The following is a 72,089-nucleotide window of genomic DNA, read 5'->3' on the forward strand; positions in this document are numbered from 1 at the left end:
AGGTTGTTTTCTACAAATAGTTTTGCACAGTAAAACATTGAGAACAAACTTTTTTTTTTCTAATTGGGTTTGTTTAAATCAGTTTGCTAAAGGAGAAATTATGTGTAGGACCCACCATTTTTGTTTTTAAATTGAGAAAAATATTTTATAAGTTGGCTGACAAAAGTCCCACATGAAAAATAAATTATAAATTACATCCTTAAAGTTTCAAGATATTTAAATTTTACACTCTAAAGTTTCAAGATTTGGTTTTATCTCCTAAAATTTTGGGGTGTTTAAATTTTACATCTTGATATTTCATAATTTAAATTTTATCCCCAAAATTTTTTGGGTATATTTAGATTTTACTCCCTAAAGTTTAGGGATATTTGAATTTTACACTCTCAAATTTTAAAATTTTAAGGTATAAAATATAAACATCTCCAAACTTTAAAACGTAAAATTTAAATTCTGAAATGTTATGGTATAAAATCCAATCACCCCAAATTTCGGTAGGTAAAATTCAAATTCTAAAATTTCAAAATGTAAAATTCAAACACCCCCAAACTTTAGGGGTATATATATATATATATATACCCCTGAAGAGAAGTATTTCTCGGTATAAGTCCAATAGGCCACAAAAATACTATCTTACGAATATTATGGGTTAGAGGCATATAGGCAGTAGTTAGTATAGAGTTTTATTCATATTATATTACTAACACTAGCCGCTAACTTGTGCGATGCACAGGATAGTTAAATTTAAAATCACATATATTTATAAATAAATAAAAATAGAGAGTTCGGTATGAAAAAACTATTAATTAAAAGTTAATAGAATTATTTTATAATTTAAAATAGTTTCTCATAGGTATTGTATAGGTATCAATCAAGTAGGATGTATATTTTAAATTATTAAAAAAAAAAGTTCAAAATGGTGGGTGGTGGCTACTTTTATTTTATTATTTATCCAAAAAATAAAGAATTTGATAGGATATGAACAAATAAATTATAGTAGAATTTGAATAGTTTCCCATAGGTATTGTATAGGTATCAACAAAGTGGGATGCATATTTTAAATAAAGAAATAAGACAACTTTGTCTTCTAATTCTCACATGCACCAATGCTACACCACCACCATATGTATAGAGGCTATTACACACCCTTGTTTAGTTTCTTATCAATGTGAACTGTCACTTTTAATATAAATAATACACCTCCTCACTCCATATTATTCTTCTAGTCAATCTGAGATTCCAAAATCAAGTAGGAAACATCTAAATCATTCCCATATGGATTATACTTCTCCTTCTTCTTTTTTAAATACCTATGGACTATATCACAACATTAATATAAAATTGATTATTGATGACAAGAAATTTGTTTTTTTGATGGTCAGGAATAAGCTCTTCTTGTTATTGGTGACAATTTTTTTCTTTATAGAGCAGTTTTTCCAAGATCATATGAGGGTTCTATATATAACATACATAGTAGTACAAAATACACCAACATTAGAGAAAATTTGATTGATGAAATTGTTAATTATTAAATCAAAATTACAATTAAATCTAATGTTTTAATCATAAGAACAAATTTTTACAATTAAAATTTTCACATGTAGATATTTCATACTAATAAACTCACTCACAAGTCACAACAATAACAATATTATAAAGTAGTAATCATAGAGAGTTAGAGCATGAAAGATGGCAACATGTCCTTACCTCTGCATTTACTCTGAGCAACTCCATGGATACAACGTTACAAAGTGGTCTCATGAAGTCCCGTACCCTCTTTGCAAAATCTTCAATTTGTTGTATGTGTTTTCTTTATGAAAATTTGAGTAAGTATGAAGGGTTTTGACCTTGACATGGGGTTTATTTTTGTTGAAATTTTTGTTATAGAATTTTAGTTGATGTAGAATTTTCAAGCTCATGAAACATATATCTAATAGAGTTTTACTTAAACTAAACTATTGTAACACCTAATTAGATAATTACACGTAGAAGAGAAATAATAAATATATAAGATATAAAACCAAAAAGAAAAAGAAAAAGGAAAAGAAAATAGTGATGACACAGAAAATTGTGAGAGTTTCAGAGGTTTCAGTTATATATATATATATATATATATTAGTAGTTAATGGTATCCTAGTTTTTAAGAGTATGGTTCTTTTTTTTTATTCTTTTATATATATATGGGAAGTGGGAAGTGGGCTTTCATTTTTATTATTGGTATTTGAGTTGTATTTAAAAGCATTGTTTGCATTAGTAGTGTCCTAGTTTTGAGAAGTATGGTTCATATTCATGGTTGTCAAAATCTCGATCTGGATCCTACGATCCTACAATTTTATGATTGCACTTGCTTAAAACATTTCGGATCTTTCAAGGATCTTTGATAAGATCGCTACGATCGTTCAAGATCAATAGGATTGTACGATTCTAACGATCCTAAATTATCTTGATTTCTTATAATTGTCTTTAACTTGATAGAAGGCTTAGTTGGACCCAAATAAAAAATAACATCCTAATAGATTCAGTTTTGCTATTATAAGGTAGAAAGATAGAATGTCAATTGGACCCAAATTAAAAATAACACCTAATAGAGTGTCAAGTTTTGAGATTTTTGGTTTCTTTAAATGATACTTACAAATAGATATAGTGATATATAGTAATTACATCAAATGGACGCAAATTTTTTATTTTCTTATGAATGAATGTATAATTTATATGATTATTCAACATACCAATGTGTTTTTTTTTTCTCAAATAATGTAGGATGTTATGATCCACAATTCGATCCTACAATCCATGATTCCACTTATCTCTTACGATTCTATATAGGATCTTGATTTTGATAACTTTGTTCATATTCCTATATTTTACATATTTCTTGTTTTGGATAATTTTTTATATCATTAAAAATTGGAAAATGTCTATAAATTTAGAGAATTTTCAATTAATAGTAATCATCATATACTAATATTTCACTGAAAACTCTTGTGTGTTTTAAAGACTGGATTTTCTCAAGTAGTGTTTGGTTTGGATAATATGTATACCTCCCCAGTATCCAGGTTCCGAGGAATCTAGGTGCCTAAGAATATAATTGTTCCTATGTTTTGTTTGATTAAGAGTTTATTAAGATTCTTGGGTGTATATATATATATATATATATTGATGGATAACAAAAAATTACATCTATGGTTCGTCCAGATGGGTCGTCCATAATGAACGGTTAGCCAAACAACCAGACCATCTCCTATTCGTCCAAATATCTCGTCATTGGAATGTTGGACAATTGATTAAACTTCAGGGAATCAAGTCGAAAGAATCGTCCATGTGTAAGGTGCATGGACGACCACACAACGGCGCAACAAAGAGTCGTCCATGCGCAGAGCGCATGGACGACTACGCAACACTTAGCAAATTTTGGAGCGGTTAATCAACCCGTGTTCATCGCCGCCAATCCCTCCCATGTATGTAACTTCTAACGGCGGTTATGATTTCTATAGCCGTTGAGGAGGTTATGTCCGGATTCCAAGATTCTGGGGGAAGTTATTAAACTAGTAACTGCCCTAGAATACCCTATATAAGGACCGGTCTTAACCATGCAAAGGTATGAATTTCCTGAGATTTTACATTGAATAAAGTTGGAACTCCATTAGAAGGGAAGAAACTAACTTTGTCATCGGAGGGTATTTGGCCGGTTCACCCCGGTCACCCTTTGACTGTTTTCTCTCTTTATAGGCCTTCGCTAACGCTGTAGTCCACCGAAACCGAAGTGTTCAACTAATTGATTCCATACATCATCAGCTGGCGCCGTCTGTGGGAAAACGTGAATCGATTTGCGATTTGCTTTTTCTGGGACAAAAAGTCGAATGGTTCGGACCAGATCGAGGGCTACTAGCCCAAGCCACCAAGAAAGTAGGGATGCTTCTAGCCATCCCCACCGAAATCACCAATCAGCGCCTGTCACGCAGTCGCCTTCCATCCAACACATACAATCCATGGCGGCCGCGATGGCGGAATTAACCCGCCAGAATCAAGAGTTGACTAGGGAGATAGAAAGGCAGCGTCGAGAAGGGCATGCTGAGAGACAATCCCAGAGTCAAGAAGATAGAGGAGGAAATGCTGAGCCCAAGATTCAATCAAGAGGCACCACTTCGCGAAGAGTGCCACATCTGGAGAAGAAAATGGATCAGATGAGGAAGGTTATGGACGAGATGAAGGAGAACATGAGAAGGGCAAATCCCGTAGAGGATTTGGTTCACCGAACAGACTCCCCATTCACGGCTTCCATCAATGGGCATCCCTTGCCGCCTAAATTCAAAATGCCTTCCCTGGACTCATACGATGGAGCACGTGATCCCTTTGATCATATCGCTACTTTCAAGACTACAATGCATCTCCAAGGGGTTCCAGATGAGATCATGTGCAGAGCTTTCCCTACCACCCTTAAGGGACCAGCGCGAGTATGGTTCAGCAAAATACCCCCGAATTCTATAAATTCTTTCAAGGAGTTAAGCAAATTATTTGTCAATAATTTCATTAGGGGACAGAGACATAAACGTTCCTCGTCCAGTTTGCTGACCATAGAGTAAGGAGAGAATGAAAGCCTGCGTTCCTTCATCACGCGCTTCAATAGGGAAGCCTAGACAGTAGACGAGGTGGACGACAAGCTACTATTAGCAGCCTTCCATAATGGGGTTAACTCTGACTTATTTATTCACAAGTTGTATGAAAAAGAGCCCCAATCCATGGTTGAACTCGTCCATTCAGCCCAAAACTTTATGAATGCAGAAGACGCCATCATAGCTAAGAAGAGGAAGAGGGCTGAGAGGATGAAAGTCAACCCCCCACGTCACTCTAATCAAGGGCCTCGTCCAAAGAAGGGACGAACGGAAGATAAGAAGGATCGAGACAGGGATAACAGGAAGGCAGGTCCATCAGTAAGGAGTCAGAATTATACACCCCTTGAATGCCCCACTCGATCAAGTGCTCATGCAAATCAAGGATGATCCTTTCTTGAAGTGGCTAGAGAAGATGAAAGGAGATCCTAACAAGCGCAATAAGAATAAATATTGTCGCTTCCATAGGGATCATGGGTATGACATGGACGAGTGTTATGACTTAAAGCAGCAGATTGAGAATCTCATTAGACAAGGAAAGTTGAGGCATTTCGTTGGAAGGGATCATAAAGATGAAAAATCGAAAGCAAAGATGGAAGAGTCATCACGGCCCCCACTCGGAGAAATAAGAGTTATCATTGGTGGGACATCGACAGGACAATCTTCCAAGGTGAAGAAAACGTACCTCAAAGCGGTACAGAACGTCCAACTCTCTAGACGACCCCCAAGGACGAAGGAAACAGAAGAGCCAACCATCTCTTTTACAGACGAAGAAGCTGAGAGGATCCATTATCCACACGACGATGCAATCGTCATTACCCTACTCATAGCAGATTACAGAACCAGGAGGGTGTTGGTGGATAATGGAAGCTCAGCAGATATATTGTATTATCCTGCCTTCCAGCAGATGAGGATTGGGCGAGATCAGCTTCGTCCAGCATATTCGCCACTGATAGGATTTGGAGGAATGAAAGTGCAGCCCGTAGGTACCATTACCTTGCCTGTAGTAGTAGGATCATACCCGCAGCAGATAACTAAGGAAGTAAATTTCCTTGTGGTGGATTGTTCATCCTCTTACAATGCCATCATTGAAAGAACAACCTTGAACAGTTAGAAGGCGGTAACATCTACCTATCATCTGTCAGTTAAATTCCCTACGGAGTGTGGGATTGGGCAAGCACAAGGAGATCAGTTGGCGGCCAGAGAGTGTTACCTAGCCATGTTGGCTGTGGACGAGCAAATGCAGAATATGAGTATAGAAGAAAGAAAAATTATTGCAGAACCAACTGAAGTATTGTAAGATGTTTTATTGCGAGAAAATGATAGTGAGAAATTTACTAGAATTGGAACAAGTATGAAGGAGAAGGCGAAAGAAGACCTCGTCCAGTTTCTAAAGAAGAATGCCGATGTTTTTGCATGGAGTCATGACGACATGCCTGGCATTGATCCAAGTGTAATCACTCACCGACTGAACGTGTCCCCCTCTTCGAAGCCTATTCGTCAAAAGAAGAGGGTGTTTGCCCCTGAACGAGAGAAGGCTATCAAGGAAGAGGTTCAGAAACTAACCACAGCACGGTTTATCCGGGAAGTCTATTACCTGGATTGGTTAGCAAATGTAGTGATGGTGAAGAAGGCAAATGGTAAGTGGAGGATGTGCGTCGACTTTACTGACTTGAACAAGGCTTGCCCTAAGGATAGTTATCCTTTGCCACGTATTGATCAACTGGTTAATTCTACAGCTGGCCATCAACTGTTGAGCTTCATGAACGCCTTCTCAGGATATAATCAGATAAAGATGGACGAGGCAGACCAGGAAAAGACATCTTTTATTACCAGTCAAGGTTTGTTTTGTTACAAGGTGATGCCCTTCAGTCTGAAGAATGCAGGGGCAACTTATCAAAGGTTGGTGAATCACATGTTTCGTCCACAAATAGGACGGAATGTAGAAGTGTACGTGGATGACATGCTTGTGAAGAGCTTAGACGAAGGAAGCCACTTGGACGACCTTCAGGAAACCTTTGAAACACTTAGGCGATACAAGATGAAGCTGAACCCAAGTAAATGTGCATTCGGAGTATCATCAGGAAAGTTTCTAGGATTCATGGTTTCAGAGAGAGGAATTGAGGCAAATCCAGACAAGATCCAAGTCATATTGAACATGGAACCACCGAAGAACATCAAGGAAGTCCAATCCCTAACTGGACGAGTTGCGGCTCTGAACAGGTTTGTCTCAAAAGCCACTGACAAGTGTTTACCCTTTTTCAAAATTCTCAGGAAGGCATTTGAATGGACGGACGAGTGTCAAAGGGCCTTCCAGGACCTAAAGCACTATCTTACCACAGCCCCGTTGCTAAGTCCATCCGTGCTAGGAGAAGAACTATATTTATACTTAGTAGTGTCCCCACATGTCGTAAGTTCAGCGTTGATCAGGGAGGAAGAAAAGGTACAGAAGCCTGTGTATTATACTAGCCGAGCACTGAAAGGAGCAGAAGGAAGGTACCCATTGATAGAGAAGTTAGCCTTCGCACTAATAACAGCCTCTAGGAAGTTAAGACACTACTTCCAAGGTCATGTCATCAATGTCATGACTGATCATCCACTCAAGAAGGTAATGAACAAACTTGAAGCTGCAGGACGACTAATTCAATGGGCAGTTGAGCTCAGTGAGTTTGATGTTCAGTACCAACCGAAGAATGCAATAAAAGCCCAAGCCCTGGCAGATTTCATTGCAAAATTCACTCCAAGTTATGAGGACTTGGATGAGAAAGAAGATAGTAAAAGATGGGTCGTCCACGTAGATGGATCATCTACGCTGCATACAGGAGGTATAGGAGTTGTTTTGCAGTCACCAGAAGGAGACAAGCTGAAGTACAAAGTTCGCTTGCAATACCAGACAACTAATAATGAAGTAGAATATGAAGCCCTTCTTAAAGGGTTGGAGTTGGCCAAATCTGTAGAAGCGGACTCAGTACTCGTCTTGGGAGACTCACAGTTAGTTATAGGCCAAGTAAATGGGACGTGTGAAGCCAAGGAAGATAGAATGAAGAAATATTTGAAGAAAGTGTTACGCCTTGTAAAGAAATTCAGGGAAGCTAACTTTGTCCAAATCTCAAGGGAAGAGAACATGGAAGCGGACACTCTAGCGAAGGAAGCCTCTGCCAATGAAGCAATGGACAAGTTTGATGAAATACGATACATGCCCAGCATAGACCTCCCAGAAATGCTACAAATGGAAGGTGAGGAGAATTGGATGACCTCGATAGTATCATACCTAAAGGACGGAAGGCTTCCAAAAGGGAAGGACGAAGCCAGAAAGCTCAGAGTTAGATCGACCAGATACATCCTCATGGACGAGGTGCTTTACAAAAGAGGTTTTTCACAACCATACCTGAGGTGTTTGGCCCCAGACGAGGCGAATTATGTACTAACAGAACTTCATGAAGGAGCGTGTGGTAACCATTCGGGGGCCAGATCACTCGTCCACAAGGTCATCCATGCAGGGTACTATTGGCCAACCATCCAAGCTGACGCTAAGGCGTATGTTAAGGCAAGTGATCAATGCCAACGTTTCAGCAATATTCCTAGGCAACCATCAGAATACCTTACCCCAATGATGGCCCCTTGGCCTTTTGCACAGTGGGGTTTGGATATTTTAGGCCCCTTCCTAACTGGAACCAGACAGATGAAGTTTTTGATAGTGGGGATAGATTATTTCACTAAATGGGTGGAACCTGAACCCTTAGTGAAAATCACACAGCAAAATGTCAAAAACTTTGTTTGGAAGAGCATTGTATGTAGATTTGGAGTACCAAGGGTGTTAATGTCCAACAACGGATGATAGTTTGATAATACACCCTTCAGAGGATTTTATAAACAACTCAGAATCAAGAATCACTATTCCTCACCCTCCCACCCATAGGCCAACAGGCAAGCAGAAGTAGCAAACCGATCCTTGTTAAAAATTATCAAGACTCGGCTTGAAGGGGCAAAGGGAGTATGGCCAGACGAATTACCAGGTGTTTTATGGGCTTATAGAACAACAGTGATGACTCCCACAGGAGAGACTCCTTTCAAATTAGCTTATGGCAGCGAAGCAGTCATGCCCGCAGAAGTGCATATAGCCAGGCACAGGGTGATGAAGTATTAAGATGAAGAAAACAAAGAACAGATTCGTCTTAATCTCGACCTTATAGACGAGCTAAGGATGGACGCGGAGCAAAGAGTAGCAAGTTACAAAAACCTCATGGCAAGGCAGCATGACGCCATGGTGAAACCCAAGTGCTTCAACATTGGGGATCTCGTCCTGAAGAAGGTTTCTTTGGCCACAAAAAATCCGGCCCACGAAAAATTGGGACCAAATTGGGAAGGACCTTACAGGGTAATCAACTGCAAGAGGCAAGGATCCTACTATTTGGAAGCCCTGGACGGAAGGAAGTTAGAGCACCTGTGGAACGTTGAACACCTAAGGAGGTACTATCAATAAAAGGTGATCAGGGACGAGCCATGAGATGGACGAGATCCTTGGACGTTTGAAGTAATGTGTTTAATATTTTCCAGTACTTGCTTATTATTATTGTGTCTTAAGTAAATAAGTATTTTATGCTGCTCATGGACGAATTTATGTTGTATTATGTATTTTTAATTCCCTAAAAGCACAAGCTCTTAAGCATGTGCCATGATTGTGGACGAATGATTACATAGTATGGATTTCTGAATATATATGTATGATTGTATGGGAATCCTCCATTTTCTATGATTCAAAATGATCCACGAAAGGCGAAAGGTCAAAGACGAGTAAAATCCTTGGACGCAAGGAAGTATAGTCTAAAAGCTTTCCTTTAGATAAGGATAAAGCAAGAATAATGAAGGTATGTCCATCTAAGCTCAAAGGCGAGACAAACCTGAAGTGCAATCGTCTACACCATGGACGAACAATATGCATGTGAAAACACCATAGGCCTACAGACGAATCTAACCAACTTAACAATCCAACCCATGGACGAGCATTCGTGGGAAAATTTCATTAAGGACGAGTAAATAATCGTCCTAAACTTGAGCAACAATTAAATCTGCTAAAAAGACGTTATTCATGGACGAACTTTACTTGAAAATGAACATCTCATGATGTTACAGGAAGGAATTCGTCCATATGATCAAGACGAGATAAAACCTCAATAAAAGGAAAAATCCCACAACCACAAAAATGGTATGGACGATATAAATGGAACTCGTTCACAAAGCTTAAGGAATAATCGAATACAATGAACAATGATAAAGAAGAAACATTCATACATTCATAAAATTCAAAGGGTAGACGACCACCGTCCAAAAACCCTTAGAAGAGTAATGAGTACTTATCCATAATACTCGTCTATAAACTTGGATGAAGAAATTGTACTTGAATAAATTTAAATAAATCAAAAAAGAAACAAGTAAAAGCCCAAAACACTAGGGCACTTTTAAACAAAAACATAAAAAACTTTCTGAAAGATGAAGTCAATTTGCTGGGTTCGTCTTCGGATCGTCCTGAGTCACCTCGTTATTGGCATCATCCTCCACATTTACATCCTCAGAACCCGTCATAAGCAAGGAACTCTCTGTGGCGAGGGGGATCTTAAATACATTGAAGTTCAAGTCAGGGAATGCATCCTTGGCATTAGCACGGAAGTCCTCATACCCAACAGCGTAACGGCTGTTTAGACGATTCTTATATTTGTCAGACTTCTTGAAGGCTGATATGGCTTCTTCACGTGCCTTCTCCAAGGACGAAGTAAACTCTGAAACTTGTCCCTCCAAGTATGCGATGCGAGTATCTTTTTCAATAGCATTTGCTTTAAGTTCCTCAACCTCGTCCTTCAGTTTCGTCTCAATTCCTAGCAAACAGTTGACTTCATCTGTCAGCCTGATCGCCTCCCCCTTTTTTAGCAAAACTTCATTGCTCAGCTCCTTAGCCTTCTCTTTTGCCGTCTTGGCCTCCTCAGCAAGTTCCTTGGCCTGACACGTCGCTGTATAAAACTTTGACATAGCCTGTGCATGGACGAATGAGAGTTAGCAAGATAAAAAAAAGCAGCACAAGGACGAGTTAAGGTCCTACCTTAAAGAGGTCATGGACGCCAGAACGTTCAAATTCCTTCACTGACATGTTGCAACATTGGTTAACTTCGTTGTCAATGACGATTCCTTTGAACGTCCTCCACGCATACCCCTCGTCCAACACCAAGTTAGAGGGACGATCTGATTGCTCTGACGGATAAGGCTTCCGAGAGGTCTTAGCTGAAGGTGCAGGATCAATCTGAACAGGATGAATTATCTGGACAGGCTCCACATTGGTAGGAGACTCGTCCAGATTCACCGTCGGAGGAGTGAATTTGGGGACCTTGGGAAGAGAAGTCTGAGTGGTTTTTGGTTTTTTAGGACCTCGACGACTAAGAAGGTCGTCCAGGTCCACAGCACTTGAAATTTTCTTGGACTTCCTCTTCCCAGGCTGGACGGTAGCCTTCTGGACGACTGGAGACACAGGAGTATCCTCGTCCCCACTAATTATTATTTTTTCCCTATTTTCTCTCATTGTAAATATTCCTACAATGAAGGAAATCAGTTAAAATAGTAAAAAAATAAATATATATATATATATATATAATATATATAATAACAATAATAGAGATGGAAATGACAGTTAAAATAGTAAAAAAATAAATATATATATATATATATATAAAATATATAATAACAATAATAGAGATGGAAATGGAGGGAGATGGACAATACTTACTCCTACGAGTAGTTTCTTCGTGGCCTAGATTCTCAGCAGTTGGTTCTGGACCAAGACCCCACGTAGCTAAACTGCTGAGAGTTACTAAATCGTGGAAAGTCCTCCTAGGGAAGGCACATACTTGGTCAATTCGATCCAAGTAAGATCTGTCCAAACGTGGACGAGTAACAGCTGCACCAACAAAAGAAAGGTAGTTAGACGAATGAAAGTTAGAAAGTGTAAGGAATAAAATAAATAACAGGAAAAGAAAACATACTCTCAGGACGAAGGCGACCTATGGGGTTGGTAAAAGGAGGGAAAGGGGCATTACTAACATCTGTTGGGTCCCCAGCCCAGTTTCCAGAAATGATAAAAAACTCTTGTTTCCAGAGCCTATCAGACGAGCTACGGCCCTTTATTAAGCTATAGTGAGAGCCTCTAGATGAGAACTGGTAAAAACCAGCTGACTGTTTTATTTCTGAAGGCTTATAACAGTAGAGGAACTCGTCCACTGTTATAGGACATTCCCCTTCCAGTGCCTCACGCCATAACACTTGCATGGCGACTATCGTCCTCCAACCATTGGGATTAAGTTGATTAGGACCAATACCTAACCTATGAAGAAGACCTCTACAAAATGAATTTAGGGGAAACCTAAGACCAGCTAAGAGATAAGACGAGTATACTCCCAAACCAGAAGAAGGTGAACAACACCACTCTCCTTCCCTGGGCAGACGAGGTTCAAACTCGATAGGAATTTGGTATCTATCTACTAATGTTTTTAACTTAGGAGCGTCTAAAATGGATGCTACCTCAGGTGCACAGTTATATATGATGTTTTCCTCTCCCTTCTCCTCGTCCTGAGAAGGGCTAGGTGGCGCTCTGGACGAGCTAACCCTAGCTCCAGAGGCCATCCTACGTTGCATTTCCTGAAATTCTTCTAAGGAAATGCCAGGAACCCCAAACGAATACTGCTCGTCCAAGGAACTGCTACTAAAACTAGTGCTACCCTCACCACTCTCATAACTTCCAGACGAGACGTCATGATACTCATCTATTTCTCTCTCTATACTACTAGACGAAGACATAACTAAAGTAAAGGTCAAGACGAAAACCTAAAAAGAAGAGGAAGTACCTGAGAACTAGGACGAACGCTAGACGAGAATCTTGGACGAGATAGCAGAAGGAAGTTTATGAGAAAGGTGGAGGGCAAGAAAGAGAATGTGCCTATTTATAGGGCCTAGGAGTAGGGTCAGCAAAGCAATACCATCCACTAAGAAAATGACACATGGCAATCGCGTGGGGAAATGTAATCGATTTAATCGCTTAACGAATTAAACCATGACACGTGGCTATATAAATGGGATAAAATCCCTATAGTATATCTGGACGACGCCCTGGACAAAGGGGCAACTGATGGATAACAAAAAATTACATCTATGGTTCGTCCAGATGGGTCGTCCATAATGAACGGTTAGCCAAACAACCAGGCCATCTCCTATTCGTCCAGATATCTCGTCCTTGGGATGTTGGACAATTGATTAAACTTCAGGGAATCAAGTCGAAAGAATCGTCCATGTGTAAGGTGCATGGACGACCACACAACGGCGCGACAAAGAGTCGTCCATACGCAGAGGGCATGGACGACTACGCAACACTTAGTAAATTTTGGAGCGGTTAATCAACCTGTGTTCATCACCGCCAATCCCTCCCACGTATGTAACTTCCAACGACGGTTATGATTTCTATAGCCATTGAGGAGGTTACGTCCGGATTCCAAGATTCTGGGGGAAGTTATTGAACTAGTAACTGCCCTAGAATACCCTATATAAGGACCAGTCTTAACCATACAAAGGTATGAATTTCCTGAGATTTTACATTGAATAAAGTTGGAACTCCATTAGAAGGGAAGAAACTAACTTTGTCATCGGAGGGTATTTGGCCGGTTTACCCCGGTCACCCTTTGACTGTTTTCTCTCTTTATAGGCCTTTGCTAACGCCGTAGTCCACCGAAGCCGAAGTGTTCAACTAACTGATTCCATACATCATCATATATATTGTACATTTTTGGACCCTTGTAAACTAGATTGTTTAACCTAATTAATTAACCAAGTGAATACTTAAGTTTATTATTTAGATCTAGGTTAAAACAAAACAATCATATCATGCAAAGCAGCGGAAAATAAAGAATACAATGATATGATCATCTAGGAAAACCAAACAAGTAAAAAACCTGGAGAAGATTTAACCTAACTATACTCAAGGTAAAAAGCAAATCCACTATGAAAAAATTGAAGTTTGTACAATAGAACTTAGACCACTAGCATTCTATTACTTCCTCAAGTATAAAATTTACTACCACGATCCCATAATAACTCCGAGTTCACGGACTACTTCTTTCCTAGGCCTTAGCAACAACACAAGCTCACCTACTAGTGACTTTGAGACTCCACTCAAAGGTTTTGAATCTCCTTAGACGTTGATCTTGTAAACAGCAACTTCTACCACACTAGATCTTAAGATTTTTCAATGAATAACATCGGTAGAAGACTTTAGAGAGCTTTTGGGTACAAAACCCTAGATACAAAAGAGGCACACTCCTCTCTCTCTCTCTCTCTCTGAAAAGCCCTATGAAAAACGTGCTTAGGGTTTCCTTTATATACTAGGAGAAATAGATCTAAAACCCTAATCCATTACGGGCTTGAACTGCTATTTGGATCGATCGAACCAGTTAGTTTCTGAACTCTTCTTTCTGCAGCTTGTATATTCTTAAATCTTAACTTGTATCACCTTAAGCATTGTCTAATACTACCTATAAACTCTAAGATCTATATCTAGACAAGTTTGTGTTCATGATTTGCTAATTGTTCTAAACTTTTAGAACCTTAAATATATATATATATATATATATATCAAATCCTACTATATATCTATGCAGTTACTTATAACTCTAGATCCTTCCAATCAATTTTGTTTTCATCATTAACAACTAAGCTGTTTTTCTTCATTGGCCATACATTATATGTAAATGTGTAAAAGATTTTGTTAATATGTGTTCATTATTAATATCTAGACAAAGAATGTATCAACTATATTAGATGCTCCAACATCTAAGATTACTAAGAGCATATTCAAATGGCAAAATATATATTACGAAACGATTATTTATATAAGTTATAAACTAGGGTTGTTCACAGGTCGGGTCAAGTTGGGTTTATACTCAACTCATACTTGACCTAATCATATCAAGTGTTGAAAAACAAAACTTGTCATCGACTGATCAAAAAACAACAGCTTGACCATAGGGTTTGCCATGAGTGGTGATCAACTTGGGTTTGATTGGGTCATCAGGTTAAGGTTATTTTCTCATACCCAATAAAAACTTAAGGTTTTCATTAAAGTATTTAAGTGCATTATTTAATAAATTATTGTATTTTAAAGACAAAGTTAGTGCCATAGAGTTATAGATGGTTACCTCAAGTGGTTACAAAAACATTCAAACATTAAGACATGTATCAAATAATCACAAGCTATATGGGAACAATTACCTCAAGGCAGTTACAAGAGGCCACCATGCACATGGCAGTGGAAATCAACCAAGAATCAACATTTGGAAAGAGGAATTAGGCATAATCGTTGAAGCCACAAGTATAAATAGAGACTCATTCTACAAGAAAAAAAAAAAAAAAAAAAATGAGAATACACCAAAGAACAATTCTAAGACCATTTGTACTCATTTTCTTAGGATACCTGGTAGTTCTTAGATATTTGCAAAAGATTGTGAGTCACTTCCATTGTAGTTACAATCTTATTTAATCAAGTATTGGTTAAGTTTGAAGCATTATTAAGTGTTTCTTTGTGTTTGGTCGGGATTTTTGCCTACTTTGAATCAATTTGATGTTAGAATAAAGACTTAGACTTTAATTTGTTGTGCTGACTGTGATCATGATTTAATTCAAGCTGATTTACTTCGATCTAGTTGACATTAAGAAGATGCACTTCACTCCAATTTAGTTCACCTAGGTTTATTTCTAATCAAATCATTTCAACCTAACTTGTTTAGGAATAATTTACTTTGAACCAATTTAGTTTACTTTAAATCAATTGTAGTGAAGACAACTTAGGCTTAGGTCTCAAATTTAGTCATTTTGGAACAACTGATGATGATACTAGAAATCTCAGTTGATCCCTCATCCAAGTTGGTGGACGGCCAACGAACTTGTGAGCTGACCTACAAAGGAAGAAATAAGGAGAAAAGGATTAGGACATTGGGGTGGTGCTAGCCAAAGGGCTTCCGATGGCAAGGTTAGTCACTTAGAGCAAACGCATCAGTAAATGTAAAAATTTTCTTCTATTTTACACTAAAAACTTACTTTTTCTATTTTATATACTTATTTTTACAAAACATTCACATCAGTTTATCTATTTTACACATTTATTCAATAAATTATTCATTCTTTTACAATTTTTTATTATTTTCTCACTCACTACCCCTCTCTTAGAAACCCAACACTACTAAAAAAATATATACACAATTATTGTAGTACTTGTGCATATCTCAACATTTTTTTTATTTTACAACATTTTTTTTTATTTTACACTATTTTGCACTTACTGATGCAAGTGCACGAGGAGAAAAAGAAAAAGTGAAAAACCATGTCACAGGTGTATATGAATATAGTGAAAAAGAATTGCATACCTACTATGGAGGTGAGTGGTGGCTTTCATTGTTTCATGCTAGTCTCGTTTGATGACGTTGGAGACCTCTTTGATGGTGCGGTCATTGTGAGTAACGTTTGTTTGCATTTCCTATTGGCATTAATGATTATCGCAATCAGTGGCTGTTAAGCTTTGGCTATTACTATTCATTTGTTAAGAACATTTTTTTTTTTTTTTTTTTGGTTTCCATTTGTTTGTTAAGAACATTGACTATGCCCCTACATCGTTCATTAATTTGGACAATGATATCTTGGTACCCTTAGTATACATTTTTTTTTTTTTTATATTTATTAATGTTAACTTGTGCTTTTCTCAACCAAAAAAAAAAAAAAAAGGTGAGGCATCTCTCGAAAGGTTCTTTAAAGTGAGGTACCTACCTTAGAGAGCGTTTAATAAGGTGTTTTGAGCAACAGTTTTCAGTGTTTAAATAACATTATACGTATTTTTACACACTTTTTCACCTACACGTATTTTCAAAAATTACAAACAACGTTACTAAAACAACACTACTAAACGGCCCCTAGTTTCTACTCAAACACTACGCTTACCTTCTTGAGAGAATCTTCTTGTTGATTATTATTATTTTGGGCATGTTTTAGAAACCGTCTCCTTACTAAAGTGAACAGTCACCTTTTTCTATTTTTGCATGATATTAACATGATAACATCAGTTTAAACTTGAGTAAATTTCACTTTATAGCTTGAAATTTGTTGTGAGAAAATTAGTAGGATGAGTTCTAATTAATTCAACTTGTTTAGATTTTTGTCGTTGAATTATTAACCTGGGTTCAAATCCTATTTATATTAAAAAAAAAAATAATATATATATATATATATAAAGGATAGAAAGTAGTAGAACAATTATTGAAGGGCGTGTATCATGTGGAAGGCCTAGTCATCCGTCTTCAAATCTCAAGACGAAACCATGGTCTATGTCTTTTTTCATTAAATTTTTCCTAATACAAATATGAACAATGACTTGCAAGTTTCAACCATTCCACACTTACCTAATTGCTTAAATGTGTTCTTTTTTAATAGTACTAGTGATTACTCTCTTGCAAGTATCAACAAACCACAATTGCTAATTGCTTAAATGTGATTCTCGACCACATCACACATTCACACCCACCCCACCCTCCCCCCCCCCCCCCCCTTTCCCAAAAAAAAAAAAAACCTAGTTATTACCCTCTCTCAAAGGAGAAAGTCTAAGGACACAAAAAATTTGACAATTAATAATGTGGTATATTATTATTATTATTATTATTGTGGTATATTATTAGTAATAAGTAAAAAAAAAGAATAATGTTAGTTGGGTCTAGATAAGGAAAAATTATTTTATATCAAATGATATTATATTATCCGTATCAAAATCCAATAAACGAGAGGCATGTGTGCAAAAATAACTATCCATTAACACATGTCTTTTATTTGTTAGTAGGTTAGTTATTTTTTACTGATATGTCTCACATTTATTGAACTTTGATATCGCTGACATGATATCATTTGATACCAAATACCTTCTCTTAAGTAAGAAGTAATAAAAGTTTGTTAATTTAATTGATGTGAGAGACGTTGTTAATTTTTTTTTTTTTTTTTTTTTTTGGGTGTTCTTAATATTACTCCTCCTCTACCACCATATTTATCATCACTAGCCTTAATCGTCCAAACATGGTCTACCAAACCTTCTTTACCTACCACCAACTGCATCCTATGCCATACATCAATTAATCCTAAGAGAAACCAGATGCAGGTCCATTGCTCTTAACACTCCTCGGTTGCACGCCATCACAATTGGTGGAGTAAATGATATGTATGCCTATAGAATACGATTAAACTATAACAAAGCAAGGTAAACGTGACATTGAAAAGATCCCGTTAAATTAAGATTCTACGTTTGGCGAACCCAAAAGTCAAATCTGGATGGGAAAATTGGCTTTTACTTCTTAACTTGAAATCAAATCTTGATTAAACTTGTTTCTCAAAAAAAAAAAAAAGTCTTGATTAAACTTAGAAGAAATCTATTGATTTTAGTAAATAAAATACATGAGAAATATTATATGAATATCATTTCACAATACTTTTGTGGGGGGAGAAAACCAGCCCAGCTTATTCGGCCCAAGGCCCTAAAAGAGGAACATTCTTCATCCGAGGAGATGAAGCCTTCAGTCGGAAGCCCACGCCAATGGGGGATGCCTGGAGACGAACACGTATACCATCCGAGGAGATGCTCATACGTCCGAGCAGTCATGAATCCTCGGATCCGAAGAGGTTTGATCAAACGCGAGTATGGGAGGTTCAAGTGATCTATTTGACAAGTGTAAGGAGGGAGAGGAACCTCGAACACACATGAAGATAACAGCAACAGGGGAATATCAAGGAGGCGTACTTCAACCACCACATTTAATGCCCTGTACCTACCTTTCTGGCCGCATTTATGTGGACAGGACACCTGAACGGTGCTTTCTCAGCTACCGCCACTCACATAAGGCTAAAGGTGGGATGATGGGACATGTACTCGAGTGGATGCCTGGATGATGAACAAGTGGACGGAGGAGATGTAAGAAGGTAATGCTATATAAGGGAAGGGTACCTCTGATGGAAGGGGATCGAAAAACAGGAGAGAGAAAGGGTACCTTAGATGGTTGTAGCTCCAGCAATTGTAACCCTTGATTATCAATGAACAACTTCTCTTCGGACAGAGTACTCATATTAGTCCGAGAGCACATTAATTCAACTTCTCTCATTGGTGTTGCTGTTTAATACTGTCATTTTCATTATTTGCCTAGCCCTTTCGCCCACTCTCTACAAAATTTATTGTTTTGGGCTCAGAGGGTTCCAAATCCATACCTCCTTGGGCTTGGGCCGCAAAAACTGACCCTACAATTAGCGCCGTCTGTGGGAAGAGCTTGTGCAAGAGTGAAAACAACAGTTGATGATGGCGGGACAAGGTGAACAGCAAGCAGAATCCAGGGCGTCCCAACACATGGACCATTTCGCCAACCTGGAGGGAAGGCAAAATCGTGAGGGTAGCGTACACACAGTGCGCCTTAGCCAGGGCCAATCGCAGAGCGGAATTCACATGTCCCATGCAAAGGGGAACCGCGACTTGCAACTGGAAATAGAAAAACTAAAGAGAGAGCTGCGCCATGCAAAGAGGAAACGGGCTTCCTCGTATTCTGAGGATGATCTTGATGATGAGCGAGATGTCTCTTATCAGCACAAATCCAAAACACCAGCCAGCGAGTCCTACACTTGTGAGGAGGAATCCCATCGTAAGAGACAACGTAGAAGTCCATCACACGAGGACATGGAGAACGATGCCATGAACAGGGCTTTGAACCAGATATCTGAGTCGCCTTTCACGCGCAGGATAGAGGGGGCTAGACTCCCTCGGCGTTTTAACCAACCAACGTTCACCATCTATAATGGTAAGACTGACCCCGTGGAGCATGTGAGTCATTTTAACCAAAGGATGGCTGTCTACGCCAGAGACGAAGCCCTGATGTGCAAGGTTTTCCCTTCCAGTCTAGGGCCTGTGGCCATGAGGTGGTTTGACGGTTTGAAGGCAGGCTCCATCAACTCCTTCAAAGAACTCACTCAGGCATTCGGTTCCCGTTTTGTTACATGCCGAAGAGCGGTCAGACCTGTTTCTTCCCTGCTATCCTTATTCATGCGGGAAGGTGAATCCTTGAAGGCATACTCAGATAGGTACTGGGAAATGTTCAATGAGGTGGAAGGTAACAATGATGCAATGGCCCTCAGCACATTCAAGCTCGGCCTCCCTACTGATCACGGTTTGAGGGCGTCTCTATCTGGCAAACCGGTTGCAAACGTGCGTCAGTTAATGGACCGCATAGAGAAGTATAAGAGGGTTGAAGAAGATCAGCAGCAGGGCAAGGGAAAAGACAAGGTTATCTCTCAGGAGAGGAGGGATTCGCGGTCGGACCGCTACAATTACAATAAACCGCGAAGGGATTTTGCCGGGCAATTGGGATCGATGAATCCTCAACCGGTCAACGCCGTGTTCAAAGAGCCAGTACACCAGGTCCTGGAAAAGATCAAGAATGAATCGTTCTTCAGGTGGCCGAATAAGATGATAGGAAACCCCGAGAAACGCAACTATAATCTCTACTGTCAGTACCATCAAGACCATGGGCACACCACGGAGGATTGTAGGAGCCTGTGGGATTACCTGGACCAACTGGTCCGCGATGGTAAATTGAAACACCTCCTGCACCCCTCCAGTGGCCGAGAGCAAACGGGATCAGGGCCACGCAGAGATAACCTCCCAAAGCCGCCGCTAGGGACTATAAACGTCATCCTCGCTGCGCCAGGAAGAACAGGATCCTGGCCATTGAAAGTTATGTCGGTAGGTCGACCACCCGCAGGGGAGTCAAGCCGAGGGCCTAAGAGAACTAAGTCTGGCGCCCCGTTAGTCATAGGATTCTCGGACGAAGACATGATTGGCACTACCCAACCCCATGATGATGCACTAGTTATCACCCTCAGGATAGGAGGGTACGATGTAAAGAGGGTGATGGTGGACCAAGGCAGTGCTGTGGAGGTAATGTATCCAGACCTCTACAAAGGACTAGGCCTAAAGCCCCAGGACCTGACACCGTACGATTCCCCCCTCTTGAGCTTTGAAGGAAGGCCTGTCGTTCCGAAAGGCCGGATACGCTTACCAGTGCAGTCTGGCACCGAGGTGGTGGAGTTAGATTTCATAGTTGTGGATGCATATTCGCCCTACACGGCACTCGTGGGTAGGCCTTGGATCCACGCACTGGGGGCTGTGCCCTCCACTTTGCACCAAAAGGTCAAATATCCGTCAGAAGGGCAGATACGTGAGATCCGAGGGGACCAGTCTGTTGCTCGTCAGTGCTTGATAGCTGCCATTCAGCGTAAGACCCCAGCCGAGTCCTCGGACGCAGCCGGGAGGGATTCATAGCAACTACAGTTTCGGGGATTGCCCTTTGAAGAGCCAAATGAAAGCGCCCAATGTGAGGATCTGACAAAAGTGGTCTTCGGAGATGATCCTGATAGGTTCTTTCAAGTCGGATCTCAGCTGCCACTTCAAGAGAAGGAAGAGCTGATAGAGTTCCTTAAGCGAAATCTCGATGTATTTGCCTGGAATCCCTACGAGGCCCCAGGGGTAGACCCGGAGTTTATATGCCACCACTTGAAGGTGAGTCCACTGGTCACCCCCAAGAAACAGCCCATTCGGCGCCCATCCAAGGAGCATGCTGATGCAATAAGAGACGAAGTAGCGAAACTCAAAGTGGCCGGGGCTATCAAAGAAGTTTTTTATCCCGAATGGCTGGCAAATACTGTGGTGGTGAAGAAGAAGAGTGGGAAATGGCGAGTATGCGTAGACTTCACGGATTTGAATAGGGCATGCCCCAAAGATCCGTTCCCAATGCCAAAGATAGACCAGCTGGTCGATGCCACTGTCGGCCACCCTCGGATGAGCTTCCTAGACGCCTTCCAAGGCTACCACCAGATACCATTGGCCCTAGAAGACCAGAAGAAGACCGCATTTGTCACCCCTATCGGCAACTACCACTATAAAGTAATGCCGTTTGGCTTGAAGAACGCGGGAGCTACCTACCAAAGGATGATGACGAGGATGTTCGAGCCACAGCTGGGCAAGAATATTGAAGTTTACATAGATGATATGGTGGTAAAGAGCAAATTTGTAGCCGAGCATGTGAAGGACCTTGAAAGTACCTTTGAGATCCTACGAAAGTACAAGCTACGATTGAATGCTTCTAAGTGCTCGTTTGGGGTAGGGTCCGGAAAATTTTTAGGATACATGGTCACGCATAGAGGAATCGAGGTCAACCCCGACCAGATAAAGGCCATCAATGATTTACGAGCTCCTCGGAATCCCAAGGAGGTTCAGAAGCTAACCGGGATGACCGCTGCCCTCAATCGGTTCATCTCTAGATCAGCAGACAGGTGCCGTCCTTTTTTCTCCCTACTCAACAAGTGGAAGGGGTTCGAATGGACTGAGGAATGTGCTTCTGCGTTTCAGCAACTCAAGGATTATCTGGCTCGGCCACCTATCATGTCCAGTCCTGAGCCTGACGAGGTACTGTTCGCCTACATCGCCGTAGCTCCCTATGCAGTAAGCCTGGTGTTGATACGATCGGATTCTGGCGTACAAAGGCCTGTTTATTACGTAAGCAAGTCGCTGCATGAGGCCGAGATTCGCTACCTGCCTCTGGAGAAGGCTATCCTAGCCGTAGTGCTGGGCACACGGAAGCTACCTCATTACTTCCAAGCCCACACGGTCATCGTTCTCACGCAGCTCCCACTCAAAACTATACTACGGAGTGCTAACTACACCGGTCGGATTGCCAAGTGGGGTACAATCTTAGGGGCTTTCGATATAAGATATATGCCCCGCACATCGGTCAAGGGGCAGGTCCTCGCAGATTTGGTGGCTGAGTTCACGGAGCCCAAGTTAGAAGAAGCAAGGCCCACATCGGACATGGATGAAAAATCAGTTGGCATGATCTCCCAACCGAATCCCTCCCATTGGGAAGTGTACGTTGATGGCGCGGCAAACCAAAGAGGATCTGGAGTGGGGCTGGTACTAATATCCCCCGAGAGAATCACCATCGAGAAGTCATTAAGGCTGGACTTCTCAGCAACGAATAATGAGGCGGAGTATGAGGCTCTACTGATGGGAATGACAATGGTCCGTAAAATGGGGGGAAAGTCCGTGGAATTGTTCTCGGACTCAAGATTGGTAGTAGGTCAAGTACAAGGCGAGTTTGAGGCAAAGGACGAAAGAATGCAGGGGTACCTGGGTCGCGTTAAACAGCTGCAGTCAGGGTTTGATTTTTTCAGTTTGCGGCACATCCCCCGGAGTGGCAACTCACATGCTGACTCCCTGGCCACGCTAGCCACCTCTTCGGCACAAAACCTGCCGAGGATCATCCTCGTCGAAGACTTGCGTAGGCCTACAGAGGCGGTGTCAGGGGCAGTCCAGGTTCACCAGGTCAGAGCTGGGCCGTGCTGGATGGACCCTCTAGTCAGATTTCTCAAAGAAGATGAATTGCCTGAAGACAGGGGAGAAGCTGATAAAATTCGAAGGAAGGCGACTAAGTTCTGGTTGTCCGAGGACCAGAAACTGTACAGACGCTCCTACTCGGGGCCATACTTGTTATGCATGCATCCCGAAGAAACTGAGACATTGCTAGAAGAGCTGCACGAAGGAATCTGTGGGAGCCACACTGGAGGCAGGTCCTTGGCTCACCGAGCCCTCACTCAAGGCTATTGGTGGCCCAACATGCAAAAGGAGGCACATGAATACGTTAAAAGGTGCGATCAATGTCAGCGCTTCGCCCCCAACATTCATCAGCCAGGGGGAAACCTTAATCCGCTATCTAGCCCATGGCCTTTTGCCCAATGGGGCTTGGATATCGTGGGACCCTTCCCCAAAGCTGTAGGAAACAAGAAGTACCTTCTGGTCGGAACAGATTACTTCACCAAGTGGGTCGAAGCTGAGCCCTTAGCCAATATCAGAGACGTTGATGTGCAAAAGTTCGTGTGGAAGAATATTGTCACCCGGTTCGGAGTTCCTCACACTCTCATCTCGGACAACGGCTTGCAGTTTGATAGCAGGGCATTCAGGAACTACTGCAGTGAGCTGGGAATCACGAACAGATACTCCACTCCAGCCTATCCCCAGGGTAATGGACAGGCAGAAGCCGTCAATAAGGTCATACTGAATGGCTTAAAGAAGAGATTAGATGACGCGAAGGGCAAATGGGTGGACGAACTCCCGCACGTACTCTGGGCTTACAGGACTACGCCTCGTAGGTCTACTGGGGAGACCCCCTTCTCAATGACCTATGGGGCTGAAGCTGTCATTCCTTTGGAGACTGGTTTCCCAACGATGAAAACAAGTTCATTCAGCCCGGCCGATAACGATGAGCAACTACAGATGGGCTTAGACCTGATTGAGGAAAGAAGGGAGAATGCAATGGTTCGGCTGGCACATTACCAGCAGAAACTCAGGCAAGGCTATGATGCTAACGTAAGGCTAAGGCCACTAGAGCCTGGCGATCTGGTGTTAAGGAAAGTTGTAGGCACCGCAAAGAACCCGGCTTGGGGAAAACTTGGACCCAATTGGGAAGGACCATATCGTATCACCTCAGGAGCAGGCATTGGGGCATATTTCTTAGAAGATCTAGATGGTCATGTAATACCGCGCCCGTGGAATGTAAATAACCTCAAGAGGTACTTTTATTGAATAAAAATTTTCTTCAACCGACGTGTCAACTCTCTGCGTAAGGTATTTTCTACAGTGTTTAAACTTAAATCCAATCATGCCTGTAGTCCTCGGACCAGATGATCTGGGTTAGTTAGCACTCAGTGACTTTTCTAGTGTTTAAACTTAAATCCCGCCACGCCTGTAGTCCTCGGACCAGGTGATTAGGATTGGTCAGCACTCTAAGATCCCTAATTGCGTTTAAGCTGATTCTAATTTATGAATGTTTTCCTTCGCTATGTTTAATTAGAAACCTAGGGGTAATAACCTACGTCTTGTTTGGAAGGGAGTGCGAAACTCGCGTATGCTTTTATTCTAAACACTGCTCATCAACAGCTCTTATTCGGCCTATCCTTTTTCAGCATTAGTTCTTATTACTCACACCGCCAGTACGATGCATTAGTCAGATTACTTACATTATTGTTGTGTCACAATTGGAATGTATGATTGTATGAACGCCAACAGTAAATAATAAAGCATGTACAAAAGACATCAAGGATAAATAGGGGGTCATTCCATTTAAGAAAGGAAAAAGTACAATATCTTAAACAGAAAACAAAAATACAAATGCAAAAGGAAAACCCTATGTGTCTACTCTTTTGCGGGAGGAAGCACGGGGTCAGCAGCTTGGCCTGTCTGAGCAGAGGCTTTAGGAGGTCTTTTTCTCTCCGCCGGACCCTTGGTCTTTTCCTTTGGCTGTATCAGCAGGCTGATCTTTGGCGCCTGGCTGACCAGTTTCCTTACCTGCCCCAAGGGTGGACGGAGGAGCCTGGCTGGTCTGGCTTGGCCGAGAAGCATCATGAGGCGGGGGAGCAGAGGACTCGTCCACTGGGATCTCTCGGATATCATTTTCGTAGTAGACGCTCCCAGGTAACCTCAGGAGGGAGTCCGAGGGCACTCCAGCTGCGTCTAAGGCTTTCTCCCAGGTTTTGTCGCAGTACTCGCGACAAACTGAAGCAAACTGCTCAGTGAGCTGCTGTGCTGTCTCATCTGCCCCCAGCTGGTACGCCGCCTTCTTCTCGGCTTCAATTGATTCCTTGGCCAATTGAACCTTTTGCTCGGCTGCTTTGGCGTTCTCTCTAGCTTTCTGCAGCTCAGCCCTGAGGCCTTTTACCAGCTCTCGTTCGGTGGCTAAATTGACCTCTGTGGCATTCAGCTGTTTTCGCTGCTCCTCGGCTTGTTTTTCAGCGTTTTTAAGCCCGGCGTCAAGGCTCTTATTCTGGGAGATCACCTCTTTGAGCTCCTCAGACACCTTAGAATGCTCCTCTTTCAGCCTCCCAAGGGATGCCTCCGCCTCAAGCCAGGACTGGTTTGCTGCTTGGGCCTTGACCCAGGAGTCCTTGCTCAAACCCTCAGCCACGTAGACTTGCTGAGTAACCTACACGACAACACTTTCAATGTTAAAAAGAGAAACAAAACCAATTAGGTATAAAACTTCAACTCATAAGTGGCGCACTCACCATGGCTAGGTCCCTCTTAAGGGACATGAAGAGCTCCTGCGGGTTGAAGCGCCTGTAGGACTCCATGTCGTGGGGGAGGAGGAGTGGTTGCTGCAAGGCCTCGGCGACATAGCCTGCCCTCCCTCCATCATAATTCCTGAGGGAAGTGTCCCACAGGATTGGAGCGCCATCCAGCTCCAATCTGGGGGACCAGATTCGCGGTCCTCCCCTCGGCGGACGTCTGCCACGAAAACCTCTTCTCGACTTTCGACAGACTGGGCCCTGTGTGCTCGGTTGTCCACCTTCTGCTGCTTAGCCCCTTTGTCTAGCGGCACTTGTTTTTCTCCGACCTCAGAGTGTTGTCTCTTCTTCTTCAAGTCTGGATTGGGCTTCAGACTTGGGTCGGGAACCTGCGCAGGCGCTGGAGGCAGTGTCACCGTTACTTTTGATGTTCCAGCCCCTTTCTGCTCGGGCTTTTTCCCCCTACCTTTCATCAAACTCCTCAAGTCCATGTTGTCGTCCGAGGAGCTTTCAGAAACGGTAGCTAACAAATTAAGTTGAACGCCGGAGTGCTTGTCGGAACCCTCCTCGGCGTCCGAAACCTCTATCACTCGAACGTCTCCTGAATCCTCGCCCTCAAACTTGAATCTATCAATCTGCTCCTCTAGCGAGGAGGTGGAAGAGCCAACCCCTTCGCCTTCAGCCGCCTGTACGAGAGGGACTTGCTGGAGTGGTTGGACGAGAGGAGGTATAGCTTGGGGTCGTGGGTGTGGTACGGGTTCTAGATCATACGGAGCCAAAAAACCCTTCCAACCAACGTCAATACGAGCAAGGCGATGGTCCCCTGAACAATTGCGTTGCCGACCGGTTGGTAACCCTTTGGATATCCTGTGTAGCCCAGAATCAGGGGTGCTGATCGGAGCTGTCCGTCTTCGCTCACGAAAATCTCAGATCTCAACAGGAAGTTGAGGGCGGCGACGTTCGTAAGGCTTAGCCGAGGAGATACGTTGTTTTTATCTGTTTCAAGGCACAGCAGAGCTATGTTAGGGACTCAAAAACAGTATCACAAAAGAAACCGAAAACGATTAAAATACAAGGACTCTAAGCCTATGGTTAGTGTGCCTAAATCTAACATGGCCCACCTGGCTTTCCACGCTTAGTCGGGCAGTGATGGCCGTCATGCCATGCACCCGAGACGATCACATAGTCGTCTTTCATCCCTTTGTTGGATTTGGGGAGGCAAGAAATGAGCCTGACCACGTCCGACCGGGATTTTAAGTAGTACCCCGCGTCTTGCTGGCTGTGGCATTCGTACAGATGCACTACATCGAGCCAGGTGAGGCCCAATCCTAGGTGGAGGTTAAGGTGTTCAATGGCCCCTAGAATCCTAAACATGTTGGGCGCGCACTGCCAGGGAGTGATCCTATGGTTTCGGAGATAGCTAGTAGTAATGGGACCCATGGGGATGGTCATCCCCCTTCTTTGAAGGCGATAAGAGGAATAACTACTTCTCCCGTCTCCCGGTCCGTTAGAATTTTTTCTGGGGGCAGTACCTCACACCCACGTTGGGGGAATGTGGTACGTGGACCTAAATGCTTCTAAACGCTCAGGGGTATCCACCATGTATTCGAGTTTTCCCATGATGCTCAGTTGACACTGATGGCCGAAGAGAAAATTAAAAGATTTGGTGAACGATGACTCACCGGGATTAAATCGGAGAGAGGATTTCAGGCTTGTGGGAAGGTTTTTGATGGCTCTCAGGAAGCCTGAAAGCAGCGATTGGGAGTTTTGGACGGAGCGGTGCGTCTGTTCTCTCTGGAGCGTCTGAAGATTCGCGAAGTGAAGAAGAAATAATGTCCTCTGAAGCTTTATACGGGGTCAAACGAGGGGTCAGGGGCACTCCCGCCCAAATTTCGAAGAACAACCTCAGCCGTTGGATCATTTAATCACCGTTGGATAGGAAGGGCGAAGCGTCACCTGGTGCAATTAATGAGGCGCCTGGGGAATAAGGAAGCCGCAGCGACATTAATGAAGCAGCAGTGCCTATACTTATACACGTGTCAATTCAAGTTTGCCTGTTTACAAGCTTTTGCCCCAGGGGAAGTCAAAATCCTACTTTTTCTCTTCGGATGCGTACGAAAAACTACAATTTTGAGGGGCTAATGTGGGGGGAGAAAACCCAGCCCAGCTTATTCGGCCCAAGGCCCTAAAAGAGGAACATTCTTCATCCGAGGAGATGAAGCCTTCAGTCGGAAGCCCACGCCAATGGGGGATGCCTGGAGACGAACACGTATACCATCCGAGGAGATGCTCATACGTCCGAGCAGTCATGAGTCCTCGGATCCGAAGAGGTTTGATCAAACGCGAGTATGGGAGGTTCAAGTGATCTATTTGACAAGTGTAAGGAGGGAGAGGAACCTCGGACACACATGAAGATAACAGCAACAGGGGAATATCAAGGAGGCGTACTTCAACCACCACATTTAATGCCCTGTACCTACCTTTCTGGCCGCATTTATGTGGACAGGACACCTGAACGGTGCTTTCTCAGCTACCGCCACTCACATAAGGCTAAAGGTGGGATGATGGGACATGTACTCGAGTGGATGCCTGGATGATGAACAAGTGGACGGAGGAGATGTAAGAAGGTAATGCTATATAAGGGAAGGGTACCTCTGATGGAAGGGGATCGAAAAACAGGAGAGAGAAAGGGTACCTTAGATGGTTGTAGCTCCAGCAATTGTAACCCTTGATTATCAATGAACAACTTCTCTTCGGACAGAGTACTCATATTAGTCCGAGAGCACATTAATTCAACTTCTCTCATTGGTGTTGCTGTTTAATACTGTCATTTTCATTATTTGCCTAGCCCTTTCGCCCACTCTCTACAAAATTTATTGTTTTGGGCTCAGAGGGTTCCAAATCCATACCTCCTTGGGCTTGGGCCGCAAAAACTGACCCTACAACTTTCATAATAAATTATTATAAGTGGTAGCTTCTTACTGCTGATAATAACCCACCACGGAAAAAGTAATTTCAGATGTGAGTTCTTATTAGAACTAGTAACAACTTATCACTTTAAACTTGTTGTGAAAATGTTATGAACGTAACATTTCTATAAATAAATAAAAAGTAATTTAGATATTAAAAAAAATTAAAAATCTTCATTAAATAGATACCATAAATTTAAACTCACAACAAAGTTGGATAAAAAGAGTTAAGATAGAAACAATATATAACTTTTTTTTCCTCTCTCTGATAATTTGATAGTTATAAAAAATTGAGATATTTGAACCTTACATACTTTTGTAAGAAATACTATCAAGATATTCCAATTAAATTATAAAACTTTGGACAAAATAATATTATTTCGTAATAAAATTGGTTTGAATTAGTTTGTTTTAAATTCTTTAAAAATATAATCATGACTTTAAAAAATATTTTAAATTAATGGTAAAAGAAAACTTATATTTTAAATTGAAGCAAACAAACATGTGTACAAGTGGAAAATCATTAAATGTTTTTTCTTGAGAATCAAAATCATTAAATGTTGAAAAGGGTTATAACATACCTTTTTCTTCATATACTTATTAATGATTCATTTCTTTTTCTTTTTTTTGAAACAATGATTCATTTCTTAGGAGTTGTAATGTAAGGTAACTACATTTAATTTCATTTATAGTGCTATTTTTTACCGATAATTAAAACTTCCTTTTCTTTCATAGTAATTCTAGAGATAAACTTTTTTGTAAAAAATTTTTACAAACTGTTAATGTAATAAGTGATTATTAGTAAATAAAAAAAATGATATTGCTAGGAAGTGTTGATGAAAACCAATAAAAAATTAGTCACATTAACAGCTTATAAAAATATTGTAAAATAATTTATTGTTGTAGTATTACTCTTTCTTTCACAATCAAAAAACAAAATCATTTTTGAGCCTGTAGTATTGTTGAATAATTTCCATTCAATTTTTTAATTTCTTCCATTCCACTAAAAACAGTAATTAATTAAAGGAATATTCCTATATTTAATAAAAGAATATTCAAATAAAATAGACATAATAATTGAGAATTTTTTTTTTTTGAGAATTTGTTAGAGAATATTTTGTCTCTAGATAATAATTAAAAATACTACCATACAAAAATAACTTCCTAAAAAAAAATGTAACGAAAAATCTGGTGAGGTAATGTGGAATGGTCCAACAAAATCCTTCAAATTTTCACTCTCTCTCTCTCTCTCTCTCTCTCTCTCTCACTCACTTCATTTCACATTAAAAAATGTTCATATTAAACTCAGTAGTCACATTGCGAGATGTATTGCTGACCTTACACGTGTTGTAGGAGAAAATCAATCACAACATGAAAATTCGGTATAAAAATTAGGATCTCCTTCAGCAATTGGCATCTTAGTTCTCGATTCTCGGCATCTCCTATTAGATCCGCAACCCAACTTGTTTTTTCATCCAACGGTTCCTATTGATTCTCACACTCACTCACCTCCCCCATAAATCATTTGCCAGACTCCTCGTACACACCCCCACCAAAAACCAAACACACACAACAAAAAAAAGAACCAAAAACTTTGAGGTTTTTTTTTTGGTTTTGGTCTTGGTCTTAGGAGAAAATAAGAATCAAAAAGAAAATGAATATGATGAATGCGTTAGATTCTCCTTTAGAAGCACTTGCTCTTGATTATATTAACGTTGGTTTTCTGACCATTGTTAATAATTTGTGGACATGGGTAGCTGTTATAACGGCTGCCGTTAGTTTCTGGAGGATCAGAGTAGCCACCGGCGGTGCCGTGGCGGCTACTTCCTCCGACGAGTCTTCATCGCCGCCGCCGAGGTATGATCAAAGCTCAATTGGGTCAAAGCCGGTTTCAGAAATAAAGGTTCCTGATGTGCTGCTGCCACGTGATGATGAGCCAGTTTCAATTTCGGGTTCGGGTTCGGACTCGGACTCGGGAATAATGGAGGTTGAAGACTTTAAAGCTGACGGAGTGACCAAGGGAGTGAAGTTTTTTGCTGTGTACTACGAGGAAAATGATTGTGGGGAAGATGACGGAGAGTTAACGGCGGAGGAGAGCGGTGTTGACGGCGCCGTTAAGGTGGGAGAGTGGTGGGACAGTTGGGAGAGAGTGTTGAGGATGAAGATGGGAGAGATGGGGTGGTACAAGTATCAGGACTTGACGGAGCTTAACGGTAACGTCGTTAGATTATGGGACAGTAGTTGTGCAAGTACAAAGGAATTGGAGTACAGCTCAAAGATGATAAGTTGTGGTGTGTGGTAGTTGGGAAAATAATAATAGGAATTGTTAGAGTTCTCTAGCTTTTGATCTTGATGAAGAAGAAGGCTATCACAAGTTAAGTTGTATATATATTTTCTTGGTTGTAATGTAATTACAACTAATCTTTCCTACCATAAATGCAATTAATGGTTGCATTATTCATCAAAGAAATTCTCACGGATTTGGTTAGAATACCCTGTTTTTTTTTTGGTTTAATTATTGTTTATGCTCCACTCTACTTCTCTCTTTTTCTTGTTAATATAGTTTCTTTGTAGAAAATAACAAAATAGATTTTGGTCTACTTTGTGAAATATGCATTAAACAGAGTAATTGGCTGCTTGAGCCTCCGATAGTGGCTGTGTGAGTGAATGACTGATTTTGCAGTGTGTATTGAAGCTCTTTGTAGTTTGTGCCATAGTAAGTAGCTACTGTTCCCAAATTCTAACCAAGAAAGTGAGCTAAAAACACAAACCACATATGACATAGAATAAGACAATTGGTAGACCTACTGGTTTTAGCGTGCAAAGTGAAAACCATGCATTACAAAATGGAAAATGGGCTCCACACATAATTAACTATGTTATAGCTTTGAGGTCAACAGCAGAAAAAATCTCCAGAAAATCTCGGCTACCAGTTAATAGTTATGGCACCATCTCCATTTCTGTTTGGGTCTCTAGATTATTAGATTAGAACTAATTTTCCAAATAATTTCACAAGAAAATTCAGGAGCTTAAAACAAGTACAAGGAGTATTCTAAAATTTATTTCTTATAATTGAATAAGATATTTGGAGGTTCAATCATTGTATTTAAAAAAAATCAATCGATTTCTTAACCTAATGATAAAGTATCAAGAACGGCCGCTATTAAAGCTATATAAAAAAAATAAAAATAAAAATGGTCATGGGTTTCGGTGGCTTCTTGAAATATGAGAGATTCCTTTTGCAGTCCGGCTAACATGGCAGTGTTAAATGGCAATGCAATAAAATAAAATAAAAGAGGTAATGAATGACTCGTATATTTTGTTTCATTCGTCTCATAATTTAATTGAGAATCAATTTATAATAGTAAAATAATTCTTGCGCATGACCTCAAGGGCAAAGTGCAAAATAAGAAACCCTAATCAACTACAGGCTACTGGGGAAGAACGTTTAGCTACATCGTAAAGAACCTTCTACTGTATAAAACAACAAAAAGGCATATCCCATTTCATAAGGCTATGGAGCATTATAAAATAACGTAATGGGGAAAAGAGCATCACACTTTTTTAAGGTCCTATCATATGTTGGTTGGTTGCTTATTGTTGTGTTTACTACGAAATAATCAATTTGATATAATATTATTTCAGCAGTGCAAAAGATTTCTAAGAAAGCAATGAGGAAAAGCCTAAATCATTATAACACACTATCATCTTTAAAGAAATTAAATTTAAATATATATATATATATATATATCTAAGCAATTTTAAATAGAAAGTTAACTATATATTACTTATTCTTTGCTTTTAAATTAATCAAATGCACCATTTCAATCAACTTGACACTGGCCTATTATTGAATCAAGGACCCACTACTATTACAATTCAATTAATAAAGTAGTTTTCCAGTCTTATTCTATTATGTGGGGAGTAAAAAAAACCTAGGGAAAAAAAAAAGCATGATTGTGTGTTTGGATGAGTTTTATTTTGATCGTTTATTTTATTTATTGTGTAAAAATTCAATTGTAGTTTTTATTTTTATAATAAAAATTAAGGTATTTTAAAAAATATTTACGATTTTTCAAGGGCTTATGAATAAATGACATTTTTTAAAATAATTTAATAGTTGACGGAGGGAGAATTGAACCCTAAATATCTTTGTCAAAAACACTAAAATGTGTTAATTGAACCACAAGAGTCTTGCCACATAGTTATGTTTACTACGAAATAATTAGACTGATATGTATTATTTCAAGTTTTCAACAGTTCAAAAGATTTATGATAAATACATAAAGAAATAAGAAAAAACCTAAAAACAAAATTAGCATATTATCATCTTTAAAGAAATTAATATTATATATATATATATAAGTAATCTATATATATAATAATAGGTGAAGCAGAAAGAACCTCAAATAGAATTTCAAATTAGAGTTTCAATTTTGTGCCATGTGTCATTCCAATTGTTCAATTAGAATCTGAAATTGGAGTCCAATTTTATTATACACGTGTACAAAGAAAATAATCAGAAGAATATAATATGATTTGGGGTTGTTTTCGAAAGAACCATTACTCTAATTCATTATTTTTATTTATTTTTACGTAGGATCATTGTTCTCTTATTGGTTCAAACTTCAAAGTGCTTAGGGAACTATAACAAGAAGCCAAATATGGAAAGTGGCCATGGGAATTGAAAATAAATTTCAAAAAGTTAATTAAAAATAAAAAATGAAATAATATTGCAAGAGATGCACCACTTGGAAAAATTGAATTCCAATTAAAATTCATTGGACTTGGTAATGAGATGAGATGAAATTAATAACATATTAAACACTCATGCTTTGGGAATCAGTAGTACCAATCTAAATCTATTGGACTTGTTTCGTGATAATATAACTATGAAGGATGTATAAAAACACGCACAAATTCATCTCTCTATAAAAAGAGATTGGAGAGAATTTCTTTTATCAGTCATGCAACTTCAAAGGTTTTTTCTTCACACAAATGCCTATCATGTTACAAAATAACCCATCGTAAAACTACAAAATGAGTACAACTCTGAGGTTTTTTTTTTTTTTTTTAATTTAAAATTTTTTAAGCTACGAAAATTTCAATCACTAATAGAAATTAAAGATTCAAAAGTGTGAATGGATCTTTTGGATAAACATCATCACCAAGGTTCATCTTTCTGAGTAATATTTCCATTTAGTTTTTATTCTCTTAATTGATATAGTGATGGGTTTGTGTGTATGCACATACATTGAGTCAATATTAACATTTTTTGAAATCCTTTGGTCCTTGCCTGATGATTGACTTCTCTTGCAGATATCAATCTTGCGCGAAGATAGCTTTCAACCTATTTGGTGTGACTTTATTGAAAACAATATTTAGCACATGGGAAGAATATCCAATGTCTATATATATATATATATATACTGCTAAGTTTTGTTGATAAAATTTTATGGTTAATAATATGAATTTAGACTTAACTGACCCTTTTAAATATGAATAAACTCATGATTAATAATATATTCATTCTCATGCGGTAACATGAGTTACATACTAGTTTTATTAATAGAATGTAAAATTATATTACTTAATTCTTTGCTATTAAATTAATCAAATGCACCATTTCAATCAACATGACCTCAGCCAATTATTTAGTGAAGGACTTAATTACTATTACAATATAATTAATCAAGTAGTTTTCCATACCTATTCTATTATGTGGGGAATAAAAAAACAAACGTAGAAGAAAAATGAATCAAATGCACCATTTCAATCAACATGACCTCAGCCAATTATTTAATAAAGGACTTACTATTATTACAATTACTCAAGTAGTTTTCCATACCTATTCTATTATGTGGGGAATAAAAAACAAACTTAGAAGAAAAATGAGCACGAGTGTGTGTTTCGATAACTTATTTTCATTGTTTAGTTTATTTATTACAAATAAATGTATGGTAACTTTTTTTTAAGTATTATTTTGAAATTTATGATTTTTTAGGTGTTTGATAAACAAAAGATTTTTTTTTTTTTTTAAATAACTTGATAGTTAGAAGAATGAGAATTTGAACCTTAAACACTTCCATTAAAAATACCAGAATATACTATTTGAGTTACAAGGGTATAAAAGATTTTTAATATTTTATTATTTGACATAATGATTATTTGGATGACAAAATTTTGCTTATCCAAAAAGGTTTAATTTTTTTTTTTAAATAGGATATGTAAAAAGGTGATTTAAACAATTTATAAATACATACAAATTCACCGTGATAGAGTTTTTTTTTTTTTTTTTTTTTTTCTAACAAATTAACCGTGATAGAGTTTTTTTTTTTTTTTTTTTCTCTCTTTTTTTGAAGAATCCGTGAAAGAGTTGGTTAAATATTTTGGTGATAATTGTAATACTATCAAAAACATATAGATAAAATATTGTCGATACGTTTGAATACAAAGAATTATTATGGGTAGTAGCAAAATATTAAAAAAATCTTTCAAAACAAAAGTCTGACATATACATAGATAATATAATATAGATAAGCTTTCCACTCAGTGCTTTAGTGGTTGAGGCATTTTGCGAGAGCTAATTGAACTTTGGACTCCTTGTTCTAAGGGACAAATGATTTCAGCTTTTTTTTGTCCTCTTTTTCTTTTTTATTGGTGGTGGTGGTCTATAGGTTCCTGAAGACCTGAACCCTAAAATAAATGAGAGAAAGCATCCAAGCAGCACTATTCCTGAACTAACTATAATACATGTATATAAATTTTTGATAAATTATAGACACCACTTTTGTGGTATACCCTTAAAATATGAAATTATAGAAGTATTCTTCTTGGAATAATTACCTCTATATTTAGGAGAATTGTAGCTAAGAACATTATTCTTGGAATAATTTTAAATATAGTATATGGATTCAATTTTTTTTTCTTGAGAAACACAGTATGGATTCAATAAAGTTATATTATTTTAACCATTTACTCGTATTATTATTAACATTATCTAATATAAAACTTTACTATTTGATCAATCACACTATTTTTTTTCAGTAAATTAAACTAATCACACTACTCAAAATGTGAATATTCCAAATTCCAACAGTATATATATATATATATGTCTTAATTATCATGACGGTTATGCACGCTAAAAATTCTTTGGTCACTGGTGAGGAATTTTCTATATTGAACTTAAAGGCAAAAGCTAGTGGCCCATCCTAGCTTAAGCGTCATCAAAACGATAAGACGTGCTTTGTTAGCACCTTATCTTTAATATTACTGATCCAAATGAAATGAGCCAAGGATATACGCAAACGCAATTATTCATCAAGACGATGATGTTGATCCGATAAAAATGATGGGAGATACATCTTTCACAATGCACGTAGACAGCACCAGATTTAGACCTCAAAATGATTTCACGGTTGTATTTTCTTTCTCTCTAATCTTTGTTTTGTTTTGCTTCAATTATTGAATTGACTGATTCACATTTCACAAGTGTTAGGTCGTACTATAGTTGGCTGTTATTCTCTCCCCTACCAAAATTCCTAGCAGCCACACCTAGATCAAATTCATCTAAAAACTCAAAACTGGTATATTCATTTGAAAATGCCATTTTCTTAGCCTCTCTCTCTCTCTCTCTCTCTCTCTCTCTCTCTCTCTCTCTCTTCTCTCTGTGTGAGTGCAAATGGAAACAAAATTGAATGACTGAGCTTGCATCTTTGGTATGTGACCTTTATCCCTGCATGTGACCTATATCCCTGCATCTTATATAGTCGGACTTATCATGCATAAGCATATGTATAATATTCATACGGCTTTGTCCTATTGCATAAAGGAAATCTTACTATTAGTATTAATATTAGAACAAAATCTTACAATTTTTTTTTTGAAATAGTTTCAACTTATGGCGTCCACTCTTAATAATAACTCTTTATCACGAGACAAAAACATCAATTGGTTTTTAGTATAAGCAAAGATTAAATCCGAAATCTCTTATTTTAAATTAAAGACTTTATCAATTGAGCTAATTGGAACCCAAAAAAAAAAAAATCTTACAAATTAATGTAACAACATAATAAATAAATATAAACATTTCAACCAAAAAAATTGTGTGTTAAAAATTTGATACATCAATTTTATAAGTCCTACTCCTACATAATAAAATTTATTATATCTTCAATATTATTTGTTGCAAAATTCAACAAGCAGTATGACTGTATGAGTTTTCAATATATATTAATTTTTATATATGCTGATGATGTTAAATAGCTGTTTTGATTTAGATTATAACGTCCACATCTGCTTTCTTTTTTTTGAGAAGCACATTTTATGGCTGTGGTAGCTTTTTCAGTAGATCCATGCACTATTTACGAAACTCACAAACTTCTTTTTTAACAAAACTTTTATTAAAAATAAATCTCATGGCACTATTCATACATTTAAAAATTATTTTACTACAATGTACATTGTTTTTAATTTTTAGCAAAATAAGCAGTATCTAAATACAGCCTCATTATTAAAAGTAGGCGAAAAGCACATTTTCGTCCCTACATTTTCACGCGATTTCTATTTTGGTCCCTAAATTTTTTTTTTACCGCTTTTAGTCCCTATCCTGGAAAACGCGTTTCGTTTTTGTCCCTGCCGTTACATTAGAAACGGAAATTGCATAGGTGGCAAACGGAAGATGACGTGGCCATTAAAATAATAATAAAAAATATTATTTGACATTAAAAAATGCCTAAATTAAAAAAAATTAATTTATTAATTTTAACTAAAGAAAAAAAAATTAAAAACTAAAAAAAATTAAAAACAGAAAATGAGAAAACAACAAACCAAATTTACATACTTTCCTTTTCGTTAATTTTTTGGAAGAACATGTTCATGTTCTTTGTGATCTTTCCCAGAACATGATTTTACATGTTCTTTGGAAGAACTTGTTTTACTAATTTTCTTTAGTTAAAAGCAGCCCATTACAACCCATAACTACCGCAATCCACCAATAACAGATCGACCCAAACCACAACCAAAAAAAAAAAAAACCCAAAAAAGAAGATTGATGTTCATGTTCTTTTATTCAAACCCAATCCCTTCGAATTCTCCGAAGCCAACTAGCTTCGAGTACTGGGACGAAGACGAATTCAAAGGCTTACCTATCGAGGAAATCCAACAACCGCCCTTGGAAACCCCAACAACTACCGAAAATGCCACTCCCTTCAATCTGAAATCGAAACCGGTTCAGTCGCCGGAACCGTTTTCGCTTAAAACTTACACGATCGAGATCGTGAGCGTTACTTTCCTCATCATCTTAGCCATCAACTACTTCACCAAGAGGCGCGAGAATGAGAACCTCGCCCTCACTTGGGCGGCGAAGTTCGCGACCAAGGATTCGATCTTCGATCGGAATTTCAGCCTCTTAAGCGTCGGAGAAGGCGACGATTCGTCGTTGTTGTAGAAGGGATCGGGATCGGGATCGGAGAGAGTGGGAGGAGGGAATGGAGGAAAGTAGTAATAGCAGTAGGTTTGATGTTCATGATCTTTGATTTTCATGTTCTTTTATTCTGGTTTGCTCTTTGATTTTGACTTTGATACGGTGCTGGGCTTATTTTTGGGTATGATGTTGTTGTTTTTAATTCTTTTTATTTAGTTAAAATTTATAAATTAATTTTTTTTAATTTAGGTGCTGACGTGGCATTTTTTAATGTCAAATAATATTTTTTATTATTATTTTAATGGCCACGTCATCTTCCGTTTGCCACCTATGCAATTTCCGTTTCTAATGTAACGGCAGGGACAAAAACGAAACGCGTTTTCCAGGATAGGGACTAAAAGCGGTAAAAAAAAATTTAGGGACCAAAATAGAAATCGCGTGAAAATGTAGGGACGAAAATGTGCTTTTCGCCTTAAAAGTATCTAACACATTAAAAAGGATATTCTTCGCTTTAATCGGAGTTGGATCATATAACCTTTCTGTGGGTCCAGCTGCCCAAAAAGAATAAAGCATGTGCTAGTAGTTGAGATTAAACAATAGTTTTTTTTTTTTTTTTAAAACTATTGTTTAATCATTAAAATAATAGTTGAGACTAGACAATAGTTCCATAATCATTAAAATAATAATAATAATAATAATAAATCTCAAGATATATTCACAAATGTTGAGATAGTATTATAAATTTTAAAAAAAAATACTATTAATAATAAATGATAAATTATAGATGGTAAATTATTTTTATTCTAATTTGAATTAACAAATTAAATTATTTTTTCCATCTATATAACAACTAATAATAACTTACCACTTAAAATTTGTTGCGAAACTATTATAAAAATGTTGTGGTGATAACATTTATTTAAAAAATACTAATGAAAATATGTCAATATATAATTTTCGTGAAAATTATTGTGCACTTAGACTGATACAGAATTAGTGAAAGATGAACCTCGGGACAAAGAGAAAATTATTATGCTATGGGTTCTCCATCAGTTTTAGCTTTATTCGATGCTCCATCGAGGGAGCAAAATAAAACAAAACTCAAATCTAAAGATTTTGCAGAATTGCTGGCTTTTTGTTTAATCTAGAACGAAGAGTAGAAAGGAAGAGATGAGATTTTCCGCAGAGCTTTAAAAGTTAAAACTCCTCGTCTGTGAACTCAGTGACTAGAAAACCTACGTATGAAGGAGAAAATTGAAAATCATGGAAATTATCTATCATTATTTAGGTAATTATTATCACATACTATTATTGTAGTGTAACATCCGTACACACTAATATTACTAACAAGTTTTGCATACATTGCATACGAAATTCTGGATATAGAATGTACCAAGTGTATAATAATGAGCGTGTGAAAATATTTATTGTATTTAATTAATAATATTGAAACATACAACACATACCAAGTTACCAACTCCACTTTCTCAAAAAAAAAAAAAGTTACCACCTCCACACCCGAAGTACCAAATGGATGAGAAGCAATATATATCCGTTGTGTCTGCGTATAGTCAAAGTTTAAAGAAAATTCAATTAAATTTTAATTGAATTCTCAATTTTGTATTGCATATTCTATTTAATTTTTTTATTTTGTGTCAAGAGAATTATTAAGTGTAAAAATAGAAAATTCCAAATTCAATTAAATTCTAAAATGAATTTTAATTGAAGTCTAATATTTCGCCACGTGTCCATCTAAGTTTTTAATTTTGTAGCAAGTGAATTATTGGGTACAAAAATCAAAAAGTCTAAAATCAATTAAATTCTAAATCATATATATATATATATATAAAACTATTACATATTTTAGAAATATATAGTTTTAATAAAAAAGTGTAAAATAATATCATGTATAATTTGAGCATCTTCTCCAAAAAAAAATGTATAATTTGAACAATATAATTGTAATTATTTTAATTATGCACATACATGTACACCTACACACTAATTAAATATATAAAAAAAAACAAGAGGCAACAAAACGTCAAAAGCCCATTTTCTATTAACTTTGGAGCAGATATTTCTAACCTAATCCATAAAAGTCCAAGTTCTTCGATGGTGATCAATGAATTTTGGTACGCTAAGGAGACCCAAGGCATGTTTCAATATTCTAAATCACCATGATAATTAAATACCTACAATTATTGGTGAAAATTATTGGTGATCCTTTAATTTGCTTCAACAATAAACATTAATTGTTGGCCGAATAATTAAGTACGCACCACTTTAAAAAACCATACACACTGTTGAATCTGACAGTCCATGCATGAGTTAAATCTAAGACGAAGCCCCAGCCGCCAACTCTTGGTTTGTGAACCCCACCTATCCTATTTTCGACCCTTTCTTTCTCTTGGTAGAGGTTTCACATTGGCTTTACTCACATAGAATACGATAGCCCAGCCAAAGTTGGTCTTGTCCATTCATGCCAGCACCGTCCCATATACACCACGAATTTTAACCCAGTTCTGGCCAGACCTGGTCTGGATGAGTCCTCGTTGTCAAGCCTAATTCCTACCTTATACCCTTTGGCACACACGTATTAATGTAGCATGGAAGGTTATACAATAGGTATTTGTTTTTTAAAGGAATCCTAGGTGCCATCAATTTTATTATAAAAGTCTTACAAAGTGCGTGACAATGAATATTATTGATGTCACATTAACAATAATGGACAAACTAATGATGTTTATGAATGAATTATAAAAGTCTTATAAAGTGACGTAATAATGAATATTATTGATATCACATTACAATGATAGACAAACTAATGACGCGTCATGAATGACCTCAGCCATGCCCTTCTTCTCGCATTAGGGGTGTCACCGATCAAACATTAAGGAATGATAAGGCCAAGTTGACTTGAGCAGCTATTTTGGAAAAAGATTCAAAGAATCACCAAATTAATTCTCAAAGTTGTATTCCTTGAGAATCACTCTCCAATTGAGGCTTTATTTTCTTCAAAATTATGCACTACATGCCCTATATAAGATCACTGTACGTTGATCTAAGGTATGCACAAACCCCTAACCGACGTTGTATGAAATGAAACTAAATCCTACCTTTTCCAACTTAACAGTCCCCACCAAATCAACCTACATACCCATTAGCCATGACCCCCTTGGTCTTCAAATGGTTCTGCCCCTAATTTTCTTGTTGCAAAATCAAATAAACACATGCTGGAATTTTATGAGATGATGCATGAACAAAGTTATTTCATATGTTTTTATTTCAAGATTTAGATGAAATAAGATTACATTCTCATTCTAGAATCTAAACTTTTGGATAATCTCAAAAAATCTTCAAAAACTAAACCCATCAATTCTAAATCTAATAGAGCGGAAGATATCATAACAACATGAACATTGAAATTCATTGTGATCTAATCTAACATTCAATTGGCACTACGATGTAATGCATTCTATGATGTTTTTGAGATAATGAATGAATATATTAAAATGTATGGTGAGAAGATTCAGTTACATGTGAATGTAATTCTTTATGTGCCGGACTAGGTGTTCATTTTTTCAAGGAAACCAAGACCTCCTAGTTTGATAAATGAATTGCTTCAAGGGAGTTTAGACATCCAAAGTAAAACTTCACTCAATGATAATATTTTTCAACATGCTTTATTGTTCAAGATCAAGCCATATATGGATGGCTTTACAAGATAAAGTAACCCTTAAATTATTAAGAAATATAATCTTTATCTACTACAAGTAGATAAGATTTATTTGAAGCCTAATCTAACAATTCATTCTATCTTTATCTATTTTCGTAACCCCAAATAACAAAAAATATGTTGGGTATACATGTGTGAGTAAAGTGTCATATGAAATAATTATGACAAGAGTGAATGATTAATATAATATGGTTGAGCTCAAATGCATAGACTTAAGTATTTTGGGTTATGTAATATTCTTATATGTTATATTAACTACTTTTGCCATTACAGACACCCATTTTGTATCTAATATGATTAGGCTTAAGGTGTTATCTCCCTAACTAGTGGTATCATAGCTCAAGTAGTGTGCAGAGAAGGTGGTGGCGAGATGTTCAAGGTCCTTTTCACAGTTGAGATAAAGCAAGCCAAAAGAGCCCACACAAATGATCCTAGAAAAAACCCAATAAAGTAGTATTGCCAATGGTGATATATTAGGGTAAGACGCGAGGTTCCCAAATGAACAAGAAAGTGTGGGCTGGTTCCCATAGATAAGCATGTAGGTTGACATATGGTTCCCGTAGATAGTAAATGATAGGCCTATGGCTGACATGCCCATAAGGCAAAGGTGGAGCTAATAGGACTTGGTGGTGAAGGAAAAAACCCATAAGACAAGAAGGTAGTTAGTAGGACTTGGTCAAAGCCCATGAAGTAGTAGAAACTTACATGTGAGTAGGGAATTATTGGGTATACACGTTTGAATGAAGCCTCACATAAAATAATAATGATAAGAATGAGTGGTTAATATAACATAGTTAGGCCCAAACTCATAAACTTAAACCTTTTCAGCTAAGTAGTGTCTCTATATGCTATATTAACCATTCAATTGGAAGCTTCCCAAGGTATTATCTACCTAAAAAAATACAATCTTGAAATGATAAAATTAAATTAAATAGAGGCACATAACATTTCCTCTTCCTTAATTTTACCCTTATCTCTCTCTCTCTCTCTCTCTCTCTCTCTCTCTCTCTCTCAACCATAAGCCTATTTTTCCTTATCTACCAACTTCTTTATTCTTGAGTAACCAGTATACTGAGCATGCTTCTCCTCCAATATGATAATTATTCAAAGGAATTTCTTCCTTATCTAGTTTTTGGGTGTTTGTGTTTACTGAACCACTTGAATGTTGACTAGTTTGGCCTTTGAAACATCCTGATTCGTTTAGATTGGACGAATCTTCAACTTAATCATAATCTTAAACATGCACAAGTTGATTAAGACCCGTTTGGAAATTAAGACATGTCAATTCATTTTGATTAAGGTAAGTGTTCAATGTAGAGAACATCTCTCGTATCTCCTTAAGCATGCACTCTGCCAAAATTTAATAACACCAGCTTAGCCTCTAGCTACTCAAAGCGTGAATTGTCCATAACATGGCTCTAATATGCCTAGCTATAATGACAATTGCTATGTGCCTAGTTCTTTGTTAGTTACTTTGAGGGAACCAAGGCCTCTTAGGTTAAGAAATGAACTGCTTTGAAGATGTCCAAACCTCTAAAATGAAACTTCACTCAATGATAATATTTTTCAGAGATTCAAAGATGCGTGACCATCAATTTTTTACATTCTTTTGCCATTATAGACACCCATATTGTATCTGATATTACTTTTTCTTTTATGGGCGCATCTGATATGACTTAAGTCCTCATTACCCAATAATAACATTCAAGGGACCATACATTGTCCATCTCCATTGGAACAATTAAAATGTACCAATTGAATTAAAAGACTTTTGACTTGGATGTAATAATTTAGTACCAAGGGTTATATCTTATATGATACCCATTTTTTAAGGAAAATTTTGAAAGGGTTAGCAATTTTATTATAAAAACCTTATAAAGTGACATGACAAATAATGTCATTGATGTCTCATAAGCAATGATGTACAAACTAATGACGTAGCATGAACTAGCTCAACCATTCTTTTCTTCTCAACCTCAATCAGAGGTGTCCAAGACCAGACATGAAGGAAAGATAAGGCCGAGCTGACTTCCCAATTGACTTGAGCAAGTATTTCGGGAAAGAATCCTAAGAATCACGACACTGGCTCTCAAAGTTTTATTTCTCAAGAACCACTCTCCAATTTGAATCTCATTTTTACATGCAAGTGTTCTTGATTGTAAATTGAAACCTAAATCTTACCTTTGCCAACTTAAGCAACGGAAAGTCCCTTCCAAATCAACCTACAGGGCCATGGCCCCTGGGCCTTCAAATTTTGTAAGCTTCAAAGGATATTAAAATGGTCTCACACTTCATTTGTCAATTTATTGGGTCTGGAAAGTGGAAAGCCTAAAATCATGTAGTAGAGTTTCTTGATTTCATTGGGCTCGAAGACCTAATGTTGTGTAGTGTGGTCCATTAACATCATTAAGCTTCGAAACCCAATATCATGTAGTGTCATCCATTAATATTACTGGGCTTGAGCGTAATTGGACAAAGCCCGGAAAAAAGTTGGGAGGAAAGTATCTTTTTTTTGGGGGGGGGGTGGGGACTCTCTCTCTCTCTCTCTCTCTCTCTCTCTCTCTCTCTCTCTCTCTCTCTCTCTCTCTCTCTCTCTCTCTCTCTCTCTCTCTCTCTCTCTCTCTCTCTCTCTCTCAACCATAAGCCTATTTTTCCTTATCTACCAACTTCTTTATTCTTGAGTAACCAGTATAGTGAGCATGCTTCTCCTCCAATATGATAATTATTCAAAGGAATTTCTTCCTTATCTAGTTTTTGGGTGTTTGTGTTTACTGAACCACTTGAATGTTGACTAGTTTGGCCTTTGAAACATCCTGATTCGTTTAGATTGGACGAATCTTCAACTTAATCATAATCTTAAACATGCACAAGTTGATTAAGACCCGTTTGGAAATTAAGACATGTCAATTCATTTTGATTAAGGTAAGTGTTCAATGTAGAGAACATCTCTCGTATCTCCTTAAGCATGCACTCTGCCAAAATTTAATAACACCAGCTTAGCTTCTAGCTACTCAAAGCGTGAATTGTCCATAACATGGCTCTAATATGCCTAGCTATAATGACAATTGCTATGTGCCTAGTTCTTTGTTAGTTACTTTGAGGGAACCAAGGCCTCTTAGGTTAAGAAATGAACTGCTTTGAAGATGTCCAAACCTCTAAAATGAAACTTCACTCAATGATAATATTTTTCAGAGATTCAAAGATGCGTGACCATCAATTTTTTACATTCTTTTGCCATTATAGACACCCATATTGTATCTGATATTACTTTTTCTTTTATGGGCGCATCTGATATGACTTAAGTCCTCATTACCCAATAATAACATTCAAGGGACCATACATTGTCCATCTCCATTGGAACAATTAAAATGTACCAATTGAATTAAAAGACTTTTGACTTGGATGTAATAATTTAGTACCAAGGGTTATATCTTATATGATACCCTTTTTTAAGGAAAATTTTGAAAGGGTTAGCAATTTTATTATAAAGACCTTATAAAGTGACATGACAAATAATGTCATTTATGTCTCATAAGCAATGATGTACAAAGTAATGACGTAGCATGAACTAGCTCAACCATTCTTTTCTTCTCAACCTCAATCAGAGGTGTCCAAGACCAGACATGAAGGAAAGATAAGGCCGAGCTGACTTCCCAATTGACTTGAGCAAGTATTTCGGGAAAGAATCCTAAGAATCACGACACTGGCTCTCAAAGTTTTATTTCTCAAGAACCACTCTCCAATTTGAATCTTATTTTTACATGCAAGTGTTCTTGATTGTAAATTGAAACCTAAATCTTACCTTTGCCAACTTAAGCAACGGAAAGTCCCTTCCAAATCAACCTACAGGGCCATGGCCCCTGGGCCTTCAAATTTTGTAAGCTTCAAAGGATATTAAAATGGTCTCACACTTCATTTGTCAATTTATTGGGTCTGGAAAGTGGAAAGCCTAAAATCATGTAGTAGAGTTTCTTGATTTCATTGGGCTTGAAGACCTAATGTTGTGTAGTGTGGTCCATTAACATCATTAAGCTTCGAAACCCAATATCATGTAGTGTCATCCATTAATATTACTGGGCTTGAGCGTAATTGGACAAAGCCCGGAAAAAAGTTGGGAGGAAAGTCTTTTTTTTGGGGGGGGGGTGGGGAACGAAGAAAGTCCTTTAACAAAATGATAGCCAGTAGTATGACTTGAATTCGACTTAACAAAGTCCGAAGGTATGAAGTATGACTGAAATGATGATGCTTCATATATTGGATTTAGGAAATGAAATACAATTTCCTTACTAACATGAACATCACCCAATTTTGTTTTAAAATTTTCATGAAGTTACCATCAAATTAGATGGACAACATAGCTAACGGGGGTTGGTTCAGTTAGTAAGACTCGAACGCTTCGCTCAAAAGGTCTAGGTTCAAGTCCCGCTGTCAGCAGTCCTCCGAAGTAGCCGATCTATAAGTTCAATGTAAATCCTCTCTGAGACTTGTGACTTGCCCTAATCTTGGTATAGGGTAGCCTCCCCTCATCTTTTTTTTTTTTTTTTACCCAAAAAAAAAAAAGATAAAACCTACAATAATATTCGTCTGCATTTGTAATTTTTATGTGATGGAGTTCATTGTAGCAGCACATGCTCTGTTTCAGAGCTTAATAAATAATGCATTTGCGATGAGAGGCTAAGGTCACAAAACGCATTTGAGTGACATTCAGTAATTTACAATAAGGGCCCAGGGGTGTCCCTCCCACTGACATTTGGAGATCAAATACCAATTAAATTCCCTATATATGGACCTTTAAAGTAAATGCCTTTTGGCTAATATAATTGGATCAGCCAGGTGAGCTTGTTAAATTAGATGCTGCAAACTTTAGGGTTAGACATTTGGAGATCAAATACCAATTAAATTCCCTATATATGGACCTTTAAAGTAAATGCCTTTTGGCTAATATAATTGGATCAGCCAGGTGAGCTTGTTAAATTAGATGCTGCAAACTTTAGGGTTTGATCTTTTTAGTACTACATATTGTCAGGTCTACTACTAAATTGGGTGTCATCCAGACATGAATCACATGATATGATACCACAGGCATATATGTAGTACTGTCCTAGATATAAGGGTGTTTTCGACATCTTCCGCATTCAACATTATCATAAAAATTGTATAAAATCATTAGAGTTAAGTTCTCAATCTCCGCTAAGGAGTGCATTGGTTTCTATCTTCCTCCGTATTGCCCTGAGTGCCCAGGAGTTGCTACTCTCCTACACATTTTTCTTTACAAAAAAAAAAATAAATAAAAATAAAAATAAAAAAAGAGTATAGGATTTGAGTCTCTTTAATCCTCACTAGTGAGCGCATTGGTATTCATCTCCCTTTTGTGTTACCTTAGGCGCATAGAAATTGCCACCTTCCCTTCTTAGGCATATTGTTAACGAGTGCCGTTAAAAGAAAATGCTAATGAGTGCCTCAGGGCACTGGTTAATAATTTAGTTTGAGAAAGTTTTTATCGAAAAAGAAAAAAAAAATAATTAATATTTTGACAATTTTTTTCATTTTTCATAAAAATGATGTCAACACTTTCCTAAAATAGATTATTAACCAGCATGACCTATAAATAAATAATTACAAAGAAATATGTACTCACCTGGGGCAAAAATTGATCTAACCAAGATGATATTTTTCTCCGATAGTGATAGGGTAGGAGGCAATGAAGTCATCGGTTGGTCTCCATCATTTGTTGAATCTTGACACTACGGAGATTTTATTGGTTGATTGGTTCCCTCTCCCAGAGAGGAGTAGGAAGGTGGAGCTGGATTTTGGTCGGAAGATAGGGCTAATAAATATGGGGGTGGGTAATAACTAAAATAAGTGATTGCGATGCTGCTGTAAACTTTGCGGTTTCACCTTTTTTACACTTACCTTTCCAAAACTAGCCTCATGGAGTCATGGAAAGGTGAGGGTAATAAAAACATCAAACACACTTTGATTAATTTTCACTTTTTTAATTATTATTTGGGTAAAATTGCCAGAATCTTTTTGAAATGAGAAATATAATTCATGCGGAATGTAGCTAGTCATTGAGTTCCCACCAAATTTTTTTTTTTTTTAATTTAGTATTGTGGGGCCTGTTAACTAAAAAGGTATAGTAATCCTCAGAAGTGGGCTCAGGGCCCAAAGACCCGATCCGAGAACACGTAGTCGTCCGAGGACAGCCTAAAGAAGTTTTATTCACGTCAAATGGGTAATATGAAAGAAATAAATAGGTATTATATACAGCGGTATAACACACGTCCGAGGACGCCAAAGTCCGAAGTGAAGGTAACCTTCGTGCTGGCGGAAAGATTCCGCCAGGTTGTATCTGAACTGGAAATTGGATATAGCTTAAAGAGGCGGCGGAGAAGGTAGAAAATATCTTCTGAAGTCTATCACCTCCTCATTAAATGCTTTCCAACTAACACTCTGGCCGCATTAATGTGGAGGTGATACCTGAATAGTAACTAAGCAGCTTTATGACCACTAAGCTGAAAGTTCCGGTAGGTACTGGATGGGACAGAAAGGAGCTCCCAGGATAAGAACTACACGTGTACGAAGACAGTTTTCCTCAAAGAGCGAATCAATAGTATCCCTTATTACTTGATGAGTAGGACCTTTCCTGAAAAACAGTACTAGTTCTTGGACCCATACTCTATAAATTTATTGTTTGGGCTTATTGGGCTGAAAACCCAACACTCAATTCAAATTGAGTCCCTACAAGTATATATAAGTATTATATTTTAGCAATTTAGTTCAATAAAATTACATTTGATCATCCTTAATAATATCATTGATCCTTATAAAAGCCACGAAAAAAAAAAATCATAGATCTAAAATTTAAAACAAAATTAACAAGTCCAAAAAAATTAACAAAAATTATTAATAGTAAAATTTTTAAAAAAAATTAAGTATAATTAACCAATTTAACCCAAAACAAACAACTTAACCATTTTTAAAAAAAAATTAGATAAAATAATTTTTGTTTTATCCAGCAACAGACACACGCATAAAAAAAACTCATAATTGAGTTCCCTTTTTATAAGTAATTGCACTGTAACATATAAATAATAATTTTGTCTTTTTATATTTGTTGACGGTTTGTTAATACTAATTAAATTGATGCTTGTTTTCATAATGATTCATTTTCTTTGTTTATACTTCCGTCTACTTAACTTTAAGTCTTGCCGCTATTCCTGTGTATGCACAACATAGACAAGAAATACAGGAAAAAGGAGGACAACCTCCGTTTGAATAATGCAAAGAAACAGTGCTAGGGCAAGGGATGTCAAGTGTCAACCCAAATGTAACTCAATGATAACAACCACAATAAACAACGTTAAGAAACATAATTACTATCATTTAGCTCTAGGAAATGAATTGTAAGATCTACTCCTTTTTACTTCACCCGAATGACAGTAATGGACATAAGCAAAAATATAGAAATTAACAAATCTTTTTCAAACGAAATTTTTTTTTTTTTTTAAAAATTATAACTATTCTAAATTTCTTACCACAAACCCAATTTTACACCCTGATTAGTTGTAAAATACTTTTATATAGCTCTATAACTCATATTATTTTTACTATGTACTGATCACGACTTATTGATTGTATGTAAAACTGACTGTATTTCAAAAAAAAAATTGATTGTATGTAAAACTGACTGTATTTCAAAAAAAAAAATTAGACTTATTGAATATCAAAACAAAGCAATCTTATCGTTAAAGAGTGTCAGAACTCATAATGGCATCCTAGTCACTACAATTTGGCTTCTAGTGCCAAATTTGCCAATGTTCACGGCCCTAAAGTTATTATTAGATTGATACTTTTTTCTTTTTTTTTCTTGATCGGAGTCACTGAACAACTTCATAAATGATGTTCATAAGCTGCCCATCATAAGTTCAAAATTAAAGTGATAATAGATTGCGATTACCCTTCTAGACAAAAAATATACCTTATATATACATCCAAGTTTCCAAAATCCAATCATGCATACAAACTTCATCCCACCCAAATCTAATAATTAAAATATCATACGGGTGTAGGTGTGGGTGTGGGTGTGACTTGATAGTAAGAATCTTTATCCCAACATCTATAGACGAATGGTTTAAGTAATAACCTTAGTAAGTCTCATATAGTACACATGATGTTACTTATTATTGTCATGAAGCATGAGGTAAATGAACCCACCGACTCCCCTTTTTCTTTTTAACCTAATAATTAATTAAAATGGCAATTTAGTAATTTCCTCCCAGCTTTAAGACCATAGTCACAAGTTTCTAGTTTCCTACCAAATGCTCAATTACAAAACCCCTATTAAACCAACACAACAAAGTATCACTCACACACACACACACACTCAGATCTTGAAAGTTTTGAAACTTGAAACCACTCAAAAACTCAAAGTGTGTCTCTGTCTCCCACAAATCACAATGGCTGATCACCACCCATTCTGTCTTCTAATAACACTAACACTAGCATTCCAACACATTGTTTTCTTCTCCCACTTCGCATCTGCACGAACACCCACCAATGCTGCAACCCAAACCCAAGATCTGGTCCGTTCATCTTGTGAACACGCTAGCTACCCCAACGTCTGTATCCGCACACTCTCGTCCTACACTGGACCAGCCAAGACACCCAAAGACTTAGCCCAAGCTGCGGTGAAAGTGAGCCTGTCACGAGCCAAGCGAGTCTCCAACTACTTGGCCCAAGTGAGCGAAGCCAAAGACTTGAAAATCAGCAAGAGACAGAGAGGTGCGCTGAGCGACTGTGTGGAGCAGATATCGGAGTCGGTGGAGGAGCTGAGGCAGACGCTGAGCGAGCTGAAGCACCTGCGTGTCGAAACTTTCAGGTGGCAGATGAGCAATGCTGAGACTTGGGTAAGTGCGGCTTTGACGTATGAGGACACGTGTCTTGATGGGTTTCAAGGCGTTGATGGGAATAAGCTCAAGTCTGATGTGAAGAGGAAGATTAGGAATGTGGGTAAGGTTACTAGTAACGCTCTCTACATGATCAATCGCCTTGATGAGAGTCGTGGTAGAGCCTAGCTAGCCTAGATTATTGATCTTGATAAAAATGATGATGATGATGGACGGTCCTGATCACTCTGTGTAACTGTGTAGTACGTGTGTATCATATAATATATGATATATTTATATATTATGGAACTTTTTTGTATCAATATATATATATATATATATCAGGTTTTGTTCTCGAGGTTAAAGCTTTATGTATGTATGTTACTATGATTTTACATTTTTACTACATCTCAACTGTAATATGCTTAGTATTTTTCTTCCACAATATGAGAGTGAGTGATTGATTACCTTTGTTTTACTAAGAGAAGAGCTTAGAAAAAGGGTGGAAGAAAATGTGTGTATAATTTAGACAGTTCATCACCTCATTGTCGCACGCATTTGATTGTACAAGAACAACTTTCAAGTGGCTTGGAGTTGAGCTCTTTAACCACACGTACGTTGTTGTTTATGTATAGATGATAGATGATGATAATAATTACCAGTTGCCAATGCCATGGATAGTTTCTTTTCTATTTTTTTGGAAGATAAAACATTTATCATCAACGAGAAAATCTAGTACTTAACATTTTTTTTTTTTTTTGCCAAAACTTGGTCTAACTGTGATGTGACTTGTGACTAGTAAAGAATAATGTAAAAGCGATAGACAACTCCTCACGCTACCACATTACAAATACTACAAAATTGTAGCAAAAAATAATTGTTACTGTAGACAACTCACTACCTCAACAAACTGTCCAAAAAGTTGAATGATAGGTGGTGTAAATTGTACTGCAAATTACAGGTGAGTTTTTTACCTTCTTTAATGGGTGAGTTAATATAGGCCAATGGTCCATGACAACCTGTGCTTCAGTATGCCCGTAAGAAGTACTGTCCGAGAAGGTCCATTTTTGCTGGGGCCATAGAAAAGGATATACATGCGTATTTGCTAAACAGCTAAAATCTAAAATAAAAATAGCCTCATCTGAACGAGAAGGTATTTGGTATCAAATGATATTATGTCAGTGGTATTAAAATCTAATAAGTGTGAGACATGTTAGTATAAAATAAGTAACCAACTAACAAGACGTATGTTAGTAGGTAGTTATTTTTGCATCCATATTTCTCGTTTATTGAATTTTGATATGTATGACATATAGTATACAAAATACTTTTTCCAGTCAAGCACTTTTCTGTCGGTGCCTATCCTACTCTTGGTTGTTGTCACGAAAGTAACGTCAAAGAGCATCTCCAACTCCAAGAGAGTGTCTTAAGTCACCGGCTTCGGCTTGTTTAGCTGAAAATTTCACATTGTGAGGGTCTTTGTTTTATTACACATTAAAAACGTGTCATGAGTATTGGTCTGGAATTTTGTCAAGAGGTAAAGAAAAATCGGACATGGCACTCCTATAGATTATAGAATGGAACTTGAGGTCCTATACCAGTCTGAACACAAACGCTAAAGCCCAAAATAATTAAAGCAAAGAAATTGAGCAATGAGCATCTTAGATATATAATAATGACCACGGCCCAAACAAGACATGGGATTGGGAACCATATGTTGTTGTGGGATTGGAAGTCCTTTCATTTTCGTCCTTTTTGAGTGCAAAGGATATGTCATATGACTCTTACTACTAGAAAATTCCCAAGATCACTAGAATCCCTGGTCCGACTTGATGCATGAAGCCTAAACCTCAATGGCACCTTCATGATTTTCCTGAGCATATGTAATATTCGACAATCCCCACATTTCAAAGACCTAGAAAATTTAATTATTTTGGTCACAAACTCCTGGATTTTCTGTGAATAGAGTGTGAATTAGATTATCGGACATTTCATATGCTTATACATTCAAATGATACTTAAATTGTCGTCTAGGTTAAATAAAATGAGAACCTATTGTATTTTAAACAACACTTGGCACGGTCTCTTTTATTAAGAATGAGTTGCCACTATCTACACCTTCACCCTGGCCCACCCTAATCAAATTTTTTTTTTTTTTAAAGTATTTTTAAATGAAATAGAGAAATGATAGAGAAGATGTTAGAGACTATATTTCAAAAAGTATCTCTTCCTTAAACACCCAAAATATCCAATTCTGCTTCATATCTCAAAGCAGAACAAATATGGGGCGAGTATTATTAGAGCCAACTCATCAAGTTGTATGCCTCCATCGTTGGGAAAATTAACCAATCTCTAATAGTTAGATCTCTCCTCAAACAAGTTCATAGATGAAATTCCTATACAATTGGAAGATCTCACATCATTGGCAGTTTTAAACCTATTAGAAAACTATCTTGGCAGTTTTAAACCTATCAGAAAACTATCTTTTTGGACAAATACCTCAAGTTAAACAGTTCAATACCTTTACAAATGATTCTTACAATGGAACCTGGGGTTATGTGGATTTCCAATGACAAGAGCTTGTGGCAATGATGAGGGACGATAATTATTGCCATCGTCAACCACTCAAGAAGATGATTTCAAATTTGAAAATGGGTTTCATTGGAAAGTTGTATTGTTGGGGTACAGTTGTGGATTCATGTTTGGATTGGGTTTGGGTTATCTTGTGTTCTCAAGTGGAAAACCAAAATGGCTTGTGAAAAAAAAGACTATATTTCAAAAAGTGGTTAGTTAAAATAGGAAAAAAAAAAAAAAAGGTTTTGGCTTAAATTTGGGTGAAATTTTAAATAAGCTATTGTAGATGCTCTAAGAGGACCATTTTGGTTGCTAATATTGCAAAACCAGTCAAATAACCACCAACATTTTAAGGTAATAGAGTTAACAAATAAAAATAATGATAAATGTGAGAACCACAATCCGAGGAGACCGCTTTAGAGTTTAGATTTTCCTTTTTAATCGATAAAAAGAATGAATCTCCAACTTACAAATCTGAAAGTTGAGATCTGCTATTGACATTGATTCTCCCTAATTTAGGACACACATAATGAAGTCGTCACTTACTCACTTAAATAATTTATAAGAAAATTATGAAAACCCCATAAAAGAAACTTTATTGTCATAAATGAGAATTACATGCAATGTCAATAGAATATAAATTACAACACTTTGGTTCTAGATACAATTTAAAAAGAAGCTTACACAGCTTTGTTTCCTAATTAGATTTGAAAAGAAAATACAAAGGATAATTGCATTGATAAGACCTAATTTACATCTCATAAACTATGTTGAGAGGCTAAGTTACCGTGTGGAAATGTGTTAAGGATCTGCCCCTAAATTGGTCTCTAGTGTAGAATGGTTAATACAAGCAAATTCACCTATCTAACCAATTCACCTATCTTATCATACAATAATGATAAAGATGTCAAAATGAAAAAATAAATAAGTAACTTTATGCACAAGTTGTTAACATAATGAAAAGAAATTGTTAACAAGCTCGCACAAACGAATTAGGCATAAAAGAAATAAATTGATGGCATGTTTAGTAAAGATTTTTTTTTTGAGAATCGCATGTTTAGTAAAGATGAACAAGAAATAAAAGCATGTAAGACAATCTAACTTGAGATGCATGAACCATCAACCAAATCATATGAAAATGTATGAGCATGTGAGAATATGATTATGCAATTGCAAGTCCTAGATGCTTTCTATACACGATGAATGAACATATTTCAAATGCATTCACAAAATCATGAACTTGAATCGAACCTATTTCACATGATCATGTGAACTTTCTTTTTTTTTTTTGAGAAAAAAGATAATGCATTAAATGAAGAAACATCGGCTAAATCAACTTGGAGTACAGAAAAAGACTGGAAGAAATATCTTCCATCCAAACTAAAAAACCTGGCACATGAACAACAAACCAAGCCAGACAATGAGCTACCTTATTGCCTTCTCTCTTAACTATTATCATTATTATTCATAGAAAATGCATGGATCTATCTAGATAACATGTGGACAAAAACTAATTAATGAAAAAAAAATTTATTTATTCATTTTACATGATCTAAAATTAGAAAATTTAACAAATGATGCGTGAACCTATTATCTTTTGTGTTAAATGCACGTTTGAAGCAAATCTACATCGTATGATTATAATAGGTATACAAATCAATGAATCTAACTAAGATATGCATAAAAATGATTGATTGACAAAAATACAATTTAAACTCTGTAAGTTTGGTGCATTGTCATTTTGGTTCTCTGGGTCCATAATTTGTCATTTCATCTATTAATTGTAACAATTCTGTCATTCTAGCCCTTCCATTCATTATCGTTTGAAATATGTTCTCTTAAAACAATGTTGTTTCTCTAATTAATTGAGTTATTCACACTAAAAAATTATTAACTCATTAAAATATTCAATTTAAATAAATAAATATATATATATATATATTTCTCAAACCCTCCCCACCCAAAACGACGTTGCTGGGTGGGGACTTGTGGATTTCGGATCCCCAATTTGCCTCTGTAACAATAGCCTAATCAACTGATCCTCTTCTATTAATTCTAAGCCACTCCTCCCACCCTAATAAAAGCCAAGCAATTCATGGGACCAAAAATTTCAATGACAAGGTGTGATAACTCTTGGGAAGGATTCTTGAAAATAATGAATTTGTGTACAAAGGCTTCATGTATTTGTTTTATTGTGAAATTTTTTATCAAACCCAAAATATTTTTGATTGACCAGAAAAAAGTGTGGAAAATTGGAAAATCTTTTACAGCCTCCCTTTGCATTTGTCTTTAACATTTATCTGACAGTACTTACCAATGTCTAGACTTGTGTATATCATAGTAGGTGAAAAAAAAAATTCAGAGGCGTATATCATGAATAGCACTAACTTTACCAACTTAACATTTATTTTCCAAACAGAAGTGATCTTTACACCAGGGAGCAGGAAAAATTAATATAATTCTTAATAGAGCAAAACTTAAGTACTGTTCCTTATATTCCCTTTTTAAAATTCTGCCATGTGGATTTTTTCACATGAATTGAAAGTGTATTTCTTTAATTAAGTAGCCACATGGTTGACTCTTAAGAAGAAAATCTAAGAAACAACACCTAAGAAACTGTACCTAAATTTTGTCCTTAATAACACTCGGACAAAAACAGGGAGGAATTATTAATGTCTTAAAAAACCCAAGATGAGAGTTTTGAGTCAGCCTAAAGCCCTAAACTAAATACAGACACAATACATACACAAAAGGCTAAACTAAATACACAAAAGATACATCACAAATGAGCCAGTTCATTCGTCGGGCCTACCGAACAAGGTGGGGCTTGAGTCATTGGGGCTTGAGCTACTGGCATTTCGGCAATTGAGAACCTGCAAATTAAACAACAGATTCACTTTCATTTATGCAATATAAACACCTATACAAGAACAGCATCATGCACAAATAGATTTGTGATGCAAAAGGGCATGAAATGGGGAGAAAGAAAGACAAATGCTTGCCAGCTTCAAGAGTTAGTGAAGAAAAGTTTTAATATGAGTGAGGAATTTGCAAACATTTGCAGAACAAGAATAGATAGTAACTTGACAGAAATATAAGATCAAGCTTTCTTTCTTATGTAAGTATCTAATTTATGACCTCAATGATCATCCAAAGGACAAAGATGTGTTAGTCTAATGAAACCATATACCTTGAAAATGTCATTTTTCCTCAGTAAGATACAAAAAGCTTAAATTATTTTTATCTTTATGACTAATAAATAGCAGCATGATAGGGAAATGTTTCCCAAAAGGAGTAAGTAGCAACAAGAAATTACATAGATCCAATTAAAGTATTTAACCATGAAGCAACTTCAACCTGAGAATTTAGTTAAAGTATCATTGTCTTGTGATTATTAATGGACAACATAGCATCATTCTCTTTGCTTTATAAAAATACATAATTGTTATAGCTATGATCAAAATGAAGTATATGAAAAGGCAAAAACCAAAAAGCACAAGAATAGAAATTATCCTTGATTGTTTCTTATGATATGTAAACAAAACACTGCGTTGTATAGAATCTTAAGAATAGTGTTTGTATAATCAAAAAATGGCCCATGTCATTTCCTTCAAAATGAGTGGTTAATTTTAATGATTGCTAATTTTATATATATATATATATAAAATAATAAAATAAAAAGTGCACCTAGGCATGCTTTCAGCTTCTTCCAAAAGCTCCATCAGACCTTGGAGCTTTGAGCTTTGAAATTTAAGCATGCCTAGCACACTGTTTACAACACTGCAAACAATATGGATTAATATTTTAATAATTATTTTCCGATTAAATATGACAATGCCCCTGGTTCAGACTTCATAACATCAAAGAATATGACCCAGCAGCTCAACATTCAACGACAGTGTTTAGTGGCAAAGGCACCAATACATCATATTATGACCAAAGGTTTAAAACCATGCGTGGTCAGGTGGCTGGAATACATGTGTGAAGAGCATTAGCAAGGATGGGTTCTTAAGGTAACTGGCAAGGAAATCATTTTCTTTTCTCTTCTGTTTAACAACTATTTTTTTTAGAAAAAATTGAAACAATAACTCTCTATGATTGAATTAAGGGAGTAAAACAATAATTTTTCAAAGTGGGAGTGCAAATGAATAATAACTATGAGCAAAGGGTGAAGAAAGTAGTCCCCAGTAAATATAAATTCAATGAGCAGGATATTTCTCAGAAAAAAGTATACTCTGCTTGTCGATAACATGATTATTATAGCTGTCTATTTTTTTTTTTTTTTTCCAAAAAATATTGCAGGATTAAATGAAAAGATTTTTTGAAATCAGTAGCTCCAATGATACCTCCCAGAAAATTATAGTCAGCATACAGGGTCAGATATAAACAAATCACAACATAAATGCACAGTTAGTTCAAAAATTATGAATTAATTTTAAAGGGGAGAATCATTTCTGAAAGTTTATTTCCATAGGCAAAGAAGAATTAATAAGTGCCTGAAGTAGTAATATTAACAAGAGAATGAAACCAACAGCAAATAAGACAAAAGAATCATGCCAGAAATGAAAAGAGAGAGGCTAAGACTTACTGAGTGTCAGACCGCAATTTCTTGTTAGCTTTGTTCTTATTCTTGCGGCGCTTCTTTGAGGAACTTGGACCTACACCTGAAGGCTCTGGTAAAACAGCAGGCACAAATTCAATTGGAAGATTGACTGCTTGAGATGAGGTTTGTGCACTGATCAGTGGTGTTGATGGTTCAGGTTTTGGTATTTTCTGTTCATGGAGGACTTGAATTCCTGAGGAGGCCCCTGGACTTGCAACTTGCACTTTAACACTCTGGGGTATGGCACTAATAGTGGCATGGCTTGGACTTTTCACTTTATGCAATGCAGCATAGAGTTTTTCTTTAGACTTTATTATCTCAGTAAGAATGGTTCCTGACCCAGAATTTCCTGCATTATATCCCCAATTAGTTAGCCACAAAGTTTAGAACACATGTGGCATAAATAGATTTTAAAAAAACTTCATATTAATCAAAAAGGAAAAGATACCTAAAAGAGATACAATAACAGCACGCGCTGCCAATTGTTCAGCTTCTTTCTTGTTCCGACCATGGGTACCAGTATAGCATACACCATTAAAAACCGTAGAAGATATGAAAACTGGTAGCAACCCTTCTGGCTGAACTGTATTGAAAGTAGGCTTATCCAAATTCATCTTGAGAGCAAACTCGTTAAGTATAGCCTTGCAAAATACCGTATCCTAGAAAATAACCACAAAAAGGTTACTTAAAAAATAAAAAATAAAAAGATATTGGTCAATCCTGGAAGGAATAATAGAACATCTAACATAAAATATGTCAAACATACATAAATAAAAACCTATTTCTCGGCAAATTGAGCCTATATTACATTTATAAGCACATTAACAATACACTTCATATTTGCATTCATCATTCATAATTCCTTACATTCACATACCTAAACAATAAAGTGCAAGTTTCATAATTAGATGAGTTACAAATTTAAAGTGACGTAATGATATTATTTCAACCCCTACCATTCTTCTCACAAAGAAACTCATAAATCTCAATGCCTTTGGAAACAGCATCGTGATACTAGGGAGAACACACACACACACACATATATATATATATATATTGCTTAATAAGTGAAGTCTAATCTGGGGAAGAAAAAAAAAAAAGAATCCCTTTTCTCCAACAATAACACACTTGTCAGCTTGTCATTTAGAAAACACATATCTTATCAATAAGACAATAACCATACAAACATTAATAATAGTAACATAATATTTATCTAAGATGTTAATGTTAAAGCAAAATAACAAGCACATGGTTGTACCTTTAATATTACAATGCAACTATGACCATGAATTTTTTTATAAGCATCTTTTAGCCTTATGATCTAGCTTGAATATTTATCATCTAAATTAAATTACTGATGGTCAAAATTAATCTACCTAGAAAAGATGCAACCTACATAATTATGTCGTAAAGACTTAAAGTCACCAAATCTTTATTATAATAGAAATGAAAAGGTCATCTTCACAGATGAAGATAATCTTTCACACACACATGCATCTTTCAGTCTCACAATCTAAGCATCTTTCAACCTAAAAATATAGAATCTTCTATCCTTTGCAAAAAGATAAAATATATTACAAGTTTACAGTCATGATGTAACAAACCTCATGAATGAGAGGACATCCTTCATCCCTTATCCTCTTTGATATGTGTTCTAGTGCAATTTTGGCAACATCTTGTTCGGCTGCTTTTTTATGCAAAAAAGTGTTCGGAGAGGTATAGGTCGCTCCATCCACTTCCACTGTTGACCTAAACCTTCGTGCATTCGGTGGTCCCTCACTCGTAGTTTGATATAATGGCTGTGGAATGGCAGACCTTTGTGTGTATTCCTGTAGACGGTTCTTGTACATCAAGGGGGGGTCTAGACGGCCTAAACAAATTCCATCCACACAAGTTTTAGAGAATACTTCTCTACAACTGCTAGCAAAACAAATTCAAGCTAAATATGCTTATATTATAGATGAACATGAAGCCAAATACATATTAAAACAACAAACATATGGGTTAAACATAAGTCAACAATGAGAAAGCACTTTGCAATATTATAAGAAACATTGCTTAATTACAATAAAAATAGAAGTGAACTAGTCTACTATTTAAGCAATAACATCATCTTGTAATTGGGAAATATAATACAAATCTGCACAGCCATTTTACATACAGATCACATCCCACCTTCTGATTTTTCAACTAAATTACTCCTATAAATTTTGAATATGCACAGCCATTTTACATAAAGACCCAATCCAAGTTCTGATTTTTTCTAACAAAGTATAAAATATGAATAAATGTCACATCCCAAGTTCTGATTTCTTATTTGCCTTTCTTCATCCACAGAGTCCACCAAATTGTAAAACTTCATTCATTATTTTTACAGAGAGACCCTTTTGTTGCAAAAAATATGAAACCCAAAAAAAAAAAAAAAAAAGCTCAGAATTTTAAGTACGAAGACAAGAACTATTTATCAAAACCCAAAAAGGAAAACGCATGAAATAAATAAATAAAACCCAAAAAAGTTAATATAGTTACGCGCAGAAGAGGACGCTGCAGAAGTAGAGGGAGGCTGAGGCTGAGCCTGAAGCTGAAGCTGAGGTTGAGGCTGAACTGAGAGCGGAGGCTGAGGAAAGGCATTTGACACCATTTTTAAGGGTTGAGAGGACGAAGAAGCCATTATCTACCTCACACAAAAGTAGTGAGCTCAAAGGGTCTGTGACTGTGTGTTGGTGTTCAAAGAAATGAGATGAGACAGCTTTTTCTAGGGTTCTGCTCCGTTCTTTAAAATTTCTTTCGTGATTTTGGGGTCGACGACTGAGAGATTTTTATCCTTTTTAAGGGAAAATGCAAAAGCTAGTAATTTTTAATTAAGGCCACATAACAAAAGCAAAGACTCAAAGTCAAAAGAGTTCGAATCAATTTCATAATTTAATACGAACAACGATTAAATTTAATTCCTTTTAAGAAATAAATAAATAAATAATTTGTATTTATTGAATTGGGATTTTTTTTTTTCTTTTATAAACATGATGTGTCTCTTAAATTGAGAAATTAAATATACTTGCACTCAAGTTTTGTATAATTTTTATCTTAACTTTTTTTTTAAATGTGTGAGTTACTTTTTATGAATTATGAAATTATGATTTATGACACTCGTCTTTTTTTTTTTTTTAAGAAACAATTTTACTATATAAGTCTTGTAAATTAACGTATAATCAAATATATAAAACTAAATTTTGACATGGCACAAAATATATTTTTGCCACATCAATTTATAAGTTTTTTTTTTGTAATAAAAATTTTAGTGACTATAACATTTTCCTTTTATATTATGTATGTAAAAGTTGATATAATAGTTTATAATATGTGTATTAGTATATAGAAACATTTATAGTATTCCAATCATTTTGGTTCTATCCTTTTAAATGGATATGAAATTTTTATTACTTAGATCACTTTGTTAATTAAAAATATATAATTAAAAATAAATTGAGGCATTAATAGTAAAAGCTTTATAATTTATAGTGAAACGTAGGAGAAAAAAAAACAAAGATTAGTGTATGATAAGACCAAAATTCCCTTAAGCCATTTTTTTCCCTTTTTCCTTCATTTTCCATTTTCACCTTTTCATCTCTCTCCCATTCATTTTCAATTCTTCATCCACCAAATGGCTCCATTTAAAATTCTATTTTCCCATTATAAATATTAAAAAAATTATGCTTTGGACATTCTTTGAACTCTTATTAAAACCGAATATTCAAATTCAACTTAGTAAAATAAAAATAAAATCTTTAAAGTAATCATTATTGTCATAAATAATTTTATTAATTTTTTTATAGAATCCTACATAATAGGAAAATATTTAACTAAAAGTTATAATGTTAAAAAAAATTGAAAAACAAAAAGAAGTGTGTGCATGTACGCATACATGTGTACATAACATTGTTAATCTTGAATTCGTTTGATGAAAGAGTTGTAACCCATTTTTTTTTAGGGAGGCTAATTTTATTACTCATAAATCATAATATTGTCGAAAGGGATATTTTGTTCGAGTTTGAGGGGATGATTCACATCTCTTTTGTACTTGATTCCTGCCCAAGTTTATATGATAGAGAGAGGTTTGATTATCCCTTTCTATAATTTGCTACCTTTTTTTCCCTCTACCTGCTTTGAAATACTTATATGGCGTTTGGTATGGGGTAATGTTTTAGGATTCTTAGGAATGTTTAAAGATTCCCATGTTTTGTTGCAAATCATGCTAAGGAATCAGATGCCAGGAGAATCTGGATTCCCCCCTTAAACCCCTCTCAGTAGGAATGTGGATTCCCTTTAAAACAGGTGGGAATCTAGATTTCCAAGGTTAAAGGAAATTGTATTTTTTATAAATTGACAATTTTAACCATTTTTTTTAAATGACTTGGTAGTTCACATTCAAATCTAATGATAGAATGGGAAAAATAAATAATTCATTTAAGATTCCTGTGAATAAACCAAACATAGGAATAACTACATTATTAGGAATGTGATTCCTAGGAATGTGGATGCCAGGAGTAATGTAAATTCCCCCTAACCAAACACTACATTAGGGTTACCCAACCAAAAAAAAAAAAAAAAAGTTCATGCTTAAGAACTTAGCCAAACAGACTATTAGTTCATGCTTAAGAACTCAACCAAACAGGCTACAAGTTCATGAAGGTCCATGATTCAATGAATATTTAAGTATATGTAATTTTTTCATATTTCCATACTAGCCAGCCCCAAACAAAGATCCTTAACTTTGTCCATACTCTCGTGCTTAAGAACTTAGTTAAAAGAAAAATAAAAATAAAAACAACAATAGCAACAACAAACAAATCAAATAAGGAAACGAATAAAGAGAAAAATAAATGAAAAACTGATTCTGAATCACATGGACTTGTGTTAAGAATGTAACCTTTTATTTTTATATTAAATTAATGTCCAATTGGAATTTTAAGATTAGGTTTGACCGGTCCACTAGTGTGTAACCTCATATATATATATATGTACATATACAATTAAAAATAATCACAATTATACAATTCAAAATATACTTTTTTTTAGAAGATGTTTAAATTATACATTTCTAAAATATGTAATGGTTTATCATTATATATATATATATATTAGAATTTAATTAGATTAGGACTCTTCAATTTTTGTACCCAATAATTCATTTGCCACAAAATGAAAAAATTAGATAGACATGTGGTCAAAATTGGATTCCAATTGAAATCTAATTTAGAATTTAATTGGATTTAGACTCTTTGATTTTTACACTCAATAATTCACTTGTCACAAAAATTAAAAATTAAATAGAACACGTGGCAGAAAATTAAGAATCATACTAAAATCTAATATATATATATATATATATGTGTGTGTGTGTGTGTGTGTGGGGCTTAGGTATGTAACAATATAAATTTGCAGTAATCTAGAAAGATGAATATGTTATAGGGCACACACAAGAGAAACCTTCCCATAATTATCCAACAATGTGGTTAAGGGGGGACTAAGCTCACCCAGACAAGCCTAGCCACATTGCAACTCGTGCTAAGAGGCTTTTTCGGCTTTTGATTTAATGCCAAAATTTTTCATTCATACCCAATTTGAGGTTTACACATTTTTCTAATGATGTTATGTATTTGCAACATTTTGATATAGTTAAGAGTGTGACTGTGTGAGGAGACTATCACCAAAGAAAATGAACACTGAAATGACAAAATATATGCTAATTAAGATAATCTTGAACATGTGGTCAAAATTGGATTCCAATTGAAATCTAATTTAGAATTTAATTGGATTTAGACTCTTTGATTTTTACACTCAATAATTCACTTGTCACAAAAATTAAAAATTAGATAGAACACGTGGCAGAAAATTAAGAATCATATTAAAATCTAATATATATATATATATGTGTGTGTGTGTGTGTGTGGGGCTTAGGTATGTAACAATATAAATTTGCAGCAATCTAGAAAGATGAATATGTTATAGGGCACACACAAGAGAAACCTTCCCATAATTATCCAACAATGTGGTTAAGGGGGGACTAAGCTCATCCAGACAAGCCTAGCCACATTGCAACTCGTGCTAAGAGGCTTTTTCGGCTTTTGATTTGATGCCAAAATTTTTCATTCATACCCAATTTGAGGTTTACACATTTTTCTAATGATGTTATGTATTTGCAACATTTTGATATAGTTAAGAGTGTGACTGTGTGAGGAGACTATCACCAAAGAAAATGAACACTGAAATGACAAAATATATGCTAATTAAGATAATCTTGTTACAGTCAAAAATATATATTTGAAATTATAGAAGTATGAGAAATAATCATAAGTGTGAAACCATAGCATATCAATAATATGGACATAAATTATGGATACTTAGGCCTATTTTTTAATACTCCATAGCCAAAATAAATGACTTTTAAAATAAAAGATAATATTTTCTAGAGTGTATATTGTTTAATAAATTACATTATATTTATAAAAGCAACCATATATAAATAAGTAAACAATCAAACTTTTGTAAGGTGCCTCGACTTTTGTTCTGCCACAGTTAACTTATCCTCTACTGTCTGTTTTGGAGAGGAGTAAACAATTTTGGCACTTAGCCCACACGGATGGGGTGGAGCCGTGTTTATTGCCTCTCAAGAGATAATGGACATTCTATTATTGTTATCATCTCTCCTAAATTAAGGGTTTTACAATGGAATTGCCATTTATTTAATTGGAAAAATAAGAATATCAAATTGAAAAGGTACATCGTCTTATTGATGAATTGAAATTGTACATCTCTTTGATAATAACAAAAAAATACATTACTTTGGTCCTAGACACAATCTAAAACAAAATACAACTCTTTGATTCCTAGTTACAATCTATAAAATAGAAAATTACATGGATAAGCCTAATTTACCAATCTTTGATCTAAGTTCAGAGGCTATGTTACAGGATTAGAAAGGTGTTAGACACCCAACTTGCCTGGTAAAACCAATTTTCTAAACTGTGGTAGCTAATGATCATATCACATCATTCAAACAGTTTATATCATAGGAAACATGTGATTGCAAGGTAAAACATCCAAGAACATGATGAAACCTGATTATAGGCATGCATAGATTGGATATTTGAAAGAGATAATGAATATGTATGTGATGTGACAAACCCTAATCTAAAAGCATGTGAACAGTTTGTTTGAAATTGAAAATCCTAATTCATGCAAGACTATGAACATCCTAGATCTAAAATGCTAATATATAGACAAAAACATGTGAAAAACCTAAAAACTAAACATGCTTAGATCTAAAACATTAGGGCATACAAATAGAAAAAGGTTTAGAAACCTTACATGTATGCACAACACTCCTAAGCACTTTGAGTTAGACAATACTTCCAAAGGGGTTTGTAAGCAAGAAGCTAGTAGCTAGCTTGAGACCATGAGGTCCAAACTATCCCTTTTAGTGAATTGAGATCAGGAGGTAAAAAACACCAAAGACACCTTTTTACTACTAATTATAGAGAGAAAGAGAGAGAAAACTTAGTTTGCTAGGAAGCTCTAAAAATTTATTTATTTTATGGGATGTTTGGTGTGTTTTTGAACTTATGGTAGAGAAGGGGTATTTATACTTGATGTGTGGGAGCTAGGGTTTAGTCTATAGACATTGTGGGATTTTTGGAAAATTAGGTTTTCTGAAGGAAAACTTAAGGATCAAGGTTAGACTAAGTGGGGGGTAAGTCGAACTAAAAGGGGAAGATAATTTGGATAATATGGTCCAAGTGCCGATTAACACTTGGTATAGATCCTCCTAAATCTTTTCCTTTTCAAGATTCTTTTGTTACCGTTTCTAGTTGTGATTTGATTTCCTTCGAATTTTAACTTTATTTTATGATTTTCTTGGCCCTCAAGGTCAGAAAATTAATTTCAAATATATTTAATTAATTAATTACTTGTCTAATTAATCAATTTATGCTTATTTTGTTAGAAAATCAATAAATGCTTTGAATTTTGATTAAACTAGTCGCAGACCCATGTTGCGTGTGATAATTTTTCTTATGGTTGTGTTATTATCATTAATAATGTTTTTCTATGTATTACTACTCAAGTTGCATTATATATGTATCTCTTCTCAATATATATATGTGTGTGTGTGTGTGTGTGTGTGTGTGTGTAACCAATATATCCCAGGATTCGTGGTGACTGGAGGTTTTATTCATGGAATTAATTTTGTATTATTAAAGATTAGTATTTGGAATAGAAAGAGGAAATTTTATTGTAGATTTTTTTTTTTGAAACATAATTTCTACCATACTCGATTGTCTAATTTGTACATTTCCAAGTTAATTGAGCACATTTTGCATGTTACATGTAATTCGTTGTTTCCATAAGGGAAAGGGCATTCACAATCCCAATGACCCACTCCATTTTTCTTGCATGCATGGTTTTTTGGGATGTGAAATGTGTTTGTCTAAAAGTTGTATGTCGAAGGATTTGTCGATAGTTTTGCATCAATTGTTTTCCATCTGGTTGGTCTAAAATTGATAATAGTAGTTGTATTCCCTCATCATTTGATTTGCATAATAGCATAATTGCGAGTCCATATTTTGCATTTTTTGTCTCCTTCTATGTTGGCTCGAAGAATGATTTCTTTTCTCGCTTTAGTTTGATCTTGTACAAAATATTTGTGAGCTCCGACCCAAAATAGTGCTTGTTTGTTTCAAGCCCTAAAGCATTGATGAATGAGTTTTTCTTCATCCTTTCGAAGGAATAAAGGATTTTGGAGCAATCTAGTCAGATTGATGTGGTGAAGAACTTTTGTTTTTTTGGTTAGTCGATTGAATTGCTTGCAGCTTTTTTTAAAAAACAGAAACACATATTAAGAAATGAATGTGCTAAAAAAAAATCAACTGGTAACAAAACATGAAAATAATCATATACTCTGGATGACACGTGAACATTATTATCATCACAATTGCAATATTGAATCCATGAAATCAAAGTATTTTTTTTTTCAAAAATATAACAATGACTCTAGAACTATGCACAACTTCTTTGTATTAAGTTAATAAAAAGATAAAATATAGGACTACAATGTTTTGTGCAACAATTTTGGACATGGAAGATTGTGATTAGTAGAGAAAAAGTGGAGAGTTCATGTGAAAGTAACAGACATCAGTTTTGAATTTAAATTTTTGTACCTCGTCTTCCAACATTGGAAAATATTTCAAGCAATAATTCTGTAAGTGATTCATGGTGTACGCTCATTTTCGTGATTGTGTAGAGAGTATTTTTTGAAGTTGTTTAGGATTGTAATTTATAGTGTTTTGCTTGTTCTATAGTTGAGTGATTGTTTAAGTTATTAGCAATTATTTTTCATTATTATTATTATTATTTTGTGAATAGAAGCCTTTCATATACCCTCCACTATAAAGCTTAAATCTTGTTGTATCGAATATCTATTTCAATTGTAATTTACGTTTAATGTTCTCCTCCATAAAGTGTATCATTATTAAGAGGTCTTTATTTGAATTGATTTATGTTGCGTAATTTTGATCCGCCAACCTAGCCATGTTTTAATCAATATTATAGGGTCTTCATTAGCAATCACATATTCCATGTATCTAAATAATTGGCAAATGATGAGAGTAGCAAATAAATTAACATGTGCCCGTTACTTTCATTAATGGTAAAATAACAGTTGTGGATCAACCGAATATTTCTATATCTTTTGCATAACAGAGCAGTAAATTTTAGATTGAATATGTAACATATTCAATAAATAGCCATCACTTTTATCTTGATAAACCTGTGCCATACAGCCACAACCTTGCTCTTTTGTTCTTTAAAGCAGTGTAGAGAAGGTGAGAAGTAAATATGATCACAAGTTGATTCATTTTCTTGACTGGTGTTACCTTGATAGGCTTTTGAAAAGAGAACAACAATCAGTATGACAAAAGTTCACCTACAAGATGATAGTGCAAGCATTGAATACTAAAAGAAGAAACAAAAAGAGAGTCATCCAAACACAAACCATGCATAAGTTGTATCAATATATAAATAATTTATTAATAATTTTGAAATAGCTGAAACCGTTCATGCAACAAAAGGAAAGGAAAAACAGAAAGTTTGTAACCATGACCACAAAGAGTTTAGGTTGAAAAGGCTTTGGGTTTGAGCTTTATATGTAGGATTATATCTCCTTAAAGAGAATTTTATGTGGCCCACATTTGAAGATGAAACTCATGTCATAAGTTTCTTATTTCATATCTTAAGTTTCCTGTTTGTGAAAGTTACATTTTAGATGTAACATCCTTTAGTAACTCTCAAATATTGTAACCCATTTGGTTAATAAACACCATGAAGTTACAATTTTTAAGCTCCTTGATGGAAGGAGAGTTATGAAAATCTTTATTTAAAAGGGTCCCTAGTCTAGCCAATATATATAGTCTGTCTCCATCAAAAGGATATATGTAAGGTGAAGGCCATAGACTAGAAGACCCTTTTATATACACTATCATCATATAGTGAGTCTTCTTTTCTCCAAACACTTAAACAACTATGGCTGAAGGTATATTTATGTGTATTTTATTCCGCAACTCTAAATTTATCTTACATTTGGTATCAGAGCCATCCTTCATGCTATGTTGTTTAGTGATTTTAGTTTGAGAAATTTCTATTATTTCCAATCATGGTATATTTATACCATCTACGGTAAAAGTTTATATGCACTAATTTAATTTTGGATAAAATTTAAGTTGTCTTGAATGCAAATATAGAGCATGTGTACTCTAAATCCTAGAGAACAAGTTTTGTTTTGCATCTTTATTGGTACTTGTATAATGAATTACCATTGAGTTTTGAGATTGGAAGAATCAATTTGAAATCCACAAGATTATTATCTATATAGAACTATATAGGTTCAAAGGTAGATATGTTGTATGATTTGTTTTTTCATTACATTTGCGACTCAAGGACATTGTTTTCTCTAATCGTAAATTGTCCACGTATTGTATATTACAAAATGCTAATATGCACCAGTGGGTAATTCAACTAAAATACATGCCAAGACAGTTAAAGTTTTCATAAATTTGATTTTGATTTTGGTATTCATCAAGTGCTCATTCAAGTATTTAAGTATGTTTCCTGGATATAAAATCTTAATTATTTGGAAAATAATTTGTGATAGTATGGTGGCTCATATGACCAACATGCCTCAATAATTTGTACAATTTTCAATTGTAAATTGCTTTAGAGACTATTTTTTGTGGATCAATATATTTGGCATGATAACACAAATGATCCTTATATTTTGGAAACCATAACTGTTTACAATAAATTATGGGGATAAATGTGTTGCATGTAAGTTTGAAATTATTTCATAAAGTTTATTGTTACACTTACATATGAGATTTGGATCATTCAAGTGAGTAATTTATTTAAGTGCATTTTAGGTTTCTTTGCACTTATCATGTATTTAAATATTATTTCATGTCATTTTGGAGTGCATACTGTCGTGATCAATATTGGGATTGGTTGATCTTTATGATGCTATTTGAAGTGGTGAATATCAAAATGACATGGGAGTGGCCATAGCATCCTAAGCCATGATGATAATCACATCAAGAAATTTTTACAAGACTTCATTAGGTACAAAGGCATCTAAGTGGCAATTAATTCATGAAGATAATGACTTGGCCCCATAAGGAGGTTATTATTTTTATGATTTAATTGGAATAAAGTGGTGAATGTAGCATTAAGATGAGATTTTTCCTAGGCCCATAGGTATGGAAAATTTGATTCTTAGTATTTATATTTACTAGTTTTATGAATAAAGTTTTATAGTAAATTCATGCATGATGCACCTCTGCCCATAGGAAGGTTGAATACCCAATTTATTCAACGGTATTGATAATGAGTATAGTTTTNGAAAGCTATTTATATTAGCTTACAAGATCCATTAAGGTTTGACTCCTAATAAAAGTTTTATATTGCAAAATTTAGGCATATAGGCATCCTACTAATGGTATATAAGGTACACAAACTTTGTTGTGCCATTTGGTTTTACTGGGCATATTGTTAATTAGTGTATATACCTTAAGATCAGTGGGAGTAAATGCATTGTTTTTACACCTAAATATGTGACATACTACTTGGAAGTAGTGATTTTATTTTGTCATGTAAGATATCCTACATGCTATGAAGCTATAAGACAGGCATTATGGATAGGTCTTAAGGTTGTCGATTTTATAATGAGACCTTTAAAGATTTTTTCAAAGATAACTTGGCTATGCTTTTCTTCTCTAAGGACAATAAATGTGAAAGCCGAAATAAACATATCAACATAAAGTAACTCAGTCCAAGAGAGAGTTTTAAGAAATTGAAAGTGTCCATTGTCTTAAAATTATTGAGCTAATATTTGTTAATTTCATAACTAAAGGTTTGCCGACAAAGCAGTATAAAAGTCTTTTGGACATATGGAATCTGTTAGCTCATTTGGTGTTTAATTTCTCTCTAATTATTCTATGTTTTGGACACATATTTGGTTATTTTTGGAGAAGAAAATATATGATTTTTATTTTGTGCACATAAAGTATATATATATATATAAAGTTTATTTAATCCATAGGGATAAATAAAGAACAATATATCCGTGGGGATGTTTAGAGGAGTACCCGAATGGCTAATAGGTAGTCCATTCATAAAGAATTAATGGCCCATAAATTACTCATCTAAGGATTACATTACATTGTAATACATGGAAGGAAATACTCATTATAATTGAGGGGATTACCGCCATGATTCATGTATTGGATTCTTTATTTGAGTGGGAGTATTTCACAACTAGTGACATGGATAATATCGTGGCTATAGCATAATGATAAGCACTTTTTGAGTTATTTAAATTTCATGTGGGCCAAGTGGGAGAATGTAGGATTATATCTCCTTGAAGAGAATTTTATGTGGCCTACATTTGAAGATGAAACTCATGTCATAAGTTTTTTATTTCATATCTTAAGTTTCCTATTTGTGAAAGTTACATATTAAATGTAACATCCTTTAGTAACTCTCAAATGGTGTAACCCATTTGGTTAATAAACACCATAAAGTTACAACTTTCAAGCTCCTTGATGGAAGGAGAGTTATGGAAATCTTCATTTAAAAGGGTCCCTAGTCTAGCCTATATATATAGCATATCTCCATCAAAAGGATATATGTAAGGTGAAGGCCATAGACTAGAAGACCCTTTTATATACACTATCATCATATAGTGAGTCTTCTTTTCTCCAAACACTTAAACAACTATGGCTGAAGGTATGTTTATGTGTATTTTATTCCGCAACTCTAAATTTATCTTACATTATAATGGAATTAAAAATTAATAAGAAGTGGGTTTTATGGTGGACATAGGGTTGAGATTTATTTTATATTTATTAGTATTTTAAAATTGATAAAAACTATTTTAAAATTGTTGGACAAATACAAAAAAGATAATGAAAATGATATAGCTATTGATATGGCTCAACATGAGCGTAGCAGCATTAAATACTACGCTTCAGCTTTTAGTTACGAATTTAAATTTGTGTACCTCATCTTCCAACATTGGAAAATATTTCGAGCAATAATTCTGTAAGTAATTCATGTTGTACGCTCATTTTCGTGATTGTGTAGAGAGTATTTTTATGATATTTTTATGCATAAGTTGTATCAATATATAAATAATTTATTTAAATTTTGAAATAGCTAAAACTATTCGTGCAACAAAAGGAAAGGAAAAATAGAAAGTTTGTAATTGTGAAAACAAAGGGTTTAGGTTGAAAAGGGTTTGAGTTTGGGCTTGTGGGGCCAGAAAATCAGGCAGCCTCGGCCCACCTTAAACCGGGCCCAGAGGCCCGCGCCGAGGATGCATGAAGGGTCCGAGGATGAAAGCGCGGGGTCCGGCCCCCAAGGAGCATATCTGAGGATGGCCCCGTCCTCGGGCATCCGAGACCTCGGAAGAACACGAGCACCACCCTACTAAAGAGGGGTCTTCTTAAATATCCGAGGAGGAGAGGTTCCAG

At 36.0% G+C, this 72,089-nt stretch overlaps 5 protein-coding genes across 5 annotated transcripts; 3 read left to right on the forward strand and 2 right to left on the reverse strand.

Moving 5' to 3' along the window:
• Nucleotides 1-19,011: 19,011 nt before the first annotated feature.
• LOC112041189 (uncharacterized) lies at nucleotides 19,012-24,771 on the forward strand. Its single transcript, XM_065776236.1, has 2 exons — nucleotides 19,012-20,943; nucleotides 21,025-24,771. The coding sequence occupies exons 1-2, from the start codon at nucleotides 19,012-19,014 to the stop codon at nucleotides 24,337-24,339; spliced, it is 5,247 nt and encodes a 1,748-aa protein (XP_065632308.1). The 3' UTR covers nucleotides 24,340-24,771.
• Nucleotides 24,772-24,851: 80 nt separating this feature from the next.
• Nucleotides 24,852-25,901, reverse strand: LOC112022508 (uncharacterized). The gene is made up of 2 exons (XM_024055120.2): nucleotides 25,818-25,901; nucleotides 24,852-25,735 (listed from the first exon to the last, which is right to left on the reverse strand). Exons 1-2 carry the CDS (start codon nucleotides 25,881-25,883, stop codon nucleotides 25,007-25,009), a joined length of 795 nt encoding a protein of 264 aa, XP_023910888.2. The 5' UTR covers nucleotides 25,884-25,901; the 3' UTR covers nucleotides 24,852-25,006.
• Nucleotides 25,902-30,194: 4,293 nt separating this feature from the next.
• Nucleotides 30,195-31,277, forward strand: LOC112022494 (uncharacterized). Its single transcript, XM_065776260.1, has one exon. The coding sequence runs from the start codon at nucleotides 30,441-30,443 to the stop codon at nucleotides 31,086-31,088; it is 648 nt and encodes a 215-aa protein (XP_065632332.1). The 5' UTR covers nucleotides 30,195-30,440; the 3' UTR covers nucleotides 31,089-31,277.
• Nucleotides 31,278-50,294: 19,017 nt separating this feature from the next.
• On the forward strand, nucleotides 50,295-51,195 carry LOC112033354 (pectinesterase inhibitor 3). Its single transcript, XM_024066135.2, has one exon. It carries the CDS (start codon nucleotides 50,409-50,411, stop codon nucleotides 51,024-51,026), a length of 618 nt encoding a protein of 205 aa, XP_023921903.2. The 5' UTR covers nucleotides 50,295-50,408; the 3' UTR covers nucleotides 51,027-51,195.
• A 4,684-nt stretch (nucleotides 51,196-55,879) lies between these two features.
• LOC112022509 (double-stranded RNA-binding protein 4) lies at nucleotides 55,880-60,891 on the reverse strand. The gene is made up of 5 exons (XM_024055121.2): nucleotides 60,544-60,891; nucleotides 59,619-59,884; nucleotides 58,463-58,673; nucleotides 58,000-58,363; nucleotides 55,880-56,284 (listed from the first exon to the last, which is right to left on the reverse strand). Exons 1-5 carry the CDS (start codon nucleotides 60,683-60,685, stop codon nucleotides 56,191-56,193), a joined length of 1,077 nt encoding a protein of 358 aa, XP_023910889.2. The 5' UTR covers nucleotides 60,686-60,891; the 3' UTR covers nucleotides 55,880-56,190.
• Nucleotides 60,892-72,089: the final 11,198 nt, after the last annotated feature.

This window comes from Quercus suber, unplaced genomic scaffold (assembly GCF_002906115.3).
Source record: "Quercus suber isolate HL8 unplaced genomic scaffold, Cork oak 2.0 scaffold_131, whole genome shotgun sequence".
NCBI classification, from domain to species: Eukaryota; Viridiplantae; Streptophyta; class Magnoliopsida; order Fagales; family Fagaceae; genus Quercus; species Quercus suber.

Coding starts and splice junctions, on each gene's coding strand:
- LOC112022509 (XM_024055121.2), bottom strand. CDS start 60,685: ATGGCTTCTTCGTCCTCTCAACCCTTAAAAATGGTGTCAAATGCCTTT. Junction 59,885..60,543: donor TGCAGCGTCCTCTTCTGCGC/GTAACTATATTA, acceptor GAATTTGTTTAG/GCCGTCTAGACCCCCCCTTG. Junction 58,364..58,462: donor TGTTATTGTATCTCTTTTAG/GTATCTTTTCCT, acceptor GATATAATGCAG/GAAATTCTGGGTCAGGAACC.
- LOC112033354 (XM_024066135.2), top strand. CDS start 50,409: ATGGCTGATCACCACCCATTCTGTCTTCTAATAACACTAACACTAGCA.
- LOC112041189 (XM_065776236.1), top strand. CDS start 19,012: ATGGCGGGACAAGGTGAACAGCAAGCAGAATCCAGGGCGTCCCAACAC. Junction 20,944..21,024: donor AGATCCGAGGGGACCAGTCT/GTTGCTCGTCAG, acceptor AGGGATTCATAG/CAACTACAGTTTCGGGGATT.
- LOC112022494 (XM_065776260.1), top strand. CDS start 30,441: ATGAATATGATGAATGCGTTAGATTCTCCTTTAGAAGCACTTGCTCTT.
- LOC112022508 (XM_024055120.2), bottom strand. CDS start 25,883: ATGGAGTCCTACAGGCGCTTCAACCCGCAGGAGCTCTTCATGTCCCTT. Junction 25,736..25,817: donor TTAAGAGGGACCTAGCCATG/GTGAGTGCGCCA, acceptor GTTGTCGTGTAG/GTTACTCAGCAAGTCTACGT.